The sequence below is a fragment of the Eptesicus fuscus genome, chromosome 7 (assembly GCF_027574615.1).
Source record: "Eptesicus fuscus isolate TK198812 chromosome 7, DD_ASM_mEF_20220401, whole genome shotgun sequence".
Taxonomy (NCBI): Eukaryota; Metazoa; Chordata; class Mammalia; order Chiroptera; family Vespertilionidae; genus Eptesicus; species Eptesicus fuscus.
In genome coordinates this window covers 76,672,864-76,741,740 of record NC_072479.1, presented here as the reverse complement: position 1 = coordinate 76,741,740, position 68,877 = coordinate 76,672,864, and the positions used below count along the sequence as shown (strand labels likewise).

At 39.5% G+C, this 68,877-nt stretch overlaps 1 protein-coding gene and 1 non-coding gene across 2 annotated transcripts; one reads left to right on the top strand and one right to left on the bottom strand.

The window, feature by feature from the left end:
* Nucleotides 1–11,489: 11,489 nt before the first annotated feature.
* Nucleotides 11,490–11,565, bottom strand: MIR9278 (microRNA mir-9278). Its single transcript, NR_128989.2, is given in 1 exon segment — nt 11,490–11,565. It is a non-coding gene; the product is annotated as a microRNA mir-9278 (primary transcript).
* Nucleotides 11,566–12,276: 711 nt separating this feature from the next.
* ETNK1 (ethanolamine kinase 1) lies at nt 12,277–65,303 on the top strand. The gene is made up of 8 exons (XM_054719221.1): nt 12,277–12,696; nt 22,690–22,949; nt 37,788–37,928; nt 39,935–40,077; nt 49,793–49,876; nt 52,046–52,206; nt 59,296–59,369; nt 59,702–65,303. The coding sequence occupies exons 1-8, from the start codon at nt 12,541–12,543 to the stop codon at nt 59,772–59,774; spliced, it is 1,092 nt and encodes a 363-aa protein (XP_054575196.1). The 5' UTR covers nt 12,277–12,540; the 3' UTR covers nt 59,775–65,303.
* The last annotated feature ends 3,574 nt before the right edge of the window (nt 65,304–68,877 follow it).

Here is a 68,877-nt window from a genome sequence, read left to right as displayed (position 1 = left end):
ACATGCCCGGGTTGTGGACTCCATCCTCAGTGGGGGGTGTGCGGGAGGCAGCCCATCAAAGATTCTTTCTCATCATTGGTGTTTCTAACTCTCTCTCCCTCTTCCTTCCTCTCTGAAATCAACAAAAAATATATTTTTAAAAATATTAAATTTGCTTTTTAATTCATCACTGCGTCACTATGTTTATTTCTTTGAAGATTATTTCCATGCACATTTTCATCTGTATCAAGTTGAAAGTTCCATTGTTATGAGTCACAAAACAAAGTTCAAGGTTTTACAAACCTAACTGTGGAACGTTTGAAACTGGAATCATTAAACACAAAGGAAAAACCTGAGAGAATATCTGAGTGAACAGAAAGACAACTCACAAGCGGTCTAGTACCCTAGCAATATAAAAGCATGAGGGGTTTTCCATTTCCCAAAACTATTATCAGTAATTTGGTTATTTCAGAATCATCATGCACTTTATATTTGCAATACAAGTAGTTAATGAGTTACTTGAAGAAGTTAAACTCTCAGTGTAGAATTACAAGCCTTAGGTCATATTCCACCATGTAGCTCACTATCACGTTACTGGGAAATTAAGCTCTTTTAGAATTGTTCATTGGCTTCACAGTAATAAATTCATCACAGACTGAAGTAAACAGTGATTTTTAAAGAGCCAACGCAATTTAGATGTTTTTCATGATTTTAACAGCTATGTTAGTGTCAGTAATTTTGTGAACAATAAATTCAATTATCAGCTCTGTTAGGTAAATCTCCGGTAACCTTATGAAAAAGGGTCTCAGTAACCTAACTCATTCAGTACTTCATGTTCAGGAACATAACGACTTCTCCAAAATGTGCTAGTTACCAAAAACGTCAACTTTTCAATGATGAGAAATATATAGGACTTAGTTAATTCATTAAGTCAACCACTTTTTAAATGACTACAATGTGTCGGGCATTGTGCTATGTAGGGGATACAAAAACAAAATCTAGTTCTTATCCTTAAAGAACATCCAGTTAGGGAAAAAGAAACATAAACAGAGAATTATAACATAAAATGATACTTGTAACTTTACTAAAGGTGATACTATTTATACTGGTCTTTTTCTTTCCTTTTTATTTACATGAAATTGAAATTATATAAAATTAACCATATAAAACAGTGTCATTTAGTACACACAATGTCATGCAACCACCACCTCTATCTAGTTCCAAAATATTTTATGCCCCCTCCCCCAGCTTTATTGAGGTACTAGAGGCCTGATGCACAAAATTGGTGCAAGAGTAGGCCTTCCTTCCCCCGGCTACTGGCACTGGCTTCCCTCTGGCACCTGAGACCTGGGCTTCCCTCGCAGCCCCGGCTTCGTCCGGAAGGACATCCAGTCTAATTAGCACATTACACTTTTACTATTATAGATATTTGACATATAGCATTGTGTAGTTTAAGGAATCCTATATAATACAGAGCTAATATGCAAGTGGTCATCACACCCTCATGCCATCATGCTTTAATGGCTCAGACACTCAACACTGGGGAGAGAGGAATGGGAACCAGCCAGGCACAAATGAGCTTGGGAGAGAGGAATGGGGACCAGCCAGGCTGCAGCCCAGGAGAGGGACAAGCCGCCTGCCCCATGGTCCCGGGCACCAGTGGCTACACCTGCAGCCCGGGAAAGGAACAAGCCACATGCCCCGCAGTCCCAGGCACCAGTGGCTGGGGCTGTGGCCCAAGAGAGGGACAAGCTGCCTGCCCCACAGTCCTGGGCACCTGTGGCTACAGCCCAGGCAAAGCGCCCGCCTATGGTCCCCTGAGGCTGCAGCCGGCCTGGACAAAGCCAGCCTGGGTCCTGGGTCCTGGGTGCCTGCGACCAGCCGGAGGAGGAAATCCTGGGTCCTGGGTGTGGGGTGAGGCAGAGGCAGTTAGGGGCAATCAGGCTGGTAGGGGAGCAGTTAGGGGTGATCAGGCAGGCCAGCAGGCAAGTGGTTAGGAGTCAGAAGTCCCGGATTGCGAGAGGCAGTCGGACTTCCCCAGAGGGCTCCCAGATTGGAGAGTGTGGAGGCCGGGCTGAGGGACCCTCCACCCGTGCATGAATTTCGTGCACTGGGCCTCTAGTACAATATAATGATTTGAGGTACGGATAGGTTATGCAATGAGGTTAGTTAACACATATAAGGTTGGTTAACACATCCATCACCTAACATGGTTTCGTGTGTGTGTGTGTGTGTGTGTGTGTGTGTGTGCATGTGAACTTCTAAGATTTACTCTCAGCAACTCTCACATTTACAATACAGTATTGTTGACTATAGTCACCATTTTGTACATTAGATCTGCATAACTTACTCAGACCTGGAAAGTTGTACAACCTTTAATCACCTTCACTTAATCTACACCCCCTCCCTGCAATGACCAAGCTGTTGTTTCTATGAATTTGTTTGAGATTCCACATCTAAATAAGATCATACAGTATTAGTCTTTCCCTGTCTGACTTATTTCACATAGCATAATGCCCTCCAGGTACGTCCATGCTGTCACAAAAGGCATGATTTTTTTCTTTGCTTTGTTATGACTGAATAATGTATATACCAAATTTTCTTTACCCATGCAACCTCAATGGACACTTAGGTTGTTTCTGTTTTGGTTATTGTAAATAATGCTGCAGTGAACATGGGGGTGAAGTTATCTCTCCTATTTCGAGATAGTGATTTCATTTTTTTCTCAGATATATACACAGAAGTGAGATTACTGGATCATTTGGTAGCTTTATTTTGAATTTTTAGAAAACTTCATACTGTTTTCCATAATGGTTGTATTACTTTATACTCCCACCAACAGTGTACAGTGTTCCCTTTTCTCCACATTCTTACCAGCACTTGTTATCTCATCTTTTTAATTACAACCATTCTAACAGGTGAGAGGTAATATGTCATTGTGGTTTTATTTTGAATTTCTCTGATGATTAGTGATGCTGAATACCTTTTCTTGCACCTGTTGGCATTACTATGTCTTCTTTGGGAAATATTTTTCCAGGCTCTTTGCCATTTTAAACCAAATTATTTGACTTTTTTTTTTTTTCACAGTTGAATTGTGTAAGTTCCTTGCATATTTTGGATATTAATCCCTAATCAGATACATGGTTCACAAATATTTTCTTCCATTCTGTAACTTGCCTTTTATTTTGTTGATCTGGACTGGTCTTGAAATCTGAGTAGGAGTTTTATTCAGGCACACACTGAAGGAGAGACATACGTCAGGTGTTCTACTGTTATGATTATAAATTATTAATCACAGGTCACAAGTACTATTTCTAGCATGATAAAATTGAGACAAATACTGTATTAGATTTGGCACACTATTTGTTACTAATGTTAGTATTGAAAGGGTTAGCTAGCTAGCTTAATTAGGCAGGTTTAGGTTAGGAATAAAAAGGGGTCTATAGGAGAGGAATACACAATGGAGACTTGAAGACACCAGGGTGTTTATCTTACTTGTACAGAGAATAAAGAAATGCCACAGGAAAATAGAAATATATCTGGCCTGTGCAGTTAAGACAGCCATAAACCAAGGACAGGGGTATCTCTGGCCTGAGCAATTAAAGTGACCATAAGTTAGGCCAAAAGTAGCCCTGGCCTGAGCAGCTGGGAGGCTATAAGATAAGGCTTTCTCTGCCAGCACAACTGGGAGAGCTATAAGATAAATCAACAGTGACTCCAACCAACAAGGGGGAGAGAAAATGGGGAACACCACGTGGGCTTTGAGCTTTGAAAACAAATTCTATGCAGTAAAACGACCAATAAGAAGAGGTCAGGATTTCATTAAGAGGAACCAAGATGGTGGCATAGTTAAACAACTAATCTGCTGCCTCACACAACAATTTCAAAAATACAACTAAAAGACAAAAACGTCTACCACCCAGAACCACGGGAAAGCTGGCTGAGTGGAAGATTTACAACTAAGAAGAGAAAGAAGCACAATCGCTGAAAAGCTGAGGTACGGAGGCACGCGAATCGGGCCGGCGGCGGGCGGCTGGGTGCGCGGCTTTTCTTCAACCCGCAGGGAGACAAGCTCCCGATCACTCTGAAATCCAGTTTCTGGGGACACTCGGGGGACCCAGGCACCTACGGGGAGAAGCTGGACTCTCGGCCATCGGGTCGGAAAGTGAGAGTGACTTTTTTGCAGTGGTGCGCCCAGCAATCATTGTTTACTGCGCTGGAGCGCGGGGCGCAGGGACTTGGAAACGTGGAAAGGCAGAGACGGCTGACGGCAGCCATTGCCGTTGGCCACGCCCCAGCCTAGTGATGCCCTGAGACCCCGCCCAGCCCTGAGGCCCCGCCGCGCACATTCTACAAACCCGCCCAGGCTCCACACAGCGGCTTTTGCATATAAATGGCCTGTTCTGGAGCAGCTTAACCAACTGCAGCTCCAGTCAGACTGCTCCAAAATCGCCCAAGCAAAGGAGGAGAAAACTAGCCCTTGCTGTAGCTCCTGCTGGGGGACACACAGTACACAAGGGTACACCAAGAGTGTCCACCTCAAGTAACTGGGAGGCTGACCCGTTGAACCAATAGGACACCTAGTACACAAAACTACCCTACCAACTTAGGGAAGCAGAGAATATGAGAAGGCAAGGAAACAGATCACAAACCAAAGAAATGGAGGAGAACAAGCAACTGGACATAGAGTTCAAAACCACGGTTATAAGGTTTTTCAAGAATTTCATGGAAAAGGCCGATAAATTCAATGAGGACCAACTAGAAATTAAACATACACTGACGGAGATAAAAAATATTATACAGAGACCCAAAAGCAGACTAGAGGATTGCAAGAATCAACTCAAAGATTTGGAATGCAAAGAGGCCAAGGACACTCTTCCTGAAAAGGCCGATAAATTCAATGAGGACCAACTAGAAATTAAACATACACTGACTGAGATAAAAAATATTATACTGAGACCCAAAAGCAGACTAGAGGATTGCAAGAATCAACTCAAAGATTTGGAATATAAAGAGGCCAAGGACACTCTTCCAGAGAAGCATGAAGAGAAGAGAATTCAGAAAGTTGAAGATAGTGTAAGAAGCCTCTGGGACAACTTCAAGCGAACCAACATCAGAATTATGGGGGTACCAGAAGAAGAGAGAGAGCAAGATGCTGAAAACCTATTTGAAGAAATAATGAACGAAAACTTCCCCCACCTGATGAAAGAAATAGACTTACAAGTCCAGGAAGCACACAGAACCCCAAACAAAAGGAATCCAAAGAGGACCACACCAAGACACATCATAATTAAAATGCCAAGAGCAAAAGACAAAGAGAGAATCTTACAAGCAGCAAGAGAAAAACAGTTAGTTTTTCTACAAGGGAGCACCCATACGATTATCAGCTAATTTCTCAACAGAAACCATGCAGGCCAGACGGGAGTGGCAAGAAATATTCAAAGTGATGAATAGCAGGAACCTACAACCAAGACTACTCTACCCAGCAAAGTTATCATTCAGAATTGAAGGGCAGATAAAGAGCTTCACAGATAAGAAAAAGCTAAAGGAGTTCATCACCACCAAACCAGCATTATATGAAATGCTGAAAGGTATTCTTTAAAAAGAGGAAAAAGAAGAAGAAAGATAAAAATTATGAACAACAAATACATATCTATCAACAAGTGAATCTAAAAGTCAAGTGAATTAAAAATCTGAGGAACAGAATAAACTGATGAACTTAATAGAATCAGGCATAGAATGGGAGTGGATTGATAATTCTCAGGGGGAAAGGGGTGTCTGTGTGTGGAGTATGGGAAGAGACTGGACAAAAATCAAACACCTATGGATAAGGACAGCGGGGGGGGGAGGTAAGGGAAGAGGGGGGGTAGGAACTGGGTGGTGGGGAGATATGTGGGGAAAAAGGAGAAACAATTGTAATCTGAACAATAAAGATTCATTAAAAAAAAAAAAAAAAGAAGAAGAGGTCAGGTTCACACAAAGAAATGCAGCCTATTTCATGCCTCAAGACAAAGAAAGCAGCTGTCACTTCTCAGGGACCCCTCTGTCCGTCCAGGAGGGACAGAGTCTTAGGGCTTAGAATTTAGAATTAGGTTTTAGAGGTAGTCTGTTTGCAATAAAGTTTCTGTACTTTTCACTTATCACCTTTTGTCCGCGGCTTCATTCTTTGAAACCATCGAGACAAGAACCTGGGAATTCAGGACATTCCAGTTCAATTTTTGAGTATCAGTATCAGATGAGTCACGTATACCACATATTATTTTCTTCTGAAGTACCTTATGGGTTCTTAAAATCTTTAAGGGCTTTAAAAATGTTTCAAAGCCCTTTTGCCAGAAAAATATACATGAACTAGAGGCCTGGTGCATGACATTCGTGCACTGGGGGAGGAGGGTCCCTCAGCCCGGCCTGCACCCTCTCACCGTCTGGGACCCCTCAGGGGACTTAGGCCCGCTCCCTGCCTAAGCTGGCAGTCTTTAGCGCTGCCGTGGTGGTGAAAGAGAGTCCCACCACCGCTGCTGCACTTGCCAGCCATGAGCCAAGCTTCTGGCGAGCCAAGCTTCTGGCTGAGCGGCCCTCCCCGTGTGGGACCATCAACACTCCTGTGTTGAGAGTCTGTCCCCTGGTGGTCAGTGCGCATCATAGCGACTGGTTGTTCTGCCATTTGGTCGATTTGCATATTAGGGTTTTATTATATAGGATGATTTAATAAGTAGTCTCCCTCCCATACAGTATAAACATAACACATATTTTTCTAAATTACTTCAACACTTCTATCAAATCCCTCTGATTCATTTCTTAATGACATTCCAGTCAGACTCCAGAGTTTTCCAGTCACATTCAGTTATTGAAAATTCAGCCTAGTTGGACTCACTTCGACTCACTAACGTGCCCTCTTCCTCAGTGGCCTGAGGGATTTGAAATGGGAAGGAAAGCTCTGAACTTTTACTCTTTGTTAGACATCTTGCCAGGTAAGTATGGTAAGGTCTTTTTCGGTACAACTCTAATGCTATATGGACTATGGACTCTACTGTTTGTTTACAGGAAGTCAGTGAACACATTAACATTTTTATTATCTGTTATTATCAGCTGGGCTCTCAGGGATGTACATTTCACGTGGACTCAGAATCAACATTTTACAATTTGAAGCATGTGGTTGACTCTTTATAACTTTACAACACTGTTTATCAAGTGTTGTGATAAGAAATATTTATTGATAACCTACTCGGTGTCAGATGCTGTGTTATATGGATCAAACCATAGCACAAGAAAAAAATAGATTTCGTTTGGATATATTTTTAAAAGGTATAAACATGGTCCTAGATAACCCAAATATACATTTTTTTATTGATGCAAAATCTAAATTGCTTATATTTTGTAAGCACAGTGTATTTTAAGGTCACCATTATGATTGATAGTTTAGGTTGATTTAAACTGACAAGAACTATTGATAGAAAATGTATATTGAGTAGGAACTATGTGCCACTGTGTTGTGATTTACATGATTTATTTAATCTAGGTAATTATCTGATGAGCTAGTTTGTAATATTATTTGCATTTTACAATGAATAAACTGAGTGTGAGTAGTCATTAAACTTGCCTGATTTTACCTATCTGCTAAGTAAGTAAGGCTTGAGTTCTGATTCAAAAGCCAGTTTATCTAGTCGAGCTGTCTGATTGGAGCCATGATATTATCTAGAAACCACCCCTTATTATCTCTGCAAATTATTTCTCCTTTCTGCATGTCAGTCTCCTCATCTGTAAAATGGAAATAACCACTGTATCTTTCTTATAAGTTTTGTGAGAAGAATTAATTTAAAAGAAATAAAGCACTTAGAATAGTCTGGCACAGAGTACACATTATTAAAAATCTTAACTATTACAAGTCTATAACCCCTTATCAGAAACTGATAAAGTTTTATGTATTTTGGAATTCAAAATTTTTCAGATGTTAGAAAGATAAATGAGAGCCTATACCCAATTTTATCTTACATTTCCATCAGAGTCTGGAACCCTCTCTATAAGCAAAGAAATGAATGTATCTGATTTAAACATGAATTCAAAACAAGGTGGGATGTGAGGACCATAAGTAGTTTGATTTCAGTTCAGGTCTGAATTTTTTCTTTATTTTTATTGTTGACACTATTATAGATGTTCCCATTCTGCCCTCCCTCCCCCGAGCCCCACTCTGCGCCCCTCTACCTAGTCCCCTCTTCCCTCTGCCATCACCACTCTGTTGTCTGCATCCGTGGGTTATGCATATACGCTCTTTAGCTAATCCCTTCACCTTCTTTCATCCAGTCTCCCCCTCCCAACTGCTCTCTGACAGCTGTCAGACTGTTTCGTGTATTTATTCCTCTGCTTCTGTTTTGTTTGTTCAGGTCTGAAATTGTTACCCAATTCGTTTGTGGCAAATGTCAAAAAGAACTTTTGGTTGTTAAAGACTTTGACTCCAGAATTTTGGTAAAGGGTCTATTATTAACGACTAAGTTATAATACACCTAATTCCATATTGGTCAGAATCATCTTTACTTAGGCTCTAGAATTTCAAATGAGATTCAAAGGAACATTTCCCAAGTAAATTACCCTTGCTATTTACTTGGCAGCATATAACACTCAGTGATATTATTTGACATAACCAATTTCATTTTATCTGCTACACAAAAAGTCTCTTAATTGAGTTCCCATTTCAGAGGTTCCAAAAGACATTTTAAATAATTATATTAGTGGACAACTGGAACACACTAAAAACCTACTGAAAATAGACCGATTCAATAAATTATGGCAATTGCTAAAAGAAATTAGACACACATAAATAAAAAAAAGACATCTGTTCCTTGGCTGGTTTTGCTTAGTGGATAGAGCATCTCCCTGCAGACTGGGGGTCTCAGGTTCGATTCCGGTCAGGGGCACATGCCCGGGCTGTGGGCTCGATCCCCGGTGGGGGCGGGAGGAGGGTGGGAGTGTAGGAGGCAGCCAATCGATGATCCTCTCTCATCATTGATGTTTCTCTCTCTCTCCTTTCCTCTCTGAAGTCAATAATAATAATAATAAAAAAAGACATCTGTGTTCATGAATTGGAAGAATGAATGCTGCTAAAATGTCCTTACTACCCAAAGCGAGTTATGTATTTGATGCAGTACCTATCAGGATATCAATGACTGTATCAAATCATCATGTACACTTAAATACAATTTTATTCAACTCTACACTGTAATAAAAATAATTTGAGAAATTTTTGCCACAGGTTTATAGAAGAATATGTTACATAAAACAGCATAGGCTTATGAGCCTATCCAACGGTTAAGTTCAACAGGGGGTTGGGGCATGCGTGGGGAGGGGGGGCGATGGGAATGTGGGGATGAGGACAAATATGTGACACCTTAATCAATAAAGAAATTAAAAAAAAAAAACAGCATAGGCTTTAACTTAATATTTTGTTTGTGTCATTCAGGGAGATATCAATAGTCCTCACCAGAGGATATTTTCCCACTGATTTTTAGAGGGAGTGGAGGAGAGAGGGAAAGTCAGAGAGAAACATCAGTGTGAGAGAAACACATCGATTGGTTGCCTCCTGCACACGCCCTGACCAGGGCCCGGGCCGGGGAGGAGCCTGAAACTGCGGTACTTGCCCTTGACCAGAATCCAACCTGGGACACTTTGGTCCACAGGCCGACACTCCATCCACTGAGCCAAACCGGCTGGGGCTGGACAGTTTTAATGATGTCCTGTAGCTAAGGATTTGTTTCAAGGCCAAAGATAATTAATGGGCTGGCCTATGACTTCGAAAGTGGTCAGGCAGGAGAGTTCAGTATAATTAGAGTATAGTAGGTTCTCGAATAAGGCCGTTATTCAGCATTGTTTTGTTTATACCATTGATGAGGGGAAAAATATATATGAAGAGAACAATCCATGTGTGTCTCACATCAATGTTTCTTCCTAGCACGCCCTCTCTCTCCCTCTCTCCCTCTCCCTTCTTCCCTTCTTCCTTCCCTCTCTCCCACTCACTCTGAAAAGCAATGGAAAAAATATCTTTAGGTGAGGATTAACAAAAAAAAAAAAAAAAAAAAGAAAAGAAATGAGGGAAGGGGTCAATCTATGAAAAGAAATGGGGAAACTTAAATGCATATTATAAAGTGAAAGCCCTTCAGCTGCCCCCCTTCTCCTCGCTCCTATCAAGAAGGGGATTGAACCCGAAACTCAGGTACCTGCCCTTGACCAGGATCGAACCCTTGACCCTTTGGTGTTCAGTCCGACACTCTAAGCATTGTGTGAACCAGCTAGGGCAAAAAACCCAGACATTTCTAACCATTATGTAGTACATCTGAAAATAATACAAAATAATACTGAATGAAAACTGTAATTGAAAAAAATAACCTTATATATTTTTTAAATTTTGCATATCACATTTAGGTTTTTAATTTTCTATAATTAATTTTTACACATAAAAGAATAAAAAAATTTCCCATATGAAGAGCTATTGTTCCGGTACCATTTATTAACTAGTCTATCCTTTCCTAATTTTTGTCAATGTGAGAAATTTCCAAACTTGTAGAGAATTTTTATGAGTTTATTTGAGCCAAATCTGACAACAATTGCCAGGAAACCAGACCTCAAATGCCCCAGATAATGAGTTTTGCAGTTTTTTTTTTTAAATGCTTTTGACTACCCACCATGACCAGTCAGGAATTTATGATTTATTACAGCACCTCTTTTTCATCCATATTTTTATACTTTAAAAAAATATATTTTTATTGGTTCCTGAGAGGGAAGGACAGGGAGAGAGAGAAACATCAATGATGAGAGAATCATTGATCGGCTGTCTCCTGCATGCCCCACACTGGGCATCAAGCCCGCAACCGGGCATGTGCCCTGAACTAGAATCAAACTGTGACTTCTTGGTTTACAGGTCGACCCTCAATCACTGAGCCATTCTGGCTGGTCTCATATCTATACTTATAATAGGGTAATATGCAAATTGGTCTGGGATGCTCTCACGTAAGGACCAAACAGCAGGAGGGCGGGGCAGCGAGCCACATGCAGCGGAGAGCTACAAGCAGTGGTGGGCGGGGCTGCTATATTATAAAACTAGAGGCCAGGTGCACAAAACTTGTGAACAGGGAGGGTCCCTAGGCCCGCGATCAGGGCTCATCCGGGCCTTCCTTTGTTCTGCGCCGCCCCCTAGTGGACAGCGCACGTCATATCGAGCGATCGAACTCCTGGTCTCCCGGTCGAACTCCCAAGGGGACACTTTGCATATTAGCCTTTTTTATATATATATATATATAGACTATATTTTCTCTTTCCTCTTTTTAGTTTATGCTATTTACCATTATGGACAGTGAGCCGTTTATTTTGTGATTTACAAAGTAAGTTTTTCTGATCAGAACAACTCACACGTATGAGGTAATTAAACATTTTGAATGTTAATTAAGCTGAATCCAGTTAATGCTTTCATTTACCTCTAACAAACCTATTCACCAAGTCCTCAGTGCTACAGGTAAGATATAGATTAAGAGGTCAAATCTCAGTCCATTTTCATCAATCATTTTCTTATGATTGATGAAAATGGACTGAGACTTGACCTCTAATAAATTACTTGTGGATTGTTCAGTTTCCAGTATTCCCCTAACAGGAATCCGATAGCCAGTCTAAGCGCTGAGCCTCAAAACTATTTTCCTTTCCTTCCCTTTCATCTTCATTCCGGACTATAACCCGTTTTTCCTGGCTCTGAACAATTCTCACTATGGTAAAACATCTGACCTTAACAATAAAAATAAATCTTAAAGTGCTGTCCTTGTCTTACCCAAATATCTTGCTTGCATAGACCATGATCTTAGTATATACATGGGAATTTAGTCGCCAACCCAGCTATGGGGTCCCCAGTACACAGCAGCTCCCAGGTCAACGCGACCCAGTTAATCCAGTTTTGCCTGGAGTCAGGCCAAACTCAGAGGCTGATCCGGGGATTATTTCAGGACCTGTCCCTGCTTCCCAGAAAAACTCATCCCTACCTCAACCCCAGACCCCAAACCCGAGTCTCCTAACCCGGTGAGCTAAAGCTTCAATGCCTTTGGGGTCTTGGCAGGGCTCAGGCTCACTCCGGAGGAGGAGCCCCGTTTTCTTTTTTTTTTTTTTCAGATCAGCAGCACGCAGAGCAGCGTGCCCGACCCCGCAGCACAGCCGGAGAGCCGGTGGGCCCATTGTGTCGGCGGCTAGAGCGTCGGTCTCGGCGCCGACGCAGCCGAGGCCCCGCCCCGCGCGTGACGCCAGGGTCAGGCCAGTCCCGGCATGCTCCGCGGCCCCCGGCGGTCGGACGCAGGCGAGAGGAATTCTTCCCGAGAGCAGCCTCGGCTCACTTCAGTTGTTGTCCAGACTCTCGGCCGGACTCGTCGCTTCCAGCCATTCTTCTTCTACGGCCCCCCGCCTCCGTCGGTCCGAGCGCCCCCAGCCCTCCCGCGAGGGCGCCCCGGGACGGAAGGATCCAGCAGTCTGTCGGCGCCCGCCGCTCTCGTGGTCGCCGTCGCGGTCGTCGTCGTGGTCGTCTCCGCCGTCGCCTGGGCCATGGCCAACTACATCCACGTCCCGTCCGGCTCCCCGGAGGTCCCCAAGCTGGACGTCACGGTTCAGGATCAGGAGGAGCAGCGCTGCCGGGAAGGGGCCTTGAGCCTCCTGCAACACCTGCGGCCCCACTGGGACCCTCAGGAGGTGACCCTGCAGGTAACGCCCACACCGCAGCCCTCGCTCGAGCCCAGCCCCGCGCGAGCCTGGGTTTTCACAATACATTCTATTCCCAGATAACGTGTGTGTATGTGTGTGTGTGTGTGTGGGGTGTGTGTGGGGGGGGGGTGTCCGTGGGAACAGTGACCCCGTATTTGAGAAGTGACCCCGTATTTCCTCGCCCCGCCGAGGAAGGTCACTCCCCCTTCTTCATCCTTGCTGGTGGAAGCAGCCCTGAGGGCATATTTTCTCCGTCTGGAAGCGGCCACGTTCAGGGACCATCCCTTTCCACGCCCGGGGGAATCCTTGTGGAGAGCTGCCCCTCCCCCCACCCCCGCGTCCATTCTAAAGGCAAAATGAACGGCGTTCCCCACCCGCCGGTGAAGAAGGGATCCTCGCCAGGCGGCCCAGCAACCTTCTCTTCTCCTTCCGCCAGTAATGCCGCAAATTGATCCCCTCTGATCTCTTCCTTTCCCTCCCCTCCCCTCCCCCGGCCGTTTACTCCCATTGATCGCCCACCCTGCGTGTTACCTTCTCAAATCCTCCGATTGGCGAGAGGACTCGAGTCCCAAGTAACAACCAGGGCATGCCTTACGTGGTTGGATTCTCAGGTTAACGCTACACACGTCGTTTTATTCGGATCGACATTTATTTAAGTCGCCTTGGTGACACTAACAAGGAACGACCAAGTAGCTTGTGAACATTTCTCTTTCTTGAGACACTGCATTCAGAGATGGACAGAAACCGGGGGAATAAATGATTAATCTAGGTGTTTCCTTAGTGATTTCTAATACGTTATGATTTAGTATACATGGAATTTCTTTTGAACACTAATTTTTTTTTTTTTAACTTTTGGAGTTTCAGGAACTGTATATGAAAATGAACCCCCTTTTTCCTTGCAAACACAAAGTAATTTTAAAGGCTAGGCTGTTCGGAGTTTGTTTCAAATTTGAGCAATATGGTTAAGGCCATTGAAGTAGCCAAATGACCTGCCTTGTTTTGTTGACTAATTTATTCAACAATGTTATTGACTTATCTCAGATTCTTTGCTAAAGTAGCCACCTATGCAAAGATGAATAAAACATGAATAGTGCCCAAGGGCCCAGAACGCTTCCTGACACTCAAGCTTTCTTGAGCGTTAGTTTCAGTTCTTATTGCCTAGAAGAGTTTTTGAGCAGATTAAAAAGACCCATATGTTATGGGGAAAAAATTTAGACAAAAATTTTGAAATTATACGGGAGTGTTTATTAGCTAACTATGTAGGACAGTATGAATCCAAATGATTTTCATGTGTGATTTAAAACAAATTAATGATATATTTCCTTTGATTAAGGAATATCTAAATTAATTGAAACCCCAGACTTTTTTAGTTAATTGTTCATTAACTTATTTGTAGTTTATTGTAGGTTTTTATATTTATTGAAATGATTTGTATTCTGTCAGTCAGTTATAAATTAAACAGATATTAATTGAGGCCATGATACTTCCTGGTAAACTCTGGTGCTGGCAAACTAGTTATATTTGAAGCAGAGATTTTTAAAGTTTGAAGCATTGAAGACTGGAGTTTCTGTTTGTTGAACAGTAATAATAGCCACCCTGAGGTACTATGTGCCAGTTTGGGTTAGATGATCTATATTTGTTACCGTTTAATTCTCCAAATAATCATTTAGGTAGGCTCTTTATTTTTCTCTTAATTAAAAAAAAAGATATTAGAGAGAGAAAGGGAGAGGGGAGGGAGGGAGGTAGGGAGACAGAGACACACACAAAGAGAGAGAAAGAAACATTGATGTGAGAGAAACATCTATTGGTTGCCTCTGGTAGGATTGCTGAATAGGGATTAGTATCTGCAACCTGGGTGAACCCTTGACCTTTTGGTGTACAGGAGGATACTCCAATCTACTGAGCCACAGGGGCCAGGGTCTCCCTCTCTTCCTCTCCCCACCTCATCCTCTCTTCCCCTCTCTCTCTCCTTCCCCTGCCTCTCTTAAAACCAGCAAATAGGTTAAAAAGGGACAAAAATGTTGTGAAGTCAAACTTTTTTGTTGTGGGCAAGTACTTGTGATTGAACCTTCTATCTATGTAGTAAGACCTTTGGAGTCATAATCCAGACCTCTAATATACTTATTTGTAAGTGAAGGTAAATACCACAACTTGTTTTGTTGTAGAGATGATGATTAGAAATACATTTCCTCCATGTGCAAGCAAAGCTTTTGATGTAGAAGCTGGAATCATCAAGCTGAATTGATGGTTATTCATCTCTCAATTTAGGTTTGACTTCCACATTCTTTTGTGATGCTTCAGGATTTCCCTAGTAAATCTCATTGGGAATATATATTGTTTAATTTGCTTTTATTTTCTTTGAGGTACAAAATAAAAATCATACCTCACATTTCAGAAGTGGAAGTATGTATCATGTACTCAACAGATTAAAACTATCAGTAATATACATAGTTCAATTCTTGTCAAAATTTTTTTTCTAAAATTCTTACATGATTTAAAATATGCTTTAAACACACCTTAGAAACTTACTCTAGTAATATTTGTTTTACTCCTGCCAGCTGAACAATTCAGTACATACCCAAAAATCTAGAAGCAAGCAAAAAAGACTTTGATGCACTCAGAATGATAGAGGGCTCATTCTTTGCTCAAAACTTACGGACACATGGAGCAATACATCTCATTTAGATAGGGTTTGACCAAATTTAATTATATGGTTTTTCTACTTGTATAAGATTAAATAATAAAGTGCAAAAAGGGTAGTGAGCTTTTTGGAGTATAAATATCTAAACAGTTTTAGTTGCAGTGCTTTCTATTTAATAATATTTTACTGTTTATAAAGCACTTTCAAATACATTCTCCCAACAATCCTGAGTTAGATATAGACTATTAACATGTATTTTATAGTTAATGAAATTGAACTTGCAGTTCGTAAGTAGCAGATTTCGGATGAGAACTCATCTTATGAATTACTGCTCTTTGATTAAGACAAGTTTATGTTTGTATATTATGATTAAGGCAGGGAAGCCATTTCTGTGTAAGATTAATTTCTTAAAAATAAAAGCTTTGGCCCAAAAAAAGATTCTGCTTATAGTTCTTCTGAACATAAATTTGCATTACTTTTTTTTAAAAAAATATTTTATTGATTTCTTACAGAGAGGAAGGGAGAGGGATAGAGAGTTAGAAACATCAATGATAGAGAAACATCAATCAGCTGCCTCCTGCACACCCCCTACTGGGGATGTGCCCGCAACCAAGGTACATGCCCTTGACAGGAATCGAACCCGGGACCCTTGAGTCCGCAGGCCGACGCTCTGTCCACTGAGCCAAACCGGTTTCGGCTGCATTACTTTTTAAACCTGTGACATTTTAGAAAAGGGATTCACTGCAGCTTTTCTTTTGTTATGTAACAACTCCCTATCTTACATGAAGAGTGGAGTTTGGATTTATCTTCATTTCTTTGGAAGGTCCTTGAAAAAAGAATAAAGAATCAAGTGAGATCTTTTAGGCCTAATGGAATAATTCTCGGGCGACTCTTAAAATTGTTTTTCTTCTAAAAAAATTGATGAAACGGTGTTTGGAATATTCTGGTCTCTGGATCTTTCTCTGCAATGTTGGACAATGTTGTTTCACTAACTTGTGATATTTTTTTTTTTAAATAACTTGGTACCTATAGTAGATGATGGGAAAGATTGGTTAGGATAGAAAGGCCTTAATTATTATGTGGCATTGTAAGCTAAGATATTTTTTCTTATTATAGAGTCTCAATGAGATCAATTGCTATACAGTACCTGTATTAACTTAATTTTTCAATAAACAGTATATTATAGTGGTCAAGAACAGGGGTTTGAGCATAGTGCTGGTTTTGAGTCCAGGCTTTTTGCTTAACTAGATGTGATATCTTGATCAAGTTACTTACCTTTCCTAAGCCTCAGTATTCTTAGTTATAAAATAGATCCAAATGTTCTACTTCAGGGTTGTGAGAATGAAATAAATTCTACCTTTCATGACAATTATTAACCACTCCTGAGTACTATATAGTGGATGCCTGAATCAAAAAAACCAAACAATATATCTGTTATTTGAAATTCCCACTCTGATGTACAGTACAAATGGAAGAAAATATGTAGTATAGTGTTTTTGGAATGAACATTCAAATTTTCATGTGTAAAGATTACATAAAAGTTGCTGAAACCGGTTTGGCTCAGTGTATAGAGCGTCGGTCTGCGGACTGAAGGGTCCCAGGTTCGATTCTGGTCAAGGGCGTGTGCATTGGTTGCAGGCACATCCCCGGTGGGGGGTGTGCAAGAGGGAGCTGGTCGATGTTTCTCATTGATGTTTCTAGCTCTCTGTCTCTCTCCTTTCCTCTCTCTGAAAAATCAATAAAATATATTAAAAAAAAGATTACATAAAAGCACTTAAAAATATAGAGTTCTGCATTTTTTACTTTTTTATTTATTTTTTAAAAAAATATATATTTTATTGATTTTTTTTTACAGAGAGGAAGGGAGAGGGAGAAAGAGTTAGAAACATTGATGAGAGAGAAACATCAATCAGCTGCTTCCTGCACATCCCCTACTGGGGATGTGCCCACAACCAAGGTACATGCCCTTGACCAGAATCGAACCTGGGACCTTTGAGTCCTCAGGCCAACGCTCTATACACTGAGCCAAACCGGTTAGGGCTGCATTTTTAAAAAAATCCTTACCTAAGAATATTTTTCCATTGACTTTTTTTTTTTTAAGAAGGGAGAGGGAGAAACCGAGAGAAACATCAATGAGAGAGAAACATTAACATTGATCGGCTGCCTCCTGTGCCTCCTGCACACCCCCTGCCAGGGACCGAGCCTGAAACCCTGGCATGTGCCCTGACCGGGAATTGGTTAGGGCACATTTTATTTTATTTATTTACTAGAGGCCCAGTGCATGATTGAATCATGCACTTGTAGGGTCCCCTACACGCTTTCGCTTTTGATCGCGGGGGAGCTGGGTGCCTGTCCGCTGGTGCACCAGGCCTTTCAGAAGCCTACAGCTCGGCGGAGGCTTCCGAAAGGCCTGGTGCTGGAGCAGACAGGCACCCAGCTCCCCCGCTTTTGATGGTCTGCGGCGGGATGTGAGCTCGCTGCCCCAGAGGCCCCTTCTGTGCCGCAGCACAGCCATGGCGCAGATGCTGAGCTCGCGCCGCTGCTGGCCCAATCAGCTACCCCAGCCACCCCAAGTCCCGCCCCCTGCGCCTCCCGCTGGCCCAATCGTGGGTGTAGCGGAGTGATGGTAATTTACATATTACCATTTTATTAGGTAGGATTTATTTATTTATTATTTTAGAGAGGAAGAGAGAGACAGAAACAGAAACATCAGTGACGAGAGAGAATCATTGATTAGCTGCCTCCTGCACGCCCCCTACTGGGGATCGAGCCCACAACCCAGGCATGTGCCTTGACAGGAATCGAACCTGGGACCCCTCAGTCCACAGGCCAATCAATGTTCTATCCACTGAGCCAAACCTGTTAGGGCTATTTTATTATTTTTAAAATACATTTTTATTGGTTTCTGAGAAGAAGGGGGGGGGGAGGAGAGAGAGGGAGAGAGAGAGAGAGAGGGAGAGGGAGGGAGGGAGAGAGGGGGGAGGGAGAGAGGGAGAGGGAGATGGAGAGAGAGATGGAGAGATGGAAACATCAATGATGAGAGATAATCATTGATCGGCTACCTTCTATAAGCCCCACACTGGGGATCGAGCCCACAACCCAGGCATGTGCTCTGATCGGGAATCAAACCGTGACCTCTTGGTTCATAGGTTGATGCTCAACCACTGAGCCATGCTGGCTGGGCCACATTTAATTTTAAATGAGGCTTTACAAAATTTTTGAAGCATATAATGAAGAAAAATTAGAAAGGCTGATATTCTGTCTAAAACTGTTGATACTGTTTAAAAAATATAAATGATATATGCCCTTAATGAAACACTTAAGGATATAAATTAAAAATGAAAAGTCTAACTTCATCAACTCCAAGTCATTCTCTCCACAGGTAATTTTGTGAAAGGTTTCTTTGAACTTCTTAAAAAATAGCAAATTATGTATTTACCAGAGCACATATCCAAGTATGTTGATAAATATCAATAAATACCACTATATTCCTTTTGTATATATAACTAAGTTACTCTGTAACTTGCTTTTTAAAATAATATATCTTATGCTGAAACCGGTTTGGCTCAGTGGATAGAGTGTCGGTCTGCGGACTCAGGGGTCCCAGGTTCGAATCCGGTCGGGGGCATGTGCATTGGTTGCGGGCACATCCCCCGGTGGGGGTGTGTGCAGGAGGCAGCTGGTGATGTCTCTCTCTCATCGATGTTTCTGGCTCTCTATCCCTTTCCCTTCCTCTCTGTGAAAAATCAATAAAATATATTAAAAAAAAATAATATATCTTAGATATTCTCCCATGTTAGTATAGACATCTTCCCATGTAATCTGCCCCATATATATTTATACATGTATATACATTATATATATGTGTACATCTAATCTAATAAAAGAGGAATATGCAAATTGACTCATTCCAACACAAGATGGCTGCCCCCATGTGGTCAAAAATGGCTGCCACAAGATGGCCAGCAGGGGAGGGCAGTGATGAGGGACCAGGACTGCAGGGGAGGGCAGTTGGGGGGGACCAGGCCTGCAGGGGAGGGCAGTTAGGGGTGACCAGGCCTGCAGAGGAGGGCAGTTAGGGGCAATCAGGCTGGCAAGGGAGCAGTTAGGCATCAGTCAGGCTGGCAGGGGAGTGGTTAGGGGGTAATCAGGCTGGCAGGTAGAAGCGGTTAGGGGCAATCAGGAAGGCAGGCAGGCGAGCAGTTGGGAGCCAGCAGTCCTGGATTGTGAGAGGGATCAGGCCTAAACGGGCAGTCGGACATCCCTTGAGGGGTCCCAGATTGGAGAGGGTGCAGGCTGGGCTGAGGGACACCCCACCCGTGCATGAATTTCGTGCACTTGGCCTCTAGTTATATATATATTATGCATATAATATATATATACACACACACACACACACACACACATTGTATATAAATACATATATACATATACATCCTATATAATTAAAGCTTAGATGGCGTCACGCCCTTGCTCAGTGTCATCACAAGATGGCTACCACAGGATGGCCACTCGCACAGTGGAGGTGGGGCCTGGCGGCCACTCCGCAGCGTAAGGCCTGGGGTCCTGTGGCTCCTCGTGGCATGGAGGAGGCTGGTCCCGGCATCTCCACCGCCTCGTGTGGAGGAGGTGGGTCCCAGCAGAGGAGGTGGGTTGTGGCAGGGGAGGGCAGTCAGGGGTGATTAGGCTGGCAGGCAGAAGTAGTTAGGGGCAGTCAGGCAGGCGAGCGGTTAGGAGCCAGCGGTCCCAGATTGTGAGAGGAATGTCTGACTGCCTGTTTGGACATCCCCCGAGGGTGCAGGCCAGGCTGAGTGACACCCCCCTGTGCACAAGTATTTAAACTCTTGAACATTATTAAAGACCTTTTTTATGTCACACTAGAGGCCCAATGCACAAAATTCGTGCAAGGGGCTCAGCCCTCACAGCCCTGGCTTCATCCGGAAGGTTGTTCGGCCGTCAGGTCTAATTAGCATATTAGCTCTTTTTTTATATAGGACTAGAGGCACGGGGGTGGGGGGAGGATGTGTGTCCCTCAGCCCAGCCTGCACCCTCTCCAATCTGGGACCCCTCGAGGGATGACCGACTGCCTGTTTAGGCCCGATCCCGGTAGGATTTGGCCTAAATGTTAGTCGGATATCCCTCACAATCCAGGACTGCTGGCTCCCAACTGCTCACCTGCCTGCCTTCCTGATTGCCCCTAACCACTTCTACCTGCCAGCCTGATCACCCCTAACCATTCCCCTGCCAGCCTGATTAATGCCTAACTGCTCCCCTGCCAGCCTGATTGCCCCTAACTGCCCTCCCCTACAGGCCTGGTTACCCCTAACTGCCCTCCCCTGCCAGCCTGGTCACCCCTAACTGCCCTCCCCTGCCGACCTGGTCCCCCCCAATTGCCCTCCCCTGCAGGCCTGTTCCCCCACAACTGCCCTCCCTACCGACCCAGTCACCCCTAACTGCCCTCCCCTACCAGCCTCATCGCCCCTAACTGCTCTCCCCTGCTGGTCTGGTTCCCACCCCCCCAACTGTCCTCCCTTGCAGACCTGGGTCCCCCACAACTAACTGCCCTTCCCTGCAGGTCCAGTCGCCCCCAACTTCCCTCCTCTGCCAGCCTGGTCACCCCTAACTGCCCTCCCCTGCAGTCTTGATTGCCCCTACTGCCCTCCCTTGCAGGCCTGGTCCCTCCCAACTGCCCTCCCCTGCTGGCCATCTTGTGGCAGCCATCTTGTGTCCACATGGGTGCAGCCATCTTTGACCACATGGGAGCAGCCATCTTGTGTTTTGGAGTGACGGTCAATTTGCATATCACTCCTTTTATTAGATAGGACTAGAGGCCCGGTGCATGAAATTCATGTGCGGGTACGGTCCCTAGGCCTGGCCCGCAGCCAGCCCTGCCCCCTTGCACAACCCACCCCCATTTCCCTGTTTGCCATTGGGTGATCGGTGCCTGACGGCCAGGGGAAGGGACCGAGGTTTCGACTGTTCCCCCCCACTTGCCGGCCCTCGCCCCTGTAGCAGGTGGCCATCAGGTGATTGGAGCCTGCCAGCCAGGGAAAGGGACCAAGAGGTGGTCAGTGTGCTTCATAGTGACTGGTCCCGTGGTGGTTCTGGTTGTTCTGCCATTTAGGGTCAATTTGCATATTACCCTTTTATTATATAGGATTATTATATAGGATAGGATAGAGGCTTGGTGCACAGGTGGGGGCCGGGTTGCCTGCCCTGAAGGGGGCCCCAGATCGGAATGGCCTGGGTGAGGGGCTTGGGGCTGTTTGCAGGCCCACCATGCCCCTGATCGGGGTGGGGGTCTCCGCTGGGGGCTGGGCTGGCCTGGGCGAGAGGCAGTGGGCAATTTGCAGGTTGGCCACGCCCCCGGCTTTGTCAGGAAGATTGTCCCGTCTAATTAGCATATTACCCTTCTATTAGTATAGATACCATGCTAGGGAGAAGGAAGTGTCTTTGTCTTCAGAGTCATTCCACTCTATTAGAGGAGAGATTGTGTATGTGTGTGTGTGTGTGTGTGTGTGTGTGTGTGTGTGTAGAGATGTGTATGCATGTGTGTGTGTGTGTGTATGTATATGTAGAATATAGAATATAGACACATTAATTTGCAATGTACAAGGCAGACTGAGATATAATAGCTATCAAAAGTTGTGTAGAAATACTAGTGTTGCATAATGAACACAAAGACAATGCTATAAAAACTTAAGCTCAAGATTAAACAGTATAATTGGTATTATCCTTTCTAATAAAGAGGGAATATGCTAATTGACCCCCATGCCATCGCAAAGGATGGCGGTGCCCACAGCCAATAAGGAGGGAATATGCTAATTGACTGCCACGCCCTCAAAGATGGTGGCGCCCATAGCCAATAAGGAGGGAATATGCTAATTGACTGCCATGCCCTCAAAGATAGCAGTGCCCACAGTCCCCCAGTCCCCTCAACCCGCTAGCCACCAATGCAGCCCAAGGCTCAGGTGACCAGGGCTGGCCGAGGCTTGTGCTGCTGGCAGTGGCAGCAGCAGAGGTGTGATGGGGGCGTCGCCTTCCCCTGATCACTGGGTCTTCTCTTGTCCCTGAGGGCTCCCGGACTGTGAGAGGGGCCAGGCCGGGCTGAAGGACCTTCCCCTCTAGTGCATGAATGTTCATGCACCGGGCCTCTAGTACTGTATAATTGCTATTTTTTAAAATCTAGAATTAAAATTATAGACATGTTAGGCAAAATTATATTCAACAGTTCTTTTATATTAAAAAGTACATAATTTTTTTAATTGGTATTTATTTTCATGTTATCTCTTATTTAGTTCTTTGAGTGTATATAATGCTTTTCTTCCCCTTTTTTCTTTTTTTTTGTGCAGGTCTTCACAGACGGAATCACAAATAAACTTATTGGCTGTTATGTGGGTAATGCAATGGAGGATGTAGTTTTGGTGCGAATTTATGGCAATAAGACTGAGTTGTTAGTCGATCGAGATGAGGAAGTGAAGAGTTTCCGAGTGTTACAGGCTCATGGCTGTGCACCACAACTCTACTGTACCTTCAATAATGGACTGTGCTATGAATTTATACAGGGAGAAGCATTGGATCCAAAGCATGTCTGCAATCCTGCCATTTTCAGGTACATTTCTTTTTCTAAAAGTTTTCCTTTTGAAAAACAAGAGTATTAAGTACACTAAGAAAATATATGTTAAAACTGCTTTTCTTTGAGCAACTATTTGTTTGACTTAGAAACTTCCTTTAATTAGGGTTTTCTTTTGGTAAAGAAATATTATCTGACTGCCCTGCTAATTATTTGTAATTTGCAAAAGAAAGAACTACAAGAGGTTTTGGATTAGACTGCAACCGAGGTATGTGCCCCCCACTGGAATTGGACCCATGACCTTTTAGTCCAGGGGCCACCGTTCCATCCAACAAACCAAACCGGCTAGGGCCCCCTTAATTTTTTAACGCAGTGCTTAACTCAAAGCATTTCTTAATACCAATTTGGGATTAGTTAGATGTCATATTTTATTTATTTTTTAAAATAAAAAGATTATTCATTGATTTTAGAGAGAGAGGGGAAGAGAAAAGGAGAAAGAGAAACATCAATTTTATTGTTCCATTTATTTATGCATTCAATGGGCTGATTCTTGTATGTGCCCTGACCAGGGATCTAACCCACAATATTCAGATATGGGGATAATGCTCTAAACCAGCAGTCACCAACCTGTAGTCCATGGACCACTGGTGGTTTGTGAGGTCCAAAAGGTTGGCGACTGCTGCTCTAAACAACTGAGCTACCCGCCTGGGTCTCGATGTCACATTTTAAGCCGTCGTTTTTAGGTCAGCTTTATATGCAGCCAACAATCTGGACTGATTAATCACAGCTTCAGTAAATGTTGATTTAATCTTAGATCAAAGTCCACAGTGCTCTGTTTACTTTGACTCATTCAGACATATCTACTTGCCTATATTATGGTTATAACAAAGAATATCTACTTTGAATGTAAAGGGTATTGGAATATATGTTTATATTTGATCTAGTTTAGGGGAGGGAAATGAATTTAAACAGTCCCTGCTCTCTCAATAATTTAGAGTCTGTGACAGACAATAATCTTGGGGAAAAAGTGAAATGGTATAACTGGAATAAAGGAAAGGTTTTCAAAAGAGTACAGATAGTTTACTTGTGGTATACTTTGGAAATTAGGCAGTGTTTCACTGAAATAACATTTAAACTGGGCTCTAAAAGATGAAGCAGAGCATGGAGGAGGCTGAGGGAATGGGATGATAGATAAAGATGACTTGTACCAACTTAGTGTTTAACTAGTCAATTCAATTGTGGAAAGTTATCACAATCTGTTTTATTTGAACCCTTCTATAACAATCATACATTGCAAAGGCCTTTAGAAAATTTTTAAAAATTTAAACGTGTTTAGGAATTTTCTCTTATCATGTGTTTCTCTAAAACTTGCCTCTTGCTGGGAATCTTGGCTGAAGTTTAATTAAAAACTACCCAGCAACAGACATAATGGAGAAATGTACTTTAAAATGAATTTGTACATTTTCAAGAAGTGTAACTAAAAAACACCGATTTACAGTGCTGAGGGTATTGTAGTGAAACTAGTTTATTGTGGGTTGCAAATAAAATTGGTAAAGTTCTCGTGGAAATCAACAAGGTAATAAAAGTAACTTACAAAAGAAAATTATATGTTATGTTTCTGTCATGACAATTCATATTTAGATATAACTAAGATACACCAGCACTAATAAGCATTATGCTACAATTGAAATGATAATTTTGAATATTGTCTAAAGCATGCAAAATGGCTTTATACAAGGTTAAGAAAAAAATCAGCTTGATAGCTGAACTGTAGTTATAACCAGGCAATAATTTACTCAGGTGAAAACTCAAAGGAGAGTGTGTAAAAATGAAATCTATATATATAAAAGGCTAAGCAACTGTCCGACCGTCCGACCAGTAGCTATGATGCACACTGACCACCAAGGGGCAGACGCTTCGACCGGTAGCTATGACACACACTGACCACTAGGGGGCAGATGCTCAATACAGGAGCTACTTAACTGCGGTGACTTGGCAGCGGCGGTTCTTGGGTGCCGCACCCTAGAACCAGAGAGGAGGGATCCTGATTCCGGTGTGCGTCACCTGAGAACTGCCCTCTCGCAATCCGGGACCCCTGTGGGGATGTCGGAGAGCTGGTTTCGGCCCGATCCCCACAGGCCAGGCCGAGGGACCCCACCTGCCGGAGGGACCCCCTCTCACTCTGCAGATGACCTTCTAGCCATGGCACCGCCCTAGGTGCAGCCGGCTGGGGAGCGACTGTGGGAGGTTGGCTCCAAGGGCATGTCTGGCCCTTTTCGCCCAGTCTGCCCTCCTGACCACCTTCTAATTAATTTCATTTCAGTGTGCACGAATTTGTGCACCGGGGCACTAGTAAACTATATTGAGATGGTAGGATTAGGGATTATTTTTCAATTTTACAAAATTTCTATTACAATGCTCTTAAATTGTTTAAGAAGTTTCAATAGGGGAAGCAATTAGTGAGTATTAGTGAGTATTTGAGGAATTCTCTGAAGCCTTAAAATTTTTAAACATTTGGCTTTATTGAGTACTAGAGGCCTGGTGCACGAAATTCGGGCGCGGGTGCCGTCCCTAGGTCCTGCCGGCAATTGAAGCGTGAGCGTCTGGCATAGAAGGGCAGGTCCCAGCTTACCTCTGGGCCCTGAGCAGCACCTGGGCCCCTGCGCACCCCCCTCCACCTGAGTCATAGCGTTCAAGTCCCCATGTGGAGATGCAGTGAGTGCGGCCGGACGCCGTGGGCTGGGGTGCAGTGTGGGCCTCTGGGCTGCCCAGCAGTGCCGCATGAAAGCCTGGCAGGCAGTGTGCTCTCTCTGACCGGCCTCGCAGACCGGCTCTTGCGTGAACCCATGGGGAGCCTGACTGGCCCCTGCAGTCCCAGCGGCTGCGGCCCGGCTCACCTGGAAGAGGCTGCGTGGGTGTGGGGTGGGCTCCTCATGGGCGCCTAGCATTTGAGTGCTGGGGCTTCCCTGGCTTGTGAGCACTTGCATCGCGGGAGAGGGTAGCAAGGGGAGTGAGAGTGAGCTCAGTGGACACCCTGCATTCTCACTGCACTTCCATCCTGATCACCCCCGTCCCTAGGTAGCCGGTGAGAGGTTGCAGGCCCCAGCTTGGGCGCCGCGGGAGGTTGGTCACCACCACCCACCCCCAGTTCCCTGTCCCAGCCCGGGACCCAGCCCCGATCGGGCGATGAGGGCCTGTCAGCCGCTGGTTGCCACCTGTGGGGCAGTCGGCGGGGTAATTGGGCCCCTGCTTGCACCCACCTTGGCCTGGCACTGCCCGCTCACCTCCACCATCCCGCCTGCTCACCTCCACCATCCCGCTGCCGTCCCGTTCTTGTCGGGGCTGGCAGTGCCTCCACTGCCGCCCACTGCCACAGCACCGCTTTGCCGACGCCCGCCATGTTCTGTGCCACCCCCTGGTGGTCAGCGCACATTATAGCGAGTGGTCGAACTCCCAGTTGAACAATTTGCATATTAGGCTTTTATTATATAGGATGGGATTTTGATGTTAGTTCAGTAAAACCTTATTTATTTTTTTCAATTAAAAATAGGATGGTAATTTTTTGTTATAATAAAATAGAAAATTCCCCTTCCATGGTTATCTAAATCTTTCCATAGTGAACTATGAGAATCCTATAAACAGAAAACAAATCTGTTTTGTTCTGTTACTTCATCAGCAACTAACAATGCTCAAAACATAGTTGATGTTCAGTTTCTGGTGAATTATTTAATACTAGAGGCCTGATGCATGAAATTCGTGCAAGGGCCTTGGCCCCGCCCCTGCCTGCCGCTACCACGGTCAGGGGCTCTGCTGCCTCTGCTGCCTCTGCTGCGGCCCCTGCTGGCTTTGTCTGGAAGGAAGGATGTCCGGTCTAATTAGCATATTGCACTTTTATTATATAGATATATTTTTTTAAAATATATTTTATTGATTTTATACAGAGAGGAATTGAAAGGGATTGAGAGTTAGGAACATTGATGAGAGGCAAACATCAATCAGCTGCCTCCTGCACACCTCCCACTGGAGATGTGCCCGCAACCAAGGTACGTGCCCTTGACAGGAATCGAACCTGGGACCCTTCAGTCCGCAGGCTGATGCTCTATCCACTGAGCCAAACCGGTTTCGGCTATTATATAGATATTGATTAATATTTTTATAAGGTGATAGCCTTAACCTTTTATACAGATACAATAACAGAAGGAATGGAACAATAGGCAATAATAGACAAAAAATAACTAAAATATAATTTAAAATTTTTGTTCTTAAAGATAATAATGAAGATAATAGTTTATTCTCTTTGATCACTTATTATGGGCAAGAGACAATAATAAGAACTTTATGTGGATTGTATATTTAGTCCTCAAACAAGCTCAAAGGTAGAGAATCTCTAATACTAAGAAATATGAATCACAGAGACTTAGTAAATTGCCCAAAATCTTGTCCCTCATAACCAAAACCTTATTTGTTGAGACGAGGTAGAAGGACCAATATATGATAGAAATCTTTAAGTAATTTTTATTACCTTTTTGTATATATAACACAAAAATTAATGGCTTATTACATAATGCTGTTGCCTTAATGAAGATATTTTTAATAGTTTTTTTCCTGTTGTGTATAAAATTTACTAATAGAAAACAATGGAGTGCTCTTAAATCAAGTCTTTTTAAGAACTATATTCTTACCGTGGCTGGTTTTGCTCAGTGGATAGAGCGTCGGCCTGCGGACTAAGGGGTCCCAAGTTCGATTCCGGTCAAGGGCATGTACCTTGGTTGCGGGCACATCCCCAGTAGGTGTGCAGGAGGCAGCTGATGTATGTTTCTCTCTGATCGATGTTTCTAACTCTCTATCCCTCTCCCTTCCTCTTTGTAAAAAATCAATAAAATATATTTTTTAAAAAAGAACTATATTCTCTTATGACCTTTATTTAATTAAAAAGTTTTCTTTTTAATTGGGTTAAAAACATGTAACAGTTTGCTATCTTGATTATTTTTTCTTGATTACTTTTTTTTAAAAAAATATATTTTATTGATTTTCCACAGAGAGGAAGGGAGAGGGATAGAGAGCTAGAAACATCGATGAGAGAGAAACATCGACCAGCTGCCTCTTGCACACCCCCACCGGGGATGTGCCCGCAACCAATGTACATGCCCTTGACCGGAATCAAACCTGGGACCTTTCAGTCCGCAGACGCTCTATCCACTGAGCCAAACCGGTTTCGGCTCTTGATTACTTTTTAAGTGTATAGTATATTGTGTGTGTACATCATTCATTCTATTTTCTGTCTATAAATTTGACTGCTCTAGGTACCTCATATAAGTAGATTTATACTTTTGTCAATTTTGTGACTGACTTATTTTACTTAGCATGATGTCTTCAGGGCCCATCCGTATTGTAGCATATGTCAGAATTTCCTTCCTTTTTAAGGCTAATACTCCATTTTGTGTATATACCATATTTTGCTTATTCATTCATGGATAGATACTTGGGTTGACTCCACCTTTTGACTATTGTGAATACTTCTGTTATAAACACTGGTGCAAATATTTAAAAAAAATATTTTATTGATTTTTTACAGAGAGGAAGGGAGAGGGATAGAGAGTTAGAAACATCGATGAGAGAGAAACATACATTAGCTGCCTCCTGCACACCTACTGGGGATGTACCCGCAACCAAGGTAACATGCCCTTGACCGGAACTGAACCTGAGACCCTTCAGTCCGCAGGCTGACGCTCTATCCACTGAGCCAAACCGGTCAGGGCTGGTGCAAATATTTTTTTGAGACCTTGCTTTCAATTCTTTCAGGAATATAACCACAAGTGGAATTACTGTATCATATGATAATTCTATTTTTAAATTTCTGAGGAACTGTCATAGTGTTTTCCATAGCAGCGGCAACATTTTACATTCCTACCAACAGTGCACAAGGGTTCCAATTTCTCCATATCCTTGCCAACACTTGAAATTTTTTTTTTTTTTTATAGTAGTCATCTTGATGGCTATGAGGTGGTATCTCATTGTGGGAAATTGCCGTTATGTTATCAGTAAGGCTTCCAGTCAGTAGTAGGCTATTAGTTATTTTTTGGGAGAGTCAAAAGTTATATGCAGATTTTCCATTCCATGGGAGGCCAATACTGCTAATCCCTGTGTTGTTCCAGGGTCAACTGTATAATGTATTTAAGTTTCTGGGGAGTCAAAAGATACGTGATTTTCTTTTTTTTTTCTTTCTTTTTAAATGTAATAGCCATCCTTTATTTAAAAAATATTTTTTTATTGATTTCAGAGAGGAAGGAAGAGGGAGAGAGAGAGAGAAACATCGATGATGAGAGAGAATCATTGACTGGCTGCCTCCTGCATGCCCCCGACTGGGGATTGAGCCCGCAACCCAGACATGTGCCCTTGACCGGAATCGAACCCGGGACCCTTCAGTCAGCAGGCCAAGGCTCTATTCACGGAGCCAAACCAACTAGGGCTTTTTTTTTTTTTTTTTTTTTTCAGAGAGGAAGGGAAAGGGATGATGAGGGAGTTGATGAAGGGAATTGATGATGAGGGAGAATCATTGATTGGCTGCCTCCTGCACGCCCCCTACTGGGGATCGAGCCAGCAACCCAGGCAGGTGACCTTGATTGGGATCGAAACCGGGACCCTTCAGTCCACAGGCCGATTCTCTATTCACTGAGCCAAACCGGCTAGGGCAGGGTCAGCAAACTGCGGCTCGCGAGCCACATGCTGCTCTTTGGCCCCTTGAGTGTGGCTCTTCCACAAAATACCACGTGCGGGCGCGCGCGTACAGTGCAATTGAAACTTCGTGGCCCATGCGCAGAAATCGGTTTTTGACTCTCAAAAGAAATTTCAATCGTCGTACTGTTGATATTTGGCTCTGTTGACTAATGAGTTTGCCGACCACTGGGTTAGGGCTATATGTGGATTTTCTATTGTTCAGGGAAGTCCACCTTGGTGCCCCTAAATTGCTGTGTTGTTGAAGGGTCAACTGTAAACAAGAGTTAAGTTCTTAATGGCATATTTCTGGTCACAGAAACATCACCAGTCTTCTAAATAATGACCCAAAACACTTCTAATATTAAGCACTGAAATAATACATAGGGTTGTGGGTGTCCAGAGCCCAATTCATCAAAAATTTTAGGTGAATTTGGAACTTGTATCTAGGACTTACTTAATTTTTAAAATCTGTTAGCAAAGCCTAGTTTTTTAGTATGTAAGTGCTATGATTACAATTGAACTATATTTCTTATTTCCAAGAGGATATTTGTATTATAAATAGATTTTCTTCCTTTCCTTATTATTATTTTTTTTATTCTCATCTGAGGGAATGTTCATTGATTTTTAGAAGACGTGGGGCGGGTGGAGGGAGGGGAGGGAAGGGAAGGGGAGGGGAGAGAGAGAGGGAGGGAGGAAGGGAGGGAGGGAGGGAGGGAGAGGGAGGAAAAACTAGAGAAATAGAAAGAAAGAAAGAGATGTGAGAGAGAAACATTGGTCACTTGCCTCCAGGGATAGAACCCACAACCTATGTATGCGCTCTAACCGGTAATCAAACATGCAACTTTTTGGTGTATGGGACGACACTCCAACCAACTGAGTCACCCGGCCAGGGCTCTTGTTAACTTTTCTACAGAAAAAATAGACCAGGTATTTTAGGGCCTGTAGAAGTTGACTTGACTTCTGTACTTTGGGAAGAGGCTTGGAGAAAATGTCTTCCTTTTAAAAAACGGGCAGTATTTCAAATGGTCACTTTGTTTTTGTATAGCGAGGCATTAATTTTGTTACAATTCTTACTATATGTGATTTAAAAAAATCCAAGATAGATTTTAATCCTTCTGACAGTAAGGCTACTAGTGGGAAAATCTCTTGGTCTTATGGTAAATTTCTAAATGTACTCTGATTCTGGTGCCAATATAATGACTCTAATTTGTCAATCCTTATTAAGTACCTCTTCTAAATGCTGAGTTCTACACTAGATGGAAGAATCAGGCATGATCTTTGTTACTTGTAGGGTAACTTATGGAAGTATTTATCAATTGTATTGACAGAGCAATCTTAACTTTACTATTATTATTTGCCATTATTCTATTTTGAATTTTATGGGAAAATGCCACAAAACATTTTAAATAACACTCTGAATGTATTTTTAACTATTAAACACAATACAATTACTTAATATTGATTTTGTCCCTTATATAATCTAATTTTTTTAACAATGCACCTATACATAGGGCAAATATATCTATAGTTTAGAAGAACATAATTAACTCTTGAGTTTTGATATATTGTTTACAAATATTAACTTTGCTCTAGTATGTTCATTAATAGTTTATTGTCCATTTGAGTAGGTATATATTACTTTATACAGAAATGTTTATTTTTTAAATTTCATAAAGATAACTCATTTTCATCTGTAATATCAAATTTGTTGAAAGGAGAAAATTATATTTGATAAGTTTTTTATAAAATCATCATTTGGAAAATTTTGCTTGTTAACCTAGAGTTTATATTCATTTAATATTTCTCTTATAACTAGTAGGAAATTGGTGTGAAATGGGAAGTAGTCTACAGGATCTTTGTATATGAATATGAATGTGAAGTTCATGTAATTAAAATTTTATGCACTTTTTTCTAGTATTCCGTGGCTTATAATTTTAGATTTGAAGGGGAACTTAAAGAATCCTATATAATAAAAGGCCAGAGGCATCACAACTGGAACGACCAGAGACCAGACCACTACAGCCCCTTGCAGGGCTGGCCCCATCCCCAAGCAAGCAGTTAGGGGCAATCAGGCAGGCAAGCAGAGTGGTTAGGGGTGATCAGGTAGGCAGGCCAGCAGTTAGGGGATATCAGGTAGGCAGACGGCCCCTCACTGGGCTGGCCCCTGTCCCAAGCAAGTGGTTAGGGGCGATCAGGCAGGCAGACCGGCAGTTAGGGGTGATCAGGTAGGCATGCAGAGTGGTTAGGGGCCATCAGGCAGGCAGGCAGAGTGGTTAGGGGTGATCAGGTAGGCAGGCCAGCAGTTAGGGATATCAGGTAGGCAGACGGCCCCTCACCGGGCTGGCCCCTGTCCCAAGCAAGTGGTTAGGGGCGATCAGGCAGGCAGACCAGCAGTTAGGGGTGATCAGGTAGGCAGGCAGAGTGGTTAGGGGCCATCAGGCAGGCAGGCAGGCAGAGTGGTTAGGGGTGATCAGGGAGAGGCCAGTGGTTAGGGGTGATCAGGTAGGCAGGCCAGTGGTTAGGGGCAATCAGGTAGGCAGACAGACCCTCGCTGGGCTGGCTTTGCCCCCAAGCAAGCGGTTAGGGGCAATCAGGCAGGCAGAGAGGTTAGGGGCAATCAGGTAGGCAGGCCAGCGGTTAGGGGTGATCAGGTAGGCAGCCAACACCTTGCAGGGCTGGCCCCGCCCCCAGCAAAGAAAGAGGGTGGCCCAGGTCAGCCAGGCCATCACACTGAAGCCTGTCACCTGCAGAGGGAGGGGGTGGTGGTGGTGCAGTACTGCACAGATGGCAAGCAGTGACAGCAGCGGGGGTGGGGCCAGCTGCTGGCAGCCAGAGGAAGGAAAGCCCCAATAGGCCCTGATTTCAGGCCAGGCCTAGGAACCCTACCCGAGGGGTCTTGGATTGTGAGAGGGTGCAGGCTGGGCTAAGGACCCCCCCCCCCCCCCCGCCTTGAGTGCATGAATTTTCGTGCACTGGGCCTCTAGAATGAAATAAAACAGCAATTTGGTTTTTTTGTAAGGAAATTGGCATGGCCCCAGTTATCCACCTTTCTGCAAGAAAAGTTCAAGACATTTGAAATTTGTACATGCTTCCTCTTCTAGCAGCTAGTCATGCTCAACAGATTCCATTAATCTAAGCCACTTGAAATTGTGGCCATATATATTATTCATTTTGAAGTATTTACCAGAGAATTGGCATTCTAGTCACTCCCAGCTCGATAACTTATAATCAGACAACTTCTGAGACTACATTTTATATTTTGCAAATCAGGGTTTCATATAAACCTTGGGTAAAACTATAAAAATTGACATTATTATTTATTTATTTTTTAAAATCACAGTAAATAAAGTTTGTTAGTGTTAAATACCTGTTCTAATATGTTATTTTTCTCCTGAATCACTAGTCTCATTTGTTCAGTAAACATTACTAGGACATAATGTTCTGTTGACATAGATTGCCCATGAGTTTTATCTAACACAGATCATACCTTTCCTCAAGCCTCTTGTCCCAACTCTATCCTTAAAGTTTAAACCTATTCTTACTGGCTTAAAATACATGTGTCTCTCTCACACATGTATACATATGTGTATGTATATATATCCTATCTAATAAAAGAGTAATATTCATATTGACCATCACTCCAACTTACAAGATGGCTGCCCCCATGTGGTCAAAGATCCTGCCCCCATGTGGACACAAGATGGCAGCCACAAGATGGCCAGCAGGGGAGGGCAGTTGGGAGGGACCAGGCCTGCAAGGGAGTGCAGTTGTGGGCGATCAGGCCAGCAGGGGAGGGAGTTGGGAGGGACCAGGCCTGCAAGGGAGGGCAGTTAGGGGTGACCAAGCCGTCAGAGGAGGGAAGTTGGGGGCAACCAGGCCTGCAGGGAAGGGCAGTTGGGAGGAACCCAGGCCTGCAGGGGAGAGCAGTTGGGGGGGACCAGGCCTGCAGGGGAGGGCAGCTAGGGTTGACCAGGCCTGCAGTGGAGGGCAGTTAGGGGCAAACAGGCTGGCAGGGGAGCAGTTAGGTATCAATCAGGCTGGCAGGGGAGTGGTTAGGGGGTGATCAGGCTGGCAGGCAGAAGCGGTTAAGAGCAATCAGGAAGGCAGGCAGGTGAACAGTTGGGAGCCAGCAGTCCCGGATTGTGAGAGGGATGTCCGACTGCCTGTTTAGGCCCGATCCTACCTAAACGGGCAGTTGGACATCCCTCGAGGGGTCCCGGATTAGAGAGGTTTCAGGCTGGGCTGAGGGACACCTCCCCTCCCCTCCATGCACGAGTTTCGTGCACCGGGCATATGTGTGTGTGTGTGTGTGTGTGTGTGTGTGTGTGTGTGTATTTGCCCCCTCTGTTTTGTTTTTATCATCACCTGGCTTTCCCTGAAGTTTCCATCTGCTTAAAGTATCATACATTCATTTGGGCCTACGTGTATATGAAAGTGGCATAAAAATATATTTCTTTTTTACTGTATTCTTGTTAGATAAGTATGTGGTTTTTAGGAAGGTCAATCAAGTAGCAGTTATTTAATTTATATACAGAGTTGTTTATTTCCTAATTTGTTTGAGAGATATGAACCAAAGCACACTTACCTAAAAAGGTTACAGATTTTAGTATTTTGTTAATGCATTGGTACTCTTGATTGATGATAAGTTGAGAATTCAAACTGACTTATGAAGGAATTTATTGGTACATATAACTGAGAATGAGTTCAAGCATGGATGGATCCATGGGCTCTAGAACGGTATCATTAGAAATATCACTCTCTTTTTGAAAAAATTCTGTGTTTTTTGTTCGTTTGTTTTGTTTTTTTAATCCTTAACTGAGGATATTTTTTTCCATTGATTTTTAGAAAGAGTAGAAGGGGATTGGGGGAAGAGAGAGAGACGGGGAGACAGAGAGCTATGAATCTGTTGCCTCCCGTATGCGCCTGGACCCACTAGGCTGGGAATCAAAGCTTCAACCCAGCTACATATCCTGGATCCCGCAACTCTTTTTTTTTTTTTTTTTATTTTTTTAATTTCTTTATTGATTAAGGTGTCACATATTTGTCCTCATCCCCCCATTCCCATCCCACCCCTCTCCCCACGCATGCCCCAATCCCCTGTTGAACTTAACCGTTGGATAGGCTTATATGCATGCATACAGGTCCTTTGGTTGAACTCTCCCCCTCCCCCCACCCTCCCGTATCCTCCCTCTGAGGCCCGATAGTCTGATCGATGCCTCCTTGCTTCTGGTTCTGTTCTTGTTCCTCAGTCTATGTTGTTCATCATTTCCTCTAGATGAACGAGATTAAATGTCACTAGATATATACTAATAAGAACTGAATGTGAGACGAGCAATAATATTTATGCTGACAGGCAAATGAATCAATCTGTAGCGAGCTTCCCCCTGGACCAACAGTTCTTTTGAGACCGAATTTCGATGTCCAGTAGTTCCTTATGTGTACATGTCAGCACTGACCCCTCAGCTCTGGATGGTGGACAAATGGTGGTAATGGAGGTCTGACTCCCTCTGGTTTGGTCTCGGCCGATCCCAGGGGCACGGCGTCACCTGGACTAAGGGGCACGTGGCCTCACCCATACCCAAGGGGCGCGTGGTCTCACCCGGGCCTGGGACCCAGCCTCACCCGGATGGATCCAGGGGCGCACGGCCTCACCCGGACCCAGGATCTGGCTTCACCCGTACCCAAGGACACTTGGCCTCTCCCAGACCCAGGGGCACGTGGCCTCACCCGGGCTTAGTTGCACAAGGCCTCACCTGGATCCAGGGACACATGGTCTCACCCGGACCCAGGGACGCTTGGCCTCTCCCAGACCCAGGGGCACGTGGCCTCACCCGGGCCTAGGTTCACGAGGCCTCACTCGGATCCAGGGACACATGGTCACACCCAGACCCAGGAACGTTTGGCCACTCCCAGACCCAGGGCCACTTGGGCTCACCCGGGCCTAGGTGCACGAGGCCTCATCCGGATCCAGGGACACATGGTCTCACCCGGACCCAGGGACGCTTGGCCTCTTCCAGACCCAGGGCCACTTGGGCTCACCCGGGCCTAGGTGCACGAGGCCTCACCCGGATCCTGGGACACATGGTCTCACCCGGACCCAGGGACGCTTGGCCTCTCCCAGACCCAGGGCCACTTGGGCTCACCCGGGCCTAGGTGCACGAGGCCTCACCCGGATCCAGGGACACATGGTCTCACCCGGACCCAGGGACGCTTGGCCTCTCCCAGACCCAGGGCCACTTGGGCTCACCCGGGCCTAGGTGCACGAGGCCTCACCCGGATCCAGGGACACATGGTCTCACCCGGACCCAGGGACGCTTGGCCTCTCCCCGACCCAGGGCCACTTGGGCTCACCCGGGCCTAGGTGCACGAGGCCTCACCCGGATCCAGGGACACATGGTCTCACCCAGACCCAGGGACGCTTGGCCTCTCCCAGACCCAGGGCCACTTGGGCTCACCCGGGCCTAGGTGCACGAGGCCTCACCCGGATCCAGGGACACATGGATCCCGCAACTCTTGCCGGCTGATGCTCCATCCACCGAGGCACATGCTTTTTTTTCTGGCAAACTTTATGAAGAAATTTTATTTTCTAGCATATTTTCTTAAGAGTGACAATTACAGTGATCAGCAGTTGCAGGCTTACCTAATTAGTAGTATTGCCACTCCAGGTTGTGGAGTAAGGAATTCCTTTTTTAATTAAGGCTTCAACCAAAGTCAAAGCTTCAACAAAAGTTCTGGGATCAAGTCCTTTTGGCCTAGCTTGGGTAATATGCCCTAAACCAATTATTGTGGCCTGAAGGATAGAATGCCGTGGGCAAATGTGTGTCATATCTTCACTCAAGTTACTGTTGTAGATAGGACAGGGAGTCAGGATTGAGATAAACTCTGTATGAATCACATGAACTAAAAATGAAGAGGATGGAAGTTTCTCCAAAGGAAAAATCAGAACTGGGTAGATAAAAATATTCACTATAGTAATAAAACTGTCATAGAATTATGTTCTGTAATCACAGATTGGTGAAGAATTACTACAGTGTTAGATTCCTGTGTGCCTTAGTTTGAGTGGTTCTCAACCATTTTTGCATATTGAAGTCATCTGGGAAGCTTTTAAATGTCCCGATGCCCAGACCGATTAAATCACAATTTCTGGGGAGTAGTAACCAGGGCTCTGTATTTTTTTCTTTGAATTTCCGAAGTTTGATTTCAGTACACAGCCAAGCTATAGAGCATTATATTAGTGCCCTTCAGACTACAGTGGTTTAGGATTACTTGGAGATCTTGTTTAAAATGAAGAGTGTTGGGGGCCCCCACTTTCAGAGATTGTGATTGAGTAGATCTCAGATATTTGTACATGGTGCAATGTTGTAGGTCATAGAACTAATTTGAGGTCATAGAACTACATTAGATGGTTAGCATTTTGACAATTAGTCAGTTTTAAGTTCTTTAATTTGTGAATTATTGTTAAGTCATTTTTTCGCCTGCTAGTCTGTAGGCTGTTTGGTAACTAATTTCTGTTTGGTATGCTTATTCCCCCATCAGATTTGCTGTACTGGTTTCTACAGAGATAAGCATAGGATGGGCACAACATTATGCAACTTCAAATTATTTTGAGGTTGCATCAAGACAATTGATTCTGACATCATAAAATCCAAATATTTGTTCAGAGAATTTGTCTTTAATATAGTTAAATGAAATTAACTCATAGAACCCATTTATCTCCCTGGTTACCTTTTTACTTTAGTCCCTTTTTGCCCCTTAACCTTAAGGCTCAAAATTAAAGTGACTCAGCATAATTTAAATGTATGTATCTCTGATTAATTTCTAATATGTGTCTTGATATAATTTATAATTATGTATTGTTCTGCTGGTTCCAAACATTGTGTAATCATAATAGGCCACCTATTTTCAGATACTCAACCCCTTTTGGACACAATATTTAATTGCCATATTAATTGTAATTTTCTTCCTTCTGATGTGTTAAGCATTTGTTTTCCTCTCCTTGTGGGAGTTGACTTGCCAAATTATTTTTTGAATCTTACACATTTATGGTAAAAAGTAAATTATGTTGTAAAAAATGTACACTAGTTGTTTTAGTTTATCTGGGTCTTTACCTGAAGTATGATGCTTAACATTTTCTTTCCATGCTCTTTTGTTTTTAAACAGGCTAATTGCACGTCAGCTTGCTAAAATTCATGCTATTCATGCACACAATGGCTGGATTCCCAAATCTAATTTATGGCTGAAGATGAGGAAATACTTCTCTCTCATTCCCACAGGATTTGCAGATGAAGATCTTAATAAAAGGTAAAATTACTAAGATTACTTTTACGTGTGAAATGATGTTTTACATTGCTTTGCTCTATATACTAGTTCTCAAAGATAACTATAAGGTTTCTGTATATAAAATCTGGTTTGGCTTATCTCTGCATTGACATAAAATAGGCATTGATTCATTTGACTTTCAGATGGCACTATAGAAATAAAGCCTCTCTTTCTTCCCCCAGATGACTAAAAAAACAAAATCAAAACAAAACCCTACAAAAGCAAGGGGGTAGGGAAGTGGGCAGAGATGAGGGGACAAAAAAATAAATATAGATCTTTTATTTGCAAGTAACTGAAATATAAAGATTACTATGAATAGGTATGTTTTTCCGTAGTATGAGTTGGTCATTGAGACTTTAAAAAAAACTTTTTGTTCAAAGCTGTTTTGAATAGGCCTAGAGATTACATTGGGCAGTGTAGTAATATTGGAATGTGAAAAAGCTTGAGTTATCTTAGTTTACTATGGCTATTGAAGTCCCATATAATGAAGTTGAAAATTCATTTACTAGAGTCTTACTTAGACTTTGTAGGGTCAAACTAACTATAGTATTTCATTATCCTAATAATAAAAGCCCAGGGTTGTAATGACCGATCACGACCGAAGGCTGACCAACCGGAAGTCAGTCCTACAGTCAGCGCTGGGTTGCCCTGGCATCCTTCATAGCCGCTGCCACATGCTGTGGTATAAAACACAGTGTGCAAGTTATCAGAAGCGCAGGCACCACCTCCATGCCACCCCACACTTCAATCAATCCCACTGAGCCTGAGGCGCCCTCCCCATTTCTCTCCAGGCCTCTACGGGGGCTGCTGATCAGCCCTACCTTTCTGATCAGGCCCCATTGATAGGCCTAGAGATGCTGACTGGCATAGAAACTGACCAATCAGAACCAAATCTGGGTCAACTGTGAGGAGCCAATGGCTGCCTAGGAGGTGGAGCTTTTGACGCTGACTGGCATAGAAACTGACCAATCAGGACCAAATTGGCTGGTAGAGGAGGGCAGTTGAGGGTGAGATCAGGCCAGCAGGGGAGAGCAGTTAGGGGTGATCAGGCAGGCAGAGGTAGGTAGAGGTGATCAGGCCAGCAGGGGAGAGCAGTTAGGGGCAAGATCAGGCCAGCAGGGGAGGGCTGTTGGGGGTGATCAGGCAGGCAGAGGCAGTTGGAGGTGAGATCAGGCCGGCAGGGGAGAGTAGTTGGGGGCTTGATTAGGCCGGCAGGGGAAGGCAGTTAGGGGTGATCAGGCAGGCAGGCAGAGGCAGTTTGGGGAATTCGGGAAGGCAGGCAGAGAGGTTGGGGCAATCAGGCAGGCAGGCAGGTGAGTGTTCAGGAGCCAGCGGTCCCAGATTGTGAGAGGGTCTAACCTGGCCATTTTGTCACACTACTTCTCACCCTTCCTGGTCTGACTACTATGAGCCAGTTTCTATAATGAATAATATGAAAACTCCATGGTGTGATTGCCACATGGTAATATAATGATTATATGATTATCATGTAATAATATGAGTCCATTTATCTATGGTGGATAATATATATTGAGTTTGAAATGTGAATTTAACGGATTTATACTGCATTTACAAACTTGAAGTAAATGTTTAGATATTTAATGGACTCTTTGTAACTTTAATACACTTAAACCTGTTTTTATTAAACTCTTTGTGTCTTGATTTTCCCTCTAAAATGGAAGTAAGTATAAAACATTTAGCTAACACTGCTTAGTGTTAGCTATTAGCATATATATTTTTTCCTTCAATTTTGTAGTGATATATTTTTTACTTTTCTGCCCTACCATTTAACTCTTGCTCAGTTTCTTTTCATGTTTAATTTCATTGTAAAGGTTTTTCTCTATTCCAGCTTTTGGAATAATTGGCTTGTTTTAATTCAGGAGTCTTTGCTATTGAATGGAAAGAATTTATTAAATTATTAATTCTTAATCCAACTTGAAAAAAATGTCATTAACCTAAGCAAGATATAACTCTTTTAAAATTAAAAGGTTCCTAAGTGATATTCCAAGCTCTCAGATTCTTCAGGAAGAGATGAATTGGATGAAGAGGATTCTTTCCAACCTGGGTTCACCTGTTGTGCTTTGCCATAATGACCTACTGTGTAAGAATATAATCTACAATGAGAAACAAGGTAGGTATTTGACTTTAGCAGTAAGTAGAGATTATTTCTTTGATGTTCTTTGTGGTCTTTTGATTTTTGTCTAAAATTTAATTCAAATGCAAGGATTGAAAACATGCATGAAGTCTTTAAATATTTTTTAAGGTTATAAAGTCATGGTAACTGTGCTAATTAGGAATATATATTTTCTATATATTTGTATAAACTGTTTCCTAGAATTTATTTAATAGAAACAGATTGGTTCCTGTTAAGCGAGTTTTAAATGAAACATGATAAAAATGACTTGTTTATAAAATTTAACTATAAAACATATTTGATAACTCATTGTTTGAAAATACACCTGCTTGTAATGGGGTTTATTGAAAAACCAACTGACACTATACTGCTTTATAAATATAGACATTTTCTCAGTGTTAGGAAGGACAAAGTATTAGAAACATGTTTCCAGGTTTTCTGTTACCTATTTATTATGCTGATTTGTTAGGTAGTTTGATGCTAAGGAGAGGGTCACAGATGGAGGAAATATTTGTACCTACTAAAGTAATAATCAAGAAGATCTGGCAAATAGTTTTAATATATTTTTGAGGTAGATAGTGATACTTTCTGGTGAAATGTTTTCTTTGATCATATCTTTCTATATTCAAATTCTCTGTTTTATATTTAAGAAACAGTTGTATTATTATTGGATAGAGTGGTTTGAGGTTTGGTTGCTAAACAGATGAAATTTAAAAATACAATTTTGATTGAAAGATTAGTATGGAAAAAGTCTGTTTGAAACTATGAAGCTATTGCATTTTATAGGAAATCAGTTTTGAAGATAATCATTATAGTTGGAAGATTGTTTTGAATCAAAAGTGTGTTGTGACGATACTAAAGCCAAAGAATTCTGGTTAAATGGTCATAGTTATATTACATTAATATTTGTGACCATTATTAATAGATTATAAGTTGAGACTATTCTAATAAGAGGTGGTGGATATTTGTAACTTGCTTTACTTGAAGAAAACCAAGTAAAGAACACTGTCAAGGGTGGTAGCCCGAAGCATCTATTTTCAAAAACATTTGAGTAACTTTTATATTTGCTATTTTAATGCAGTTTAGAGATTTTCTTATTTAAAAATATACTAAGCTGACATCTTTATTTTGAATGTCTGGAAGTTTTTGTGTAGAATTATATTTTTAAAACTTTAGGAGTACCCTAAAACATTAAGTACTTGACAGTGTCCTTTAGTTTATTATTGTCCATTTATTATATATCATTGCCATAGAATATATGTACTACATTATATACTAGTAACCAAATCTCAATGCCATTTGTGAGACAAGTATTAGTTGTGCATTAAAGGAATGTATTAGCTTTTAAGTTCAGTGTAAGACTGAATAACACATTATTTTATGTAATGAAATTTCAAGTGAGGGACTTCATCTTGCGCTTGAAGTGGACACTCAGCTTTATTTTTAACTGCAAGTTAATCAAAGAGAGTCTATTTCCTTTGGAATATAATTTTAACTTTCATACTTTTATGTTTCTTTTGCATATTCATTTCATAGAACCAATTTATTTATAAAACTAAAACAGAAGGGACCAAAAAAATCAGATTACTTTGTCTTAGTTATTAAAAGTACATTTTTATGTTTTAATTTTACCAGTTGCCTATCTAAACTATTGATCAGTGATATGAAAAGTTCTCATATTTTGAAATTTTTTATGCTTCAGTTTGGCTTTAAGAATTCAAAATTGTCATTTGTTTATATTTACCAAGAATTACCTAAATCATACTTTTATGTCTAATTTTATTTTGTACACAGAATTAAGTTCAACAAATATTATTTTGATATATATTTTATAGTTTGTCCTTCAGAAGTCTATTATATACCATTTGTTTCTTGTCTTTGAGTTTGTTTGTGTGTTAGTTATGGAGAAGTTTTGTTGTTTTTCCTTACCAATGGCTTTATAGTGTTTGTTAGAAAGGCTAGTGTGAACTCCATGACATCCACTTAAAAAAATAAATTCTTATGTGATTAGTTAATAAGCATTAAGAAAATGTGGTTGGAATCTTGTTCAGGTAAAATCTAAAACTCATGAAAGTGTGTCTAGCCTTTTCTGTTTATTATCTCATTTTGTTTCAAATTAGGAGCTAATTTTTTTAAAGTAACATTACTGTATGACATATTTGTCATTATAAGATACCATGTCTCCGACTTTAAAAAAATGTAAATACTATAAATTTAGTAAATTTAATAGCAAAAAATAGGCTTTAGCTTAGCATTAGTATTTACTTATGGCTGCAATCAGAAGGAGGATAATTAAAGTGAGAAATATGTATCTCAAAATTCTTTACCTTAACTGGTCACCTTGTACAGCATCTAAAAGCCAAGTGTTGAATCTTTTGGGGTTAAAATAATTTTTACATAGAAGAAATTATTAAGCTGCATATTATATTCAAAATGAGTTTGATTTATCATTATTTGTAATTTGAGCTCAGGACCTCACCATTTTATACTCACCTACGAGATATAAATATATAAAAATAATAAGATGAAAGCCAAGGGACTGGCCTTGACATCATCAAGCTTAGTATCTCTGTTGTATGTTTTAGATCCTTAATATCTCAGCAGTGCAAATTCTAGTTAAACTTCATGAATTTAAACTGTATCATCGATGCTTCCACATGTATTTTTCAACCATAATAACTTAGATTTTGTATATTGTAAAATATATTTTTAAAAATCTTTACGTTAACTCTTAAAAGCAGATATATTAAAGCTTAGTTATAACCAGGAGAAGTTAGAAAGAACATAGACTTCTGGAACGGAGCACACCTTGGTTCACCTTTCTTCTCAATCACATATGGAAGCAAGTGGTATTAGATAAGTCAGGGGTGGAGAACCTTTTTTCTGCAAAGGGCCATATGGATATTTAGAGCATCATTTGCAGGCCATACAAAATTATCACCTTAAAAATTAGCCAGCTATATTTGGTCAGACATTTAATTAACTCACCCCTAAAGCACTGACAGGGCCAGACCAAATGATTTTGCCGGCTTTGTATGGCCCCCGGGCAGGACGATCCCCACCCCTGAGATAAGTCATTTTATCTCTTATTAAATAGTATTTATATTCAATTCTGTGCCAGAATCATCTAGGTAAAAATCCAAGGCCAAATGAACAAATATTTCTATAGATGAGCTTAGGAATCTGCATGTTTAACAGAGTTCTAGGCAGTACTTATATTGTTGATAGTCTAGAACTTCAGTTTGCTTCATTTTTTTTTTTTTTAGAAATATATTTTATTGATTTCTTACAGAGAGGAAGGGAGAGGGATAGAGAGGTAGAAACATCGATGAGAGAGAAACATGGATCAGCTGCCTCCTGCACACCCCCTACCGGGGATGTGCCCGCACCAAGGTACATGCCGTTGACCGGAATCGAACCTGAGACCTTTCAGTCCGCAGGCCTACGCTCTATCCACTGAGCCAAACCGGTTTCGGCTAGTTTGCTTCATTTTCAACTTAGATGATAATCTGCTTCAGATGGTTTTTGATCATGCTTATCAAGTATATAGTACTGGACTAGGTACTTGGCAACTCTCAGTTACAGCTATTTATACCACAATAAGGGTTGGCAAACTTTTTCTCTAAGGGGCTAGATCCAGCATGTCAAACTCGCGGCCTGTGGGCTGCATGTGGCCCACAATGAATATTTTTCTGGCCCACCCAACATAACAGTATGTAAGAAGCATTTAAATAAAAATTTCATAACTTAAATTTTTACAATATCCTATTATACATAATTATTAATAATGAACTATAACGTCTGCTCATGACTGATGAATCGTGTTGCATTCATTTTCCTTACATGTCTTAGGCGTAGGTGCATCATTTCTCTCCACTAATACTAGCAGCGAATATTTTAGCAGTTGATTGCCACGTCATTAGTCTTGTACTGATTTGTTTGGTGTGTGCAATAGGAAATATTTTGCTTTCGGAGAACAAGAAAAATAGGTTTATTTGCGTTACACTTATTTGTGCACTTATTTAGTGTCTGGTAAGTTAATGTTTAAGAAAACATTAATTTTTATTAAAATGTTCTATTTTATGCTAATGATTACTCATTTATTTGAGACCTTTGTATTCAGCATGTGTCTTATCTAAATAAACCTATGTCTCTATGAAAATTGAAGCTTTTGTTTTTATGTGGCCCACATAAACTTAAACTTTGTTTTTTTAGCCCTTGTTAGCTTTTGAGTTTGACATGCTTGGGCCAGATAGTACTTACTTTAGACTTTGCATTCCATATTATATAGTCTCTGTTGCAACTGTGCAACTTTGTTGTAGTGCAAACATAGCGTTAGATAATACATAAATATGTCTGGCTGTATTCCAGTAAAATTTCATTTACGAAAGCAGGCAGTGGGCTGGCTGGATTTGGCCTCAGCATACATAGTTTGCCAACCCCTATATTTTGTGTCTAGGATCCATTTTACAAAATGTATCTGACTGTGAAAAAGTTAAAATGGTTACTGTAAGTAGGAAGGTTAATTATGTACTATAACTAGGAGATTTTTGGCTCCTAGGTATGCGATGACAATGCAGTTTGTCTTTCAGTGCAACTTACAGATTCTATGGTAACTGTACTTTGAGTGATTAATTTAAAGTTTAAGATTGTATATATGTATGTGTGTATGTATGTATATACTATATAAGTACATATTCACATAGAGACACACACGAAGACTATGAGCTCCCTGCAGTTTATAGGCATTTTCACCTGTGAATGTTATAGGAATGGTAGGCATTACAGGAAGAAATACTGCCATTGCCTCTTCTCACCATGTCAGTTGACAGGACTCAGGAATATGAGAGAAGAGTGAGCTTCCTTTCTGAAGTTGATGGTAGCTGTCAAGATTTTTGAAAAGTTAGTCCCAGAATTTAGGTGGTTTTTAAAAACAGCAGCCCATTTCTCGCCTTCAGTGACATGACTTCTTAAAAAGGTAAGAAAAGACTACTTAATGATATGATGATAGGATTGTTACATAATAAGAAAATCAAAAGCAGTGGTTCTTGCTCCTGAACTGTAAGATAAGACTTACCAGTCACTAGTCATCTTTTAAATTCATCAATAATTAATTTAAAAATAATTTATACTAAGTAGAACAAACAGTAATAATGCTTATTGCCTCATTTTAAATCTAATATTTTAATTTCAAATAAACCTTTAGTTGCTGACATGTTAGAAATAATTGCTAAAGTTTTTTAGTTTGTTGTCTCATATCTTAATGCTTTGTCATAGTGTTAATTGGAGGTGGTTTCATTTTCTCCTTCTCCCCATTTCTTCATAAAAGCTCATATAAAGATCTAATATATAACTTTAAGTTTCAGGAATGGCAATCATTGTTTATTTGCTATGTTTGCAAAATATAAGAAGCTGAGTTACAGCTATTTAAGGAAATACAAATAAATGGAAATAAAAGATTTTTTCTGGGAATTACAGTGTAAACCAGGTTTTTCTTTAGTTTTACACAATATAAATAGAAAATGGGTGAGTTACTATTCTTTCATCACTTGATTGGCTCTAAATCCTATCCATTCTGTTATTCATGAAAAGGCATTATTGTGGTTGTTTTATTGACATTTTAATAACTTAGGAGAGGGGTAGTTTTTTGTTTGGTTTTATTTTAAAATTTAAATACAAATTTATTTTTGTATTTGGTAACGTATTTAACAGGGTGGAATTTTCATGAAGGACAGTTAAACTTTGTTTTAACTTGTATTTCAGATCATAATTGGCGTAAAATAAAATATCCCTAAATCAGGTAATAAAAAACTTAAATGGATTGTAAAAATAGCTATCTAAAATAGTAGTTTAATGTTTTCTGTACATACATTCAGTTCCATTGTATATTCAATCATATACTTGAATATGAATGTCAAAAATGCCACCCTTTGTTCTTTCCTGCTTATTCTCCCCACACTTCATTTAAATGTGTGTTATCATTTTGTCTCCAGCATTCTCTGAAAAACATTGATTCCACTAGCATTTTAATACTATGTGTTAGGTATTGCTTTGTGGATTGCATGATGACAGATGAGAGGGACTTACTGCCCTTTCAGGAAGCCATATGCCCTGTGGTGGAGGAGTCAGATTATGAAACAAATATTTACATTCAGAATGATGAGTGCTATGGTAAAGCTACTACTGGATACCAGAGGGATAGTTTCCCAGAGCAGAGCATTCATTTTTTCTGTGTAAGAGAGAAAGTATGTTGCTAACATTACTATAATCATACTACATACATACTGTATGTATAAAACTACAGTATGTATAAAACTACAGTATAATCATACTACATACATACTGTATGTATAAAACTACAGAACTTACAAAGTAGAGTAAGTTCGAAAGATTTTCAGGGTCTTATATTGGTTATTTTACTTTTTATCTTTCCTCCTTTCTTCTTAAAAACAGTAAAATAAAGGAGTCCAAATGAATGTCATGTGAATTATAGTCTTAGTTAATATATATATTTTTGGTTTTAAAGTACTTTAAAATTGGGCTATTTTCAGTTATACTGAGATTTGAACAATTTGTTTAGGTAGTGTGTGGATTTTATTACTGTGAAGATATACAAGAAATACAGTAATGAAAAATGTAGCTTTTAAAAATTCAGAGTATATTTTATTTAATAATCTTATGCTTTACCTATTATGTGCTAGTCAGTGTGGTAATTAATAAAGATAAATAATATATAGTCTTAGCCTTTAAAGCATACTCCTTTGCTTTTCAGAGGTCAAGGATCCCTTGAGAATTTGGAGACTTGAGATACCCCTCAGAAAATGCATATACATATAAAATGTATAAAAATTTAAGGAGTATTCTCATTTTCCCCCCATTCTTAAAATCCTATTAAAATATGTTTTAAAGAATTAACAAAATAATCATGCCATATAAACTATTGATTGTTAATAGCGATGTCGACGTTCCTCTAAATAATTAGAAATTTTAGAAGTCAGAAGTTAAATTTGTAGAAGAAAAAAGGTTTAGTATACTTTTTGTTAGTAGAAAGCATTTTTTAGTAATTTGATTTTTCTGGCACCCAAAGTAAGGGAAGTAGGCGTCTTTAATTTTACTTTGTTGCAGAAGATTAAATTTAAGGTTGAGTTCCACTTTGTTTGCAATAGTTTAAAAAAGAATAGTTAATGCGGATTTAAAATTTTTTTCCTTTTAAGCTTTGTGTCTTGTAAAATGTGAGTTTGCCAAATTTTCTTCATCTGCTACAGATTAGGTATGCCATTGTTGCTGCCATGTGGCGGCGCACCCCGTGCTTCTTAAACGCACTGACTGGAGGTTTATCGCATCACTTGTTCACATGCACGGAGCCTGGTAACAGCCTCATCTGTATCTTCTTAGCTTCATTTTCTTATTTTTAAAATTTCATTATTTATAAACTCGACATAGCATATAAAAATAAAGGATAGTTTTAATGAATTAATGCTACTACAAAAAGTCATTGCTAAAACATTCATACTGAAACAGATTTTAACTGTTGTTAAAATGATCTATGCTTTATTTAAATTGTATTTATAAGCAGGCATGTTTTACCTGCCATTTTAACTTACTTGCCAAATTCTAAATATAATTTTGAAAATTGAAATAGAAACTTGTTTTATGTGGCAAGTAAGCTTCAGGACTGGCTGTGTATTTTTATTGGCATGTAACAGTTAATATGAGCTTTACAAGAATTTTTGTTTAAAGAGCTAAAACAATCAACAGCTGCAGTGAAAACATTTTTATATTAAAACTGTTTCGTTAGTTCAGTTGTGCCACTTGGTAAATCTTGAATCCTGATTACTTGTAGACCAAGTGGATAGGCATCTCCTAAATCACTGTGTTTTAGTCTCTTACCTCTCTATAGTTTTGTAGAGAATTCATCTTAATTTTTTTAAACTATCTTTTTTTCCCCTCTTTAAAGTATGTTTATTGTAAAGGATTTAAAGTATAAAGGAAAAAGAGTCATTTGTCACTGGTAATGAAACCAATTGAAATATTTTATTTTGTTCTTATTTCCATTCATTCCCCTCCATGTATTATTTGTTCTTTTTTTCCTCTTTAGGCATAATATTTTAATAAATTGGATTACTGCATTTATTATTTTGTATCTTTTTCATATAACATTTCTAATTCTCCTGGTCATTAAATCATCTTTGAAAATGAAAAAAAACTCTTTCATGGCTGCAAAGTGTTTTATCATGATAGTGATCTTTACTCTCATTCCCAAGGGTAACCAGAAAAATATTTAAAGTGATTGGTCGAAATACACTCTCTCTTCTCATTCTACACTTTAGTAGAGTGATTTGGTTAACTTTAAGACTTTCCATGGGATTATTTTTTGTGAATTCAATATAATATTTATGATGTTTGAATTGCAGTGATTTATTGTAGTTACCAACATTTTAAAATCTTATTTTGTCAATATGCATATAGATTTTGATAACTGAGCTTTGATACTTAGATTCTCACTTTACTTTAGACTTGACTATTATTTATACAAGTTTAGAATAATGATGTATTAAATACAATTACATTAAAATTTTACTTTTATGTAAAATACTTCATTTGCTGTGACATTTTTTGTCATAAATTCTGTTTTTCTGAGTTTGAATATGATCAACATATATCCCAAATTAAACATACATATCTATATCAAGACATTATAGTTCAAAAGATCTTTTTTTGGGAGGGAGGAAATGCCAGAGTGTATAAGACCAGGAGTTTGTTACCTTAGTATGATCTATCTTTAAAAGACAGGGTAACCAGGCATATGCTATTTATTTTCACAATTGCAACTTACAAACTCTTCTTACAGTGTCTCTGTTTATGTATCCATTTTAACTGTTGGCCCTTGTAAGCCTTTGAGTTTGTGATATCTGGTATAGACACTGTGACCCATTTAGATTTGTATTATCTCTCTTGCTCTTGCTCTGCTCTTGCTCTCTCTCTCGTACAACATTTTCTCTTGTCTCTTAAAAAAAAACCCAAAAACATGTATCTCTGTTGAGCCCCAGATCTCCTATAGTAGTCAGTGTACCTTTGTTTTTTAGAAAAGATAAAACAACCACTTTAATGCTGCTCAGGTATGTATTAGAAACTTAAGTTATATGGTATTCTAAGACAATCTAAGAGCTTGATTGCAACTAAATTCTTTAATTAGGGATATTGTTAAATTGATCAGCAAGTGTTAATAGCATAACTGCAGGATTCACAGAATTCAAGTCTTTGAAAGTTTATATTTGATTCCTATATGTAAGTTAGCTTGTTAGCTCACTGTTGAAGTATCAGATTTTTTTTTAATTGCTTAGATAATAACAATTTCCAAAGTTTTCATTTCTAATTAAATTTGAATTTTTAAGTAACTGATGCCCCCATGTGGTGAAAGACATTTTGCTTTTATTTGAATTTGGAGAATGACAATATACAGTATTTTGACTTATCTTGATTATAGTGGACAGTAATGTTCATAAATAAGCTGTTGACAAAGATACATAATTGAATTTTGTAAAGCTCATTGCCATAAATTCACAGCCTTACCCTGTATTGTCTCAGAAGTGCATGTAACCAAGCACGTACAATGAGACAAAATATTAAAAGCTATTTAATTACAAATAGCTTAGGGATTTTCTGATCTTATATGTGATTTCTTATGTCTTTGTTTTTGTGTCTCACATAGGTGATGTACAGTTCATTGATTATGAATATTCTGGATACAACTACCTGGCATATGATATTGGAAATCATTTCAATGAATTTGCAGGTAAAATCCAGGGCTTAACTAGTGGAATAGCATAATGTAACTTTGATATGACACTTTTAGAATTTTTTTTTTCTTTAAAATAGATAAACTGGGAAGAGGAGCAAAATTCTTTTAACTTTTTTTCTGTCCATTGTTCTTTATTTGTTTTTGTTTATTACTGGGGGGTAGAGAAGACTTCTTCATTAATGTCTTAAGGGAAATCTTCTATAATAATAAAAGCGCAATATGCTAATTAGACTAGACATCCTTCCGGACGTCCTTCCAGACGAAGCCGAGGCTGCGAGGGAAGCCTGGGTCCTGGGTGCCAGAGGGAAGCAGTGCCAGCAGCGGGGGGAAGGAAAGCCTACTCTTGCACGAATTTCGTGCATCGGGCCTCTAGTAAGAAATAATTATTGTGGCTTCTATTAGGGCCTGACACAGTGCAAGATGCTTTATAAGTCTTATTTTACCTTATTTTTTTTTTCTACAACAATTTTTAAAGTTAGGTAATATTCCCAGTATACAGATGAAGGAAATAACTCATCAAGAGCACAGAAAAATACAGAAACTATGATTTGAAACCAATTTTAAAAATCACATAAAAGCCTTTGCTATTTCCATTGTGTAATTGGGTTTTTGAAACGTTGATTAATTAAAAGGCTTGAGTGTGTGTGTGTGTGTGTGTGTGTGTGTGTGTGTGTGTGTGTCTGTCTTTGACTGAATAATTGAAAATCTGGTCATTTTTGCCCCTGAAAATTATTCCATTAGTACTGTCAAGTATAAAAGGTTTAGTTTTTCTAATGTAAATGGAATTAATTTAAAATACATTTTATGACTATATTTAGAAACGAAATGCTCTAGAACTAAGGAATAGGAAATTCCCCTAGATGGTTTACACCTAGTAGGAATTTTTCATTGTTGAATTTGTGTTTGTATACATCCATGCATTCATATATTTTAATATACTTTAGGTTATTGGCTGGGGAAAAAGTTTCAGTTTACATGTATTCAATTTCCCTACACTATACTTATCATATGCATGTCATATCTCTATCTACATATATACTGTGCATCTCTGTAGGAAGGGAAAGCAGCTGTTTATATAATGAATAATCATTGTGTTAGTATTAAGGATAGTCACTGCTATGGATATGAAGGAGGAAACTCCACTGATCTTAGTAAGATTTTGTGTAGAAAAGAAATTAAGCTAACAGTTGAAAGGTAGCATAGAAAAATGGTAACACTTGAGAGTTAGGTAGCATTTGCATGTGCAGATAGAATAGAAAGGAGGGTACTGTAGGAAGAAGGGAGAAAACTTCCAAGAGGATTGTAATTATTATTTTTTAAACATGTTTTATTGATTTTTTACAGAGAGGAAGAGAGAGGGATAGAGAGTTAGAAACATCAATGAGAGAGAAACAGCTGCTTCCTGCACACATCCTACTGGGGATGTGCCCGTAACCAAGGTACATGCCCTTGGCTGGAATCGAACCTGGGACCTTTCAGTCTGCAGGCTGATGCTCTATTCACTGAGCCAAACCAGTTGGGGCAGTGTACTTATTTTTGTAGGATATAAAATTCATGCAGGAGAATAGGTTATAAGATCAGAGAAGTAAATTTGGACCAAATTACGAAGAACCTTGAATGCTAGGCAAAATAGTATGAATGATAAGATCAAATTTGTGGGGTAATTATTTTAACGCAAGGACCAGAAAATATGTAGTAGAAAAGTTGGAGTTGGAACGTATAGTTAGGGTAAATGTGGTTTGTAAAACTTAATATCAGGTGTGTGTATGAGGTTTCAATATGAAATGTCTTTCTTACCCTGTGAGTAATAGTCAAGAAAGATTTAGAGCCACAGTTTTAGGAAATACTGTAGATATTAATGTGCACAAGTATCTTCTGGCTGCTTAGTGAAAAGATTTGGTGCTTCTGATGCAGGTAGTTCAAGCTTTACACTGAGGAAAAATTGAAGCAATGTGAATTGATTATGGTGGTCAACTGTATTGTGCATTCAAACTTAAGAATACATTATGATTGATTTATTTTAATACATGCTGATTAAATCTAGTATGTTTTATTTTTTCTCTGAAAATTATATAGATAGTAAGAATTATTAAAGGTATACTAGTACATAAGAGAATGTGTTTTTGAAATTTTCATTGCACTTTTTTTTTTTTTTCACTTTAGGTGTGAGTGATGTAGATTATAGTCTCTACCCAGGTAGAGAACTACAGGACCAGTGGCTGCGTTCTTACCTTGAAGCCTACAAAGAATATAAGGGCTTTGGGACTGAAGTTACTGAAAAGGAGGTAGAAATACTCTTCATTCAAGTCAATCAGTTTGCTTTGGTAAGTTTAAATTTTAACAGAAGATTCTTCATATGATTTAACAACTGTTTAAATTTTCATCTTATAAAACAGTTTTCTGTTTTGAATTTTGTGAATTTTTGTTCAAAATAATGACAAAATACGATTCTTTACAATTTTTCCATTATAGTATTTTTGAGGACCAAGATTTTGTTTTGTTTACAACCATATTTCCAATCCCTAGAACAATAGTGCCTGGCTACTTGATAAGTGCCCAGTAATTATTTGTTTAATGAATGGATTCCAGTTAGAGTTAGGATTATTTGTGAATTAGTGTTTGTATATTATACTAGAGGCCCAGTGCACGAAATTCGTGCAGGGGGAGGGGGTCCCTCAGCCCGGCCTGCACCCTCTCGCAATCCAGGACCCCTCGGGGGATGTCCGACTGCCGGTTTAGGCCCGATCATGTGGGATTGAGCCTAAACCGGCAGTCAGATATCCCTCTCGCAATCTGGGATCTCTGGCTCCTAACCGCTTGCCTGCCTGCCTGCTTGCCTGCCTGCCTGCCTGCCTACCTACCTGATTGCCCCTAACCACCTCTGCCTTGGCCCCCTCTGCTGTGGCTTCGTCAGGAAGGTTGTTCAGCTGTCCGGTCTAATTAGCATATTATGCTTTTATTATTATAGATGTCTTCTTTTTTCTTTCTTATGAAAGCATATTCAAGGACAGATTTATGGGAAACGAGGTTTTCCACGATGCATTCATCATTACATCTTAATGTTAACATGATAAAAGTTTATTGGTTTTATACTTTAGTTTATCAGTTGTTTTAAGTAAAATATGGTTTTCCATTATACATGTGCAAGTTGAGCTCACAACTCCAACTCATTTAAATGCTTTTCTTGAGACAGTCTCCATTTTTTTTTGGTATGTAGTAGACGTGCTTTATGTGTGCTTTCTATGTAATTTCATAGAATGTTAGAGTAGCATGCACTCAGGAGTAGAGATTTAATAAAATTAATAATTTTAAAGATTTCATTAAGAACATTCTTTAGTGAGACTGACTTTTTACTCTTTAGTGCGTGAGGATGAAGAATATAGGATACTACACTAATACAGTTTGGTATCACTGCCTTGACTTATGCTAAGGTACCAGTAGCTTCATATACCATTGTTTTTGAACCGTCAGTGCAAATGTTAACATAGTCAAAAAGGCAGGTGTAACATATTATTATGAAAATACGATAGTTTTGGATCTTAAGAACCTCTCATGGATTTGATGGACAGCTTTGAGAACCCCTTGCTTGTTTAGACTTTCCAAAAAAAAAAAAAAAAAAAAAGCATCCAATATAATAAAAGGGTAATATGCAAATTGACCCTAACAGCGGAACGACTGGTCGCTATGATGTGCACTGACCACCAGGGGCAGATGCTCAACACAGTAGCTGCCCCAGGTGGTCAGTGCACTCTCGCAGGGGGAGCTCCAGTCAGCCACAAGCCGGGCTAACAACTGCGAGCACAGCAGCAGTGGTGGGAGCCTTGCCTCCTTGGCAGCGCTAAGAATATCTGACTGTGGGCCTAAGCCATCAGTTGGATATCCCCCGAGGGCTCCCGGGCTGCCAGAGGGATGGGATATCTGACTGCCAGCTTAGGCCTGATCCCCCGGGGAGTGGGCCTAAGCCGGCAGATGGACATCCCCTGAGAGATCCCGGATTGCGAGAGGGCACAGGCCGGGCTGAGGGACACCCCACCCCCCTCAGTGCACAAGTTTTCATGCACCAGGCCTGTAGTTTCATCTCATAATTTACTTCTCATTATATGTGTAAGATACTTAGGTAAAAAGAAGGCCATTTAAAAAATCTTTATAATTTTTATCATTCTAATTTAATATAATCATATTTTATTGAATGTTTGTTATATACCAGGTAAAGATACTATTATTACTACTCTGATGTGTGTTATTTTACACCATCAAGTAATTTTCCAATTCTCAGCAGAAGTGACTTCTGAGTGTCCTAGAAATTTAACTCAGTTCTGGAGATAATGTCAGATCCCCCAGGTTAAGGATTCAATCCCATAAGACTGTCTGTTGTTGTCCCTCCTGCCCCTCTTAGATGCCAATTGTGAGTCTAGGTTGTTACCTGTGCTTCTTACCTACTGTCTGTAAATTCCACAACTCCCTCCTTGGATTTGACTTATTTGTGGCTCACAGAACTCAGCAACATTTACAGATTCTTGCCAGTGTATTATGAAGGATAATATAAAGGCTGTATAAGCATAGTTCGATTAAGAGGTACATTGGACAAGGTCCAGACAGTCCTGAATGCAGGAACTCTTTTCCCCTAGAGTTTAAGGTGCACCAACCTCCCAGCATGTCTATGTGTATACCAACCTGTATACATAGACATGCTAGTAGTTTTAAGATCCAAAACTACTTTCTTTTTTTTTTTTTAATATATTTTATTGATTTTTTTATAGAGAGGAAGGGAGAGGGATAGAAAGCTAGAAACACTTACGAGAGAGAAACATTAATCAGCTGCCTCCTGCACACCTCCCACTGGGGATGTGCCCACAACCAGTGTACGTGCCCTTGACCGGAATCGAACCTGGGACCTTTCAGTCCGCAGGCTGACGCTCTATCCACTGAGCCAAACCGGTTTCGGCCCAAAACTACTTTCATAATAATATGTTACACCTGCTTTTTTGACTATGTTAACATTTGCACTGACGGTTCAAAAACAATGGTATATGAAGCTACTGGTACCTTAGCATAAGTCAAGGCAGTGATACCAAGCTCTCCAAACGCTCTCCTTTGGGGGTTCTATAAAGGCTCCATTACATAGGCAATATGGATTAAGTCATTGACCATTGCTGATTGAACTCAATCTCCAGCCCCTTTCCTCTCCTCAAAGATTAGGAGGTGGTTGGGCTGAACGTTTTCTCTCTAATCCTTGGCAGGTTTCCCTGGCAACCAGCTCTCTTCCTTAGGGGCTTTCCAGAAGTCACCTCATATTGTAAACTCAAGTGTGGTTGAAAAGGGCTTCTTATAAATTATAAGATATTTCTTAAACTTCTGTGACTCTGGAATTATTCAGGAACCTTTGATGAAAGACCAAATATTATAATAAAAGATGCTCTCATTTGCTTATGGTTAGGAAATTCTAAGGATTTGAGGAGCTATGAGCCAGGAACAATGGATGAGGAATAAATATATATTTATTATAAAGCATAATATTACACTTGCCTTTTACACATGAGGAAACAAAGGCACAGAGGAGTTAATTAAACTGTTCAAAGCCACAAAGCTAATAATTTTTGCAGTTTGACTCCAGAGCCCAGCCCTTTTATTTTAAACCATTATGTTTCCCATGCATGTGACTTTAGCTATTTACTCTTTACTATATTATTTATTCTTTTTAAAAATATATATATTTTATTGATTTTTTACAGAGAGAAAGGGAGAGGGATAGAGAGCTAGAAACATCGATGAGAGAGAGACATCAATCGGCTGCCTCCTGCACACCCCCTACTGGGGATGTGCCTGCAACCAAGGTACATGCCCTTGACCGGAATCAAACCTGGGACCCTTGAGTTCGCAGGTCGACGCTCTATCCATTGAGCCAAACCGGTTAGGGCTATTCTTTTTTTTAAAAAAATATCTGTATTTGTTGGGAACTTTTATATCCCACTAGAGGCCCGATGCACAGATTCGTGCACCAGTGGGGTCCTTGGCCTGGCCTGCAGGGTTCAGTGGACCTCCACGTCGCTGCAGCCTGGCCTTACCAGCCAGCTCGGTGGGCTCCAGCCCACTGTCTGCATCGATCTCGCACAGCATGAAGTAGTGTGCGAAGCGGCATGTGGCCAGGGAGCAGCCTGACCCTGGGCTGGGTGCTGTGCCGCTCCCACTCATCCCAGCTCGCTGAGTCTGCCACCACCACTGCTCTGGCACGCAAGGGGAGTGTTCTTGGGAGAGGTTCTTGCCAGCCGTGCCGTGAGCCCAGCTTCTGGCGCCGGTCTGTCAGCTAAGCAGCACTCCCGCTGTGGGAGCGCACTGACCACCAGGGGGCAGCTCCTGCATTGAGCGTCTGCCCCCTGGTGGTCAGTGCGTATAATAGCTACCATCCGGTCATCCAGTCATCCAGTCACTTAGGCTTTTATATATGTAGATTAATGATACAGTATAATGAATTGCAAAAGTATATTTTAAATAGAGATTTTTATCAGCAACACACATTTTAAAAATTACATTTATTGGAGTGATGCTTGTTAATATAATATAGGTTTTGAGTGCACATTTTTATGATACAGAATCTGTATATTGTACCACCCAAAGTCAAATCATCTTCCATCACCATATATTTGATTCCCTCACCTCCAATCCCTTCCCTTTAGTAAACACCATACGATTGTCTGTGTCTATGAGTTTCTTGTTCGTTCATTTGTTATTTTTGGTTTTATGCCCTCCATATGAGTGAAATCATATGGTTCTAAATCTTTTCTCTGATTTACTTTGCTTAGCATGATTTTCTCAGGGTTCATCCATGTTGTTGCAAATGGCAGTATTTCATCTTTTTTTATGGCTGAGTAGTATTCCATAGGGTATATGTACCACTCTATTATTTTTAATTGATTTTTAGAGAGAGAGGAAGGGAGAGAGAGGAATATCATATCTTAGCATTGATTGGCTGCCTCCTGGCAGGGATTGAGCCCGCAATCCCAGCATGTCCCCTGACTGGGAGTTGAACCTGCATCCTTTTGGTGCATGGGACAATGCCCAATCAACTGAGCCACACTGTCCAGGGCTTTATCACTCTTCTTTATCCAGTCATCTTTCGAAGGACACTTTGGTTGTTTCCATTTCTTGGCCACCGTGTGTAATGTTGCAATGAACATAGGGGTGCATATATCTTTGCCAATAAATGTTTTCAATATTTTCAGGTAGATATTCAGAAGAAGGGTTGCTGGGTCATATGGTAACTATACTCTTAATTTTTTGAGGAACCTTCTTACTGTTTTCCATGGTGGTTTTACCAGTTTACATTCCCACCAGCAGTGAATGAGGTTTCCTTTTTCTCCACACCTCTCCAACACTTGGTATTACTTGTCTTGTTGATAATAGCCATTCTAACAGTGTGAGGTGTTACCTCATTGTAGTTGTGATTTTCATTTCCCTAACAGCTAATGAAGTTAAGCATGTTTTCAGAAATCTTTCGGCCACTTGTATGTCTTTGGAGTAGTGTTTGTTCCGGTCCTCTGCCCATTTTTTAAATGGATTGTTTGTTTGTGTGGTGAGCTGTATGAATTCTTTATATATTTTGGATATTAGCACCTTGTTGGAGCTGTTGTTTCCAGATATCATCTTCTATTTGGTTGGTTGCCTTTTTGTTTTTGTTGGCTATTTCTCTTGCTGTGCAGAAGCTTTTTAGTTTTACATAGTCCCATTCATTTATTTTCGCCTTTATCTCTCTCGCTTTTTGGGTCAAATTTATAAAATTTCCTCTAAGACTAAGATCATAAGTGTAATACCTATGTTTTCTTTTATGCAGTTTTGGGTCTTATATTTAGGTTTTTGATCCATTTTGAGTTAATGTTTGTATATGGGATAAACTGTAGTTTCATTCTTTCCTGTGTGTGGCTTTCAAATTTTCTTAGCACAATTTGTTGAAGAGGTCTTTTCCCTCCATTTTATGTTTGTGGCTCCTTTAAACTACACAGCATTATTAAAAGAGGTTGAAAAACACACACAATGAAATGGAAAGGTATTTTGTTTATGGATTGGAAGAATCAACAATATGTCCTAAAGCAATACACAGATTTAATGCAAGCCTTATCAAAATCCCAATGAATTTGTTTAAAGAAATAGAATAAAAAATCATCAGATTTGTATGGAATTACAAAAGACCCCGAATAGCCAAAGCAATCCCGAGAAAAAAGAATGAAGCCTGAGGTATCACATTCCCTAACTTCAAATTTTACTACAAAGCTATAATAATCAAAACTACGTGGTATTGGCTGAAAAACAGACACAAGGACCTATGGAACAGAACTAAGAGTCCAGAAATAAACTTACATGCATTTGGGTAAATAATTTACAACAGCTGATTTTTTAAAGGAGATTATTTTAGGGTAAAAGTTTTGAAATAATATTTCTAGTTAAAGTATTTCTTGGAAGTTTTATTTGTGTTATCAGATCTTCAAATACCATGTTTAACTGACAATGATCATAAAGCGTGCACACAATGATTTTACAGCTCCTAATTACACAGCTATTGGTTTTCTCCTAGACCCATTTTTCTCTGACATAAATAACATCATATTTTATGTTGTGATTGGTATGCAGAATTGTTGGATCAATACAAATTGTTTCCAGATATTTGTCACCCCTAGAACATTCTTCACATTAATTTTTTCTTTTTTTGGTTTGAGATTCGGATTTTTTATTTTGTTTATATTTTTATGTCAAGTAACCAGGTTCTTTGATAATGTATTTTATATGAGAGGTTGTTATCAATGAATATCATTAAAAACACTTTGCCAAAAAAGAAAAAGAAAAAGAAACTTGAATAAAAACACCACTTAACCAACACCTATCAGTGCTGATGCTGAACTCTGCCTATATAAAACAGATTATAGAAGTTGGGTTACAGTTTTTAAATGACAGTAGTTTATTATAGCCTCTTTTGGTGTAGACATAAGTGATTTATAGCCACCTAGATAACTGTACACTTAATTATTACTTTATTTTAGATATTTTATATAAAAAAGAATCAATAACGTATTTTTTATGGAATTGATGAAAAAGAGAAAAATTAAAAATATGATATTTGCATTACAAAGAAATGAATTGTCGCCTGGCCTGTGTAACTCAATGGTTGAGTGTCAACTCATGCACCAAGAGGTCAATGGTTTGATTCCAGGTCAGGGCACATGCCCAGGTTGCGGGCTTGAACCCTGGTAGTGGGTGTGCAGGAGGCAGCTGGTTGATGTTGATGTTTCTCTTTCATCAATGTTTCTATCTCTCCTCCCTCTCCCATCTCTCCCTTCCACTCTCTAAAAATACAAAAAAAAAAAAAAATATCAAAAAGGGAAATGAATTATTGTAATTCTTGTTTTTTCTGCCTTTCTTTTTAGGCTTCTCATTTCTTTTGGGGATTGTGGGCTTTGATTCAAGCCAAATACTCCACTATTGAGTTTGATTTCCTTGGGTAAGTTTAATTTTACTGTATGCATTGTATTTATCTCTACTTTCTTTTGAATTAACATTGAGAACTCATAGGGGACATTGTAGTTATTATTTTCAATCAAATGTTATAAAGGTTACATACATTTAATACATGGTTTGAGAGGAAATCTGGTTTAATCTGTTAAATGCACTTAATATTAGAAAGGTGTCCAGTAGGTGGTGCAATAAACTAAAAATATGTTCTTTGAAAAAATCGTAAAACTTAAAAATTTAGTTGAGAAGGGGTGAGTGGAAATAAAGGGAGGATTAAGTTTTCAGCTCTGACTAATTTTGTTATTCTCTTTTTCTCACTAGATATGCAATTGTTCGTTTTAACCAGTACTTTAAAATGAAGCCTGAAGTGACTGCATTAAAAATGCCTGAGTAAAGATGTAATTATTCTCAAGTAGCTGAACAATGCTTGTGAATCTTTTCTTGAGAAATTCCGAAAAGCCAATTATTTGTTAAGATTCTGTTATTTAATTTGGTTATCTTGCTTTACAAATTATGCCTCTATCAACCAATTTGTTTTTTAAATAGACTGAATGATGTAAAAAAATATACCTACTGCTGTCAGTATGCAGTAGATTAGAAATTTGTTAAATCTGCAAATAGGTATAAAGATGTCAGTTTAATCTTTTTGATAATTTAATCTGCTATATGTGAATTATTTATTATAAATGTAACATGATTCTGTGACTGCTTTAATCTATCTCATCTGTTAAGTGTAAGCAATGAAAATGTTCCAGAGGAAACTTTTTTTTTTTTACTTTAATAAGATTAATTTTAGTTAAAAGTTCTAGATGTTCATTGTAACTTTTTTATCTTGATGCACTGTAAGTAAAATGGATCATTTACTCTTGAAATGCCAGACACTGATATAGATAACTTAGGATGTTCTTTGAAAAATACCTGTCTAGGAGTGTGAGATACATTCACTATCTATGGTAGTGGTACATCTTTTTAAACTGAATATTGGAAACTGTTTCTTTGGGGGGAATTTACCTTAGAATTTAATTCTCCTCTTCCTACAGAGTCTGGCAGTATAAATATTTACTGTATAATCCTAGAATAGATATGATGATTTTGTGTCACCAAAATCTGTATTCAATAATGTTCTCATATACTAAATGTGGTCATTTAAGTTACTAGTTTGCTTTTAAAATTTTAGTGTATCGAGTTTTTTCTAACCAAATGTTTTGTTTTACATATTGAAATGTTCTATGTCTTTGTTATTAAATAATAGTAGAACAATTGCTAATTTTGGAAACAAAGATAGAATACTTGGGAACAAGAAAAGTCATTTAGATTAATTCTGTTTTACCCCTGTAGATTCATTTTTTACATTTTGGTTTCATGCTTTAGTTGGCTTCATATCTTTGAAATGATAGCAAATGATTGCTTGATACATGTAGGTTCAGAGAAGTTGAGGTGTTAAAAGAATTAAATAAGGAACATTTAAGGCATTGATCTTGTACACTTAAAATCTGATATATCAAAATGTGAATTAAGCAGAAATACTCCTTGTAGGAAGGATTCTGTTTTTATTTCTCTTGATTTTGTTAGTGTATTTTTTTTTTTAATTTTGTTTTGGAGTGAGGATGATAATAATTATTTGGAAGGGAGTTAGATCTTTGGAATAAGTAAGCTTCATGTTTTGAAGACTGCCATGTGGAGTTGAGTAGTCATGGTTGTCTTTACTTAGAAAATTAGTCTGACAAGCTTTTCACTTTGGTCACATAAGTGCCCATGTACAAAGTTGGCTTAATGGATCTGCATATTCAGAATATGCAACTACAAGTTATCCTCTGAGAAATCTTCTGAGGAGTCATGTATTATTCCAAATGACTTATATTCTCAGATAAGTGCTTTAAAATACTTGGGTTATCTCAAGATGTTTAAAGGTAATCAAGTAGAAACACTTAAAGGCCATTTTAAATGGTAAATTCTAGTTACATAAATAGAATATGAAAATATGTCTATATCTATAACAGTGTTAGACCAAGATTTGTTTTCTACCTCCCCAATGTTAAAAATGTTCACTTGTTTTTATAAACCACATTGTTGTAGAATCAATAGAATTTTACTTAATTGACTGAATATGGAACCAATTAAACAATGAGTACCTTTTTATATAATGTTAGAGTGTACTTGAAAAATTGTTTTTGGTGGGATTTTCATCTGTGGTTGGAATATTATTTTCAATGATGAAGAATATGTAATACTCTTGATTTTTTTGCTTTCTGACTTAAAGTGAAACGTTATATATCTACATCGGAGGGGAGAAGATCATTTTTCTACCTTATTCCATATTCTTCAAACTATTTTGAATAGAGATTCACTGAGTCATTGCTGATAGACTCTGCATACTAGCTGTGACACTATAATAAACATTTCAGAAAGATTCATATAGAAGTGAATGTAAAGGTTAATAAAGGCTCTCACTCTAGTCCTGGGAGTATCTAGTGGATCTTGGGAACATAATCAGATAGTTAAAATATTTCCCTCACTCTTTGGTTAGGTTTTGGATGTTGTGATGCTCTCAGTTCTGTACAGATTTTTTTTGGATCATGCTGCAGGCTATTAATAGGGTTCAAAATTGCTTTCCTTTTTGTTGACCATTTAAGAGATTCTAAAGGAAAGACATCTCTCTAAAATGTGTCCTGTGGCTTCTTGAGATGTCTGTTGCCTTTTTATGTTAAGCTAAGGAACTTGAATGCCTTACCTAATAACTCAACTTGTAAGCTCATTTTGTAAATATGAAAATGGTTGTTAGAGAAGTGGCATTCATGTATACTCATTGTTAGTCAATAGACCATAGTGGCCTGGATGCTTAACAAGCAGAATTCCACAGTTATTTCCCTCTTTGTTCTTTACATACTTGTTAGAGCTTACCTGACCAGTAATATTTGATTCCCCCACCTCCCAACACCCAACCCCATGCTACCACCATTTTCTGGAAATCAAAGAGATGTGGTAGTAAATCACACTGTTCACATGATCATTTGAGATCAAAATGAGCACAAAACTCATCAACTAGGTCTGCCTGGAATGTATATAAAACAGTGTAAATAAAAATTTGTAAATTAGTGTGAATTGTATCTTGCATATGAGATTGTGTATTGTTTTTCATTCTCTTCCCTTTTAAAGAAAATTTTCTGTAAGGAACTGATCCAGTTCTTTGGTTTTATACTGGAAACAGCCAGCAGTTCTGGCTGCACAGCAGGATAACAAGAGGAACTGGAGATAGGGTTTATCAGTTTTTGTTAATGTCAGTACTTATTTATGTAGCCTCTCAGTGCCTAATATGACTTCTTCATTCTTTAGTTGTTCATTAGTTTTTGTGAGGTTAGATTCCTGCAAGTGGTCAATTAATATACACAGAATTCCATTCCAGGATTTCAAGCTAAAGCAAATTAAAAATATAATTTAATGATTGCAAACTGAAGTATTGTCTCTTCCTATTTTCAAGGTTAACTTTTTTTCTACAATAAAAATATGAAATTTTTGGTATCTCAGTGTGAATCTAAATCCCATGTATATAAGAGATATGGTAAATAATAGATGTTAGTTCAACCAAAGCATATCTCTTGTGGCTTCTCTAGACATAAAGTTGTTTATTATGGGATTGTAAACAACAAAAAGATGTAATATTTTAATGACTGCTATTTACTTTTTTTGCTGTACTAAAAGTATTTGAACTTCATAAATATGTTACTAAAACTTCCAGCAGTTAAAGAAAAAAGTCTCCCCACACACTTTGTTACAAGTTAAAAATCGCCACTTTACTAATTATACAGGTATTTCATTACACAAAGCTTTCTGTATAATTTTTAATTGCTTTATAATATAAATGCGAATACTATCAGTTTGATTTTCTGCTTTAAATTACCTTTAATAAGCATTGATACTGCATTCCAAAGTGATACAGATTTCAGTTGATAGACAAAGTTAATAGTGCTTTGTGCTAGGAGAGTTTTGTTATTGGCAGCAACTTGCACAACTTACGCAAAAGGCAAACGCTAGTAACTGTTATGCACAGATGAAAATGGAATTATAAGTATGTGATTAAAGCAGCTTTATCTTTATTTGAAAGTTAATTTGCTCTGATTTTTCTTTAGTTCAGTAGATTTTAGAATGTCCTTTGACTGGAAACTTAGTTACATAAGGCAGTCTTTTTTGTTTTGTTTTGTTTCTTTTTAAAAAAGAAATTAGTTATATTGAACTGCCTTTTTATTTCTTCTTATATAACACCTTATAGTGTTACGTTTTGGGTTTGATATCTTCGGACAGAAAAGCATATCAATTATTTTAAATGAACTTCCCCCTGTCTTTGAAGCTTAGTCTCTAAAATGTGTTACTATAAAAGAAAATGCTTGGGATTGCATTACTTGAAATCTTGAAAACTGAAATTAGTAAGATACATTACATAATGAATTAGATTTTTCTGAACACAATTTTTATGCTAAAAATTCTATTTCCGGATCACAATTTGAAATAGAAAATTTCACTATTTCAATGAAAAACTAATGGTAGTGCTTATAGAGAAGACCCATTTGTGTTGGGCATCCAAAATTAAAGTTTTAAGTAGATTTCTGTGCTGAAATCTGCTTTCTCTTCTTTCCTATGCACTTACTATGCTACTGATATTATCAAACCGGTTAAAATAAAATGTGTTAATTATGAATCCTATAGCTTTTCTAGTTACAAAAAAATTGTGTAAAATACTCAATATTTTTGTTTACATCTTAATCCATTAAAGGTATAAATACTCATTAATCATTTTAACAAACATAAGATACTTACAAAAATTGAAAAGGCTACATAGTGTATTTAAACTAGTTAGTGATGAATAAGAAAAAGCTGGCTAATTTAAATTGTTACATTAGTTAAATATTAAAACTCTAACAGGAACTTTCAAAGCTAGGTTGTGACCTGATGGTATCCATGTAAACTAGTTCATGTGTCCTGGAAAAGACCCCCAAAAAGCTGTGGAGAAAATGTGAATATTTGCTTGCCATGGTTGTGGTGTGCTGCTACTTCAGTTTTGGTAGTGACACACTGACATTTTTATTGTCCAGTAATCTGAAGAAGTTTCCTTTTGTTTGTACTAAAGTAACTATAAATTGGTGGAATTTGCGAAGGGAAAACTTTTAAACTGTATCTAGGAGCCGTTGTACAGCTGGATGAAGAAGTTTCCATGATGTGAAATATTTGAATTTTAAATACCATTAAAAAAAAGAAGATACGGCATCATTCCATGTTCTTAAATGATAATTTTCTTAAATGATAATTTCAAATGCAGGAGGAAAAATACCCCAGTGAATAATTGTCATTACCGTAGTTGTATGTTAAATTGGGAAATTGGCAGAAAGCTTAAATTTGTGTTTATCAAATGTGAACGATAGTAGTATAATGCTGCTTTGTATATACTGTAAGTGCTACAAATAGTCTCAGCACTGAAAATGTATTGATACCTCTCAAATGAATGCAACTTTTGAAGGAGGTGTTTTGATATGCCTCAGAAAGTATCTGAGAACTTGTTAATTTGTTTGGTAATGAAGATACTTCCTGTTCGTTGTTGCATATTTTCATGTTTAAAATTTAATTTTTACATTTTTACTACTGTTAATTTAAGTAAAACTTGTTCTGTGGACAAAATGGGGTTGCCAGTGAAGAAAATAAAAGACAGCCTCATTCATGTAACTGAGTACGTAAAAATATGTTTTTGCTCTATGTTCGTAAACGTTTAATGAAGCTGTTTGTATTTCTGTTTAAAATATAAGTGATGTTTAGGCTTTATTTCTGTTTAATAAGGCCTTTTACCATTGATTAAATGAAGGAATGTATCTTTTTGAAGAGATTTATATTCTGTAAATAAAAAATTGGTTGTAACAATAAAGTTGGGTTCTAGTTGCAGCGTCTCCGTAAATCTTGTCACTTCGACTAATTTTTGTGGTTTGCTTTTGTGGAAAAACAAAAGACTTTAATGTTAGTGTATAACTATTTGAAGTCATTTTTAAGTTTCTAATTCTCTGGTTTTATAATAAAGTGTTTAAAGGTTTTGAAAAAGTTTACTTTCAAAAATTTGGCTGAGACAAGAGTATAGAATATTATATAACTTATAAACAAATTCTGTTTACCTAGTGTAAAAATTCATTATTCTCTAAACCATTATACTGTGTGTCTTCACTGGGTGTGGTGCTGGAAACATGGCACTGTCTGGGACTTAGCATCTACAGTCTAGGAAGGGAGTATCCATTCAGCTAGCACTTATTAATGTCAGGTAATGTGCTAGATGGAGATACAAAGACACAATCTCTACCTTCCGATAATGTTTATCATGAGATCAATTCTCCATAATAAAGTCAGCAATGAGTAACTGTGTGTGTGTGTGTGTGTGTGTGCATTTAACAGAATGCTTTCCAATTTGGGTTTATGTGGTGTTTTCTAATGTTTAGATTGAGGTTATTTATTTCCAGCCAAAATACTAGAAAAGTGATGTGTCGTCCTTAGGGTATCACATCTGAGGAACTCGTTGATACTAATTTTGATCACTTGATGAAAGTACTGTTCTGTGTTTTCACTGAATATTTTCCTCGTAAATAATAAGCAACCTTTGAGGAGATACTTGAAGATTATGTAGTTATTTTAATGTGTTTTGTCTGTTGGTTCAACATTCCCTCTTTCCTGATTTAGCAACACTTGATAATTGTCTAAACCAATTTTTATTGTGATGGCTGCAAAATACTTATTTTTCAATTCTATTCCATACTCCATACACTCTGTATCTATCTACTTATTATATACCGTCCATGTGGCTGTTTTTTAAGTATAGACTCTCAGGTTTCTATTTTCAGTGGATTATGTTACTGGACATACTTGTATTGATATTAAAATTGTATGAGATTTGGCTTTGGGGAACCTTGTCAAATCTGGTTCCTGTGACATTTTGATATGCACCAATATTTTTTGCGCACTTTACCTCACTTTCTAATTTTGTACCTTCCCTTCCTGAGCTCTGGAATCAACCATTTCTCCAACGAGCCTAGTTCTTTTTAGAGGGAATAGTACTCAGAAACTTAGGTCTAGAAACTGTATGCTTATTGTTCCTGGGATATCACTGATCCTACCTGGCAAAGCAAGAAAACACACCTACCTCTTATATTGTATGTAAATTTATCTTTTAGAAATTGAGATCATACTGACACCTTCCATTTCTAATTCAACTTCACAGTTTTTCCTTTCCTCCCATTTCATACTTGTTTTTTTTACTTTTTTCTTACTCTGATAAAAGATAAGTATTTTTGTTAAGAATACCATACAATTGGTGTGCCATTAGCTCTGGATTAAAGTGGTGTCTCCCCATTTTCTCATTTTAATTAAGTATCTTGTGGGAGGGGATACTTTGAAACTGATTTTTAAAAAATTAATTTTAGCATCTATTGGCAGTTTTGCCTGCAACAATCATTGTGATGTTTACTGGGTGTTGATTTCCTATTCCCTCTTTCCTCCTACACTCTAAACTGGACTTTCACTGTAAGGAAGAGCTGGACCTTCCGTATTCACCTCTATCAGTAAGGACACAAAGATAGTTAATTCTATGAGCCAAACTCTAACAATCATTTTGTTGTTCAGTTTGTCCCAGTTTGGTGATTGAGAGCTCCTAATTGGCTACTATATCGTTTCATCATGCCCACATTATTTTTTGAGCACTTCCCTTTCCTGCAACATAAAGACATTCCTGGCTAGGCTTGTACCTTCCTTGCCCTAACAACCCTCAGCTCAACTATTTCTTCAAGGAGCCCTGACACTTCATTTTTAGAGAATATTTAGAAACAGATCTAGTGCCAGGTGTAGTCATTGTTCTGGGGTGTTAACTGCTAAATTCTGTCAGTTGACAAAATTAGGAAATTACATTTAACAATTTTTAGCATACATAACACTTGCATCTATATATCCTGATCCATCTGTTTTTGTAACTTTATTTTGATCATTTTAGACTTCTAAAAAAGTCAGTAGAATAGTTAAGTACACTTACATATATTCTTTTTCACAGTTTCCTAATTAATATTTTACTTCCTTTGCTTTATTATTTTCTCTATTTCTTTCTGTGAATTATTTGAGAGCAATTTGCACACAAATATTCTTTGCCCCTCAAAACTTGTATTTCCTAAGTACACTGTCTTCTTACCTCCACTGTTTCTGATGAGTTGGTGATTATATATTTTTATTGATTTCAGAGAGGAAGGGAGAAGGAGAGAGAGAGAAACATCAATGATGAGAGAATCATTGATTGGTTGCCTCCTGCACACCCCCTACTGAGGATCAAGCCCACAACCTGGGCTTGTGCCCTGATGAAATTGAACCTCCTGGTTTATGTGTCAACACTCAACCACTAAACCACACCAGCTGAGCGTTTTGGCAATTATTTCAGTTGTAGAATTTTTATTTGATTATTTTTAGAGATTCTGTTTCGTTTTTCGGATTTCTTATTCATGATGAGCATAGTCTATATCTTTGAGCATGTTGTGATAGGTGCTTTAAAATCCTTGTCTATTATTTTCAACAACTGGGTCAATCTCAGGGACCTATTGATTTGATTTCTTTTGCGTATACTTTACATTTTCCTCTTTGTATATATAGTGGTTTTGATTTGTGTCCTAGACATTAAGATTGATATATTGTAGATATGCTTGATTTTGGTATGATCCTCTGGAAACTATTGATTTTGTTTATTTTAACAGGCATGTAACTTGGCTATACTCAAACCTCAAATGCTCTGGCTGCTGTTATTTGGAGAGTAGCTAAATTTTTTGACAATGTATATGCAGATTTTAGTGCCATTTCTCTCTGGATCCTTCTTGGAATTTCTTTTCATACTTTCCAGCTATTGAACTCTGTTCTTTAGTTCTTCAAGTAAGGCTGCACGTTTTCTGAGTTTTAGCTGTTCCATAAACTTCTGACTTGTGGCTTAATGTTAACAAAATGGGCAACTTAATGCTATTGTCTTTTTCTAAGTGTAAAATCTGCTCTAGTTATATTTTGCTGTTGGTTGCTCTCTAGTGCTTTTAGGTAGTTCTGTATATTACTAGAAGCCTGTTGCACAGATTCGTGCACTGGTAGGGTCCCTCGGCCTGGTCTGCGAGGTCCCAGATTGCAAGAAGGCGGTTCTCGGGTGACGCACCCGGAATCGGGTGCCCTCCTCTCTTTTCCCAATACTATGTCACTTTCTCTCTTTATCTGTCTTGCTTCTTTCACTTTACCCTAAGTTTGGCTGTAACTGACGACTTGTGAGCATTTAGCTGCAAAATGCAATTATTTAGCAAATAGGATTTACTTAGCCTGGAATCTAGTCGGCTTAGGGCAGGACCCTGCTCAATGTCAGGCTCCCACCCAGGCCCTTCCACCCAGTTGGAGTCCTGTGGCGGCAGGAACCTCCTTCTTCCCACCTGAGCTGCTCCTTTGCCTCCTTCCCTCCCTGGAGGTTG

Coding starts and splice junctions, on each gene's coding strand:
- ETNK1 (XM_054719221.1), top strand. CDS start 12,541: ATGGCCAACTACATCCACGTCCCGTCCGGCTCCCCGGAGGTCCCCAAG. Junction 22,950..37,787: donor TGCAATCCTGCCATTTTCAG/GTACATTTCTTT, acceptor GTTTTTAAACAG/GCTAATTGCACGTCAGCTTG. Junction 37,929..39,934: donor GATGAAGATCTTAATAAAAG/GTAAAATTACTA, acceptor TAAAATTAAAAG/GTTCCTAAGTGATATTCCAA.